At 36.8% G+C, this 60,948-nt stretch overlaps 1 gene segment (V, D, J or C); it reads left to right on the top strand.

Moving 5' to 3' along the window:
* The first annotated feature begins 7,157 nt into the window (after positions 1 to 7,157).
* Positions 7,158 to 11,428, top strand: LOC120534219. The segment is given in 2 exon segments: positions 7,158 to 7,227; positions 11,109 to 11,428. Coding segments are annotated over 2 exon segments (390 nt in total).
* Positions 11,429 to 60,948: the final 49,520 nt, after the last annotated feature.

Here is a 60,948-nt window from a genome sequence, read left to right as displayed (position 1 = left end):
TCTGTGTCTGTGTTGGTTTCTTCTAGGTGAGCAGGAGCTCTTAACCTGAGATCTGTGGATCCCTGAGGGGGTTCATGGATGGGTTTCAGGGGGTCTGTGAGAGTCAGATATAAATGAACATTTATATTCACTATACAGCCTGGTACTGTTGATTTTTCTTGCATGAACTTTCTTACATTATTTTTCTTGCATGTTGTGTCTCTCGCCATTATTTTTCTCGCCTATTATTTTTCTCTCAAGTATTTATCTCACTTAAGCCTAATGCATGAGTTACATACTCATGAGAAAAATAATGTGGAAGTAAAATAACAGCGAGAAAAACATCATACAAGAAAAATAGTGGTCACCATACAGCCCTCACCCTTGTCCCAATGAATGGTTTCCCATTGAAAGAAATGAAACAAAACAAAACAAACCCTGCCATTGCTTACAGTGCCAACAGCTAGGTGCCTCTTGACTTGCTGTTGGCCCACATTTATCATTGATTTACCACTGAATGATTTAGACGTGTGTCATCATTCTCTGCACAACCGTCATCCTGTGTCACTCCCTAAGAGCAAGTGCTAATTCTCATTTTCTACAGTTTATAACAGCTTGATTATCTTCTCATATACTGGTGAGGATTAATTGACCATATTTTCTTTCAAGTGTAGCTGGCTGAAAAGTTATGTGTGTACGGTGTGCATGAGGGTGCAGTATGGAGAAATGCATGTGAAAGTGCTGTGAAAAAGCAATCAGACTCTGTGTCAGCTTGAAGAGTCTTAGAGAATTCTGGTGAGCATTGACACAAGCCTACCCTTGTCTGGTAAAGTGAGCTATGAATGTTCTGATTTCCTTTGTGAATCAGGGTTTTCAGCACTTATTTCTATCAAAATGAAAAATTGAAATAGATTAGATGTCAAAGATGATATGCGTGTCACCTTGTCGAAGACCACTCCACAGTTTCATGTTCTTATTCAAGGCAAACAAGAACAACCTCCTCATTGAAATAAAGTACAGCATGAGAGAGCAGATGTAGTAATAGTAGTAAAGGTAGTATAAAACATAATAGTAGTAGATCTGTTTTAATTTGTACAAGAGGATTGTATTTCATAATTATGAGTGGCCATTACTTATGCATAAAAGGAGTTTTTTTTAGATTGTTTACTTTAAAGTTTAATAATACTTTGTGTATGTCATATACAGTATGTATGAGACAATCAAATCTCTATTATTAAAGTATATTATATTCATTGCATGCAAAGCTTTCATCAGATTCTAAAAGGGGTCCGTGACTCAAAAAAGGTTAAGAATTACTGTATGAGAGTTTGTTTGGGGTGTGTGTTGTGTGTGTGCAACCACAATGGACTGGCACCCTGTCCAGGGTTTGTTCCTGTCTTGTGCTCTGTGCTAGCTGACATGGGCTCCAGCCCCCTCACAGCCTTGGTCTGGATTAAGTGGGTTAGAAAATGAATTGACATTTCAAATGCCATCAGTTATTTAATTCCTCTAAACTTACTATAAAAGAACTGCAGTTTTTTTTCTTTGTCTGCTTCAATATCTGTTTAAACCCAAAATAACAGCAAGAAGTTTTTTATTTATTTATTTATAGTCTGTATCCCTACTTTTTATTTTTCTACTGCTGTATGCCTGTGATTTTCCCCCTGAGATTAAAAATTTATCTAATTTAATCTAATCTTTTTCTTCTTTCGGCTGCTCCCGTTAGGAGTTGCCACAGCGGATCATCTTCTTCCATATCTTTCTGTCCTCTGCATCTTGCTCTCTCACACTCATCACCTGCATGTCCTCTCTCACCACCTCCATAAACCTCCTCTTAGGCCTTCCTTTTTTCCTCTTCCCTGGCCGCTCTATCCTTAGCATCTGTTTCCCAATATACTCAGTATCTCTCCTCTGCACATGTCCAAATCAACACAATCTCGCCTCTCTGACTTTGTTTCCCAACCATCCAACTTGAGCCGAACCTCTAATGTACTCATTTCTAATCCTATCCATCCTCTTCACACCCAATGAAAATCTTAACATCTTTAACTCTGCTACCTCCAGCTCTGTCTCCTGCTTTCTGGTCTCCAACTCCAACCTATATAACATAGCTGGTCTCACTACTGTCCTATAGACCTTCCCTTTCACTCTTGCTGATACCCATCTGTCACAAATTACTCCTGACACTCTTCTCCACCCATTGCACCCTGTCTGCACTCTCTCTTTCACTTCTCTTCCACAATTCCCATCACTCTGTACTGCTCATCCCAAGTATTTAAAATCATCCACCTACAACAACTCTACTCCCTGCATCCTCACCATTCCACTGACCTCCCTCTCATTTACACACAATATCGGCACCAGTACACTTCTTCACCACTCCTCAGGCATCCTCTCACTTTTCAAGATTCTATTAAACAATCTGGTTAAAAACTCCACTGCCATCTCTCCTAAACACCTCCATGTTTCCATAGGTATGTCATCTGGACCACAGGCCTTTGCATTTTTCATCCTCTTCATAGCTGTCCTTACTTCCTCCTTGCTAGTTTGTTGCACTTCCTGATTCACTATCTCCACATCATCCAACCTTTTCTCTCTCTTGTTCTCTTCTAATTGAATCTAATTATCTAATTTAATCTAATCTAATCTAATAATATTAATAATAAATAAACTCTTTCATTGCCCTGTTTAAGCCTTCCACAGCATAATGTAATCAATAAACCTGACATGCATGCATTTGAGATGCATACAATCATCCAGTGCATGCAAGAAAACTCACAAGAAGGACATTCAAAATACTCACAGACAGTAAGTGGGCAGAAATTAAAACCAGACTGTTGGAGCTGTGAGGTAGCAGTGCTAATTCCTGAAGTACAGTGAGGTGTTTAATTAAAATTATATACTTTATTATGTTTTTTATACTAGTGTGAGATTTAAAAGATTCATTCCTAAAGTTTTGCTATTGTTTACTTAAATTCCAAGAAAGAAAGGAGCAGAACAGTGGCACAGGGGTACTTTCATCCCATGTCCTTTCCAAGGTTTGTTCCTGCCTTGTTCTGGGATAGGCTCCAGCCCCTCATTGCATCTCTGGTCTGGACTAAGCAAGTTAGAAAATGACATGATGTGACAAGTAAAGAAGTAGGTGTGGATGAAGTACCATTATTGTTATATTATTTACTTAATAGGTGGTACAAAGCAAATCACAGTACTGAAAGGAGTACTCATGTGAACATGGATGGAGATTTAACATGGAAAGTGATTAAAATATCGTTCAAGCCCTTGGTTACTGGAAGCACTGTACCACTGTGCTGCCATAAGTAATTATCATCATAATCATTATTATGACTCCTTATCTAGAGTTGACTCCAATGCCCTTTTCTACCAGAAAAGACATTGGGTCTCGCAAGCCTGAAATGGATTAAGTAGGTACTGTAATCGATGGAGGTATCGTCATCATTATCATCAGTAGCTTTAACAACCACAGTGTACTATGACATAGATAATTAACCAAGAAGCCAATAAATCATCTAGAAGTGCATTTCATTTGGAATGAACTCCCCAATAATATGAAGGTTAATAGGGAGTAGATAGCACCTGGGAAAAAGCATGAACCAACCCTGGATATGGCATCAGTCCATTACAATACACACCCAATCAACATGTACATACACTGTCTCATGTTGAGAACAAATGAAATCAGTAAAGCTCATGCCATGTCATCTCACTGAGGAGCACAACTTGTGTATGTGGAAGAATCCCAAATGAAAGTAAATATTTAAGTGCTAGCTGTGTTCATCACTAGCTGCTAAAAATCATACATGCGGTATACTTGTACTGTAAATAAGCATTCTGCCATACTGAAAAGTAGCAAGCCAAAAAGGATTATAAAGAGAAGCACCAGGAGCCAATTATGGAAAATGTGCAAATCAGGAAGAGGAGGAGCAAAAAGCTGGAATTCTAATTTTTCCACCATCCTCTTTCCCACAACAGCTTCTAGCATTTCAATGGTGAGCCCTGTGATGGAACAGGCTTTCCTAATAAGTTTAATCAGGCATCTTTTGAAATCATGTTACTTTCCCAGGAAACCACAGCATTCAATAATACACTGGCTATTATGGTCTGACAGAACACTTCCAGCAGCTATTTCAAAAGACCTGAGTCTCCTCAGGATATTCTGTCTGCCCTGGCCCTTCTTGTACAGCACTACTGTGGTGTCCAACCAGTGCAGTTTTCTGTTTATGTGAATGCCCAGATGCACCTCTTCCACATGATCTCCTTGAATGGTCACTGGCCACAAAGCAGTTTTGGTGCACCTCAAGTCCATCATCAACTTTTTTCTTTTGCTGTTGTTGAGATGGAGTTCTCCACAAGCCTCCTGTACTCTGACTCATCTCTATTATCAAAGCAGCCTATGATGGAGGAGTCACCTGAGAATTTCTGTAGATAGCAAGCACTGGTATTGTACTGGAAGTCTGTTGTGTAGAGGGTAAACAGCAAAGGAGACAGGACAGCTCCCTGAAGTGCTCCAATATTACACACCACCATTTCTGACACACAGATCTTGAGCCTCACAGACTGCTATCAATTGGTCAGGTAGTCTATGATCCAGGAAATTTTTGGGGTATCAAGATGCACAGCTTTGAGCTTTTCCTCCAGCCATTGAGGTAGAATGATATTAAAAGCACTGGAAAGAATCAAAGAGCATTATCCTGACTGTGGTGACAACTTTGTCCAAATGGAGGAAGCCTCTTTGAAGCATGTAGATCAGAACATCCTCCAGGCCTATATGTGTCTGACAGGAAAGCTGCCGAAGATCAAGATATTGTGAAACTAGGGGTTAGAGCTGTTTTAGGGTCAGCCAAGTAACAACAACTGGTCTGAAGTCATTTGGATCACTAGAAAGCCTTTGCTTTGGCACTGGGATCAGATAAGATGTTTTCTAGGAACGGGAGAACAATTGCTAAAGGACCCCACAAAGCTGAATGACAAATTTTTAACACCATGGGCTGATTGCACCTGACCCTGCAGCCTAGTTCATACAGAGTTTCACCAGTGCTCTCCTTACTTAATCAGTAGAGACAGATAATCCAGGAAGTGGAAGAGAACTGGAAATCACAGAAATGATGTAATTGTAGGTGGCAGAATAGAGATGTCAATTGGGATTCTGGGACCTTCTCATCTTACGCATAGAATAGTATTGGAGAAAGGCTGGACTGACAAGAATGAGTCAAACGTTTAAAGAACTGTACTGTCCATTGCACCATACTTGTTCTCTTCCTCTGCAGGTTTTACAGCTTGATTGTAGGTGGTGATAGTCCTCATCCTGTGTGCACACTTCCTTCATATTGTTCTGCTGTAACTTGTGCTCAGGTTTGTCTCAGTAGTGAGCTTCCCCTTTGCCTTCTTACAGACAGGTACTAAATTGTACTGAGTGAGCAATGAGGAAAGTACAATGCTGGACTCTTAAACATGAATCCAAACTGCTGGACTGTTTTGATCTGACTTACTGGTTCATCTTTAATGATTCGTCTGAGAATATGACAAATCCAACAACTCACTGGCAAATTATGTCATGTTCTGTACAGACTTGTGTGTGCTTACCCTTGCTGTATTCTCCTACCTTAACCAGAAGCTCTGGGTGAACAGCTCTCTGTACCTTTGCCTGAGGGAGTGGACAGTTGCTTTTGATTCAAATGACACAGAGCACTACAAGAGCTCCAGGTAGAAGCAATGGAAGGAGATTAAAGTAGTAAAACTTTAAATGAAAATGGGTTGGAAAATGATTTTGGTGGTAGCAATCTGTGTTGATTGTGAAAAGATATGCAGCTGATCGCGGACTACTAAACAGCTGTGCCTACAATGCTTCTGTGTTTCAAGAAAATAAATATTTTTTCTTGCTTGAAAGACTATTGGCTCATCACATTAACATCTGTGGTGATGATGTGTGTGAAAAACTGGTTATGATCCACATTAACCACAATATCCCTGCTACCCTGTTTCCAATATAGTTTGCAATCCAACATAACAGTTCTGTGGATGAGGCCATCTCCCTCGCCTTGCACACTGCTCTAGAACATCGGGGAAGTAAAAACACCTACATATGTCAGGATTCAGTTCATTGAATATAGCTCTGCCTTTAACATCAATATGCTCTCCTAGCCTGGTGATGAAGCTCTGAGATCTTGGTCTTAGCAGCTTCATGTTTAACTGGGTGTTTAACTCCATGACAAATAGGATGCAGTCATTGAGGACTGGCAACAAAAATTTCTCCATGCTGTTCACTAACATTAGCATTCCACAAGAATGCTGCCTCAGCCCACTGCTGTGTGGAAAAGCATGAAGGAAACAGTACCATCAAGTTTGCTTACGACACCATCAGTGACAATGATGAAGCTGCCAACAGGAGGGAGACAAACAAAGTGACAACATGGTATCATTACAACAACTCATCCCTGAATGTCAACATAACAAAGGAGGTCAAAGGAATCACACTCCACTCTACTTCGTCAGCTCCCTTGTCCGGACAGGTAGAATTTTCAGACTTTTGGGTGTCCAGATAGCTGACTGCCTTTCGTGGTGTCTCAGCACCACCTGCATCCTCAAAAAGGCTCAGCAAAGGCTTTTTGTTTTTTCTATGGAGGATAAAGAGCTTAAGGGTGGGAAACAAAACACTGGTTAACTTCTACTGCTGCACTATTGAAAGTATCATGACCGAATGCATTACATTGTGGCTAGGTAACCTAACTTGCCAGAATCGCAGACTCCTCCAAAAGACAAAAGAGGTCCTTTACAGGTTCTAAAATCACTGGAGCTGACCTCCCATAGATTCATATCATCTGCTCCACCAGCTTTTTGAGGAGAGATGAATCCATCATCTCTGCTGACATCCATCCAGCTCATCCCCAATTTTTTGGCTTTTTCCTTCTGGAAAATGTTATCAGAGCCTCACCGCTTGCTCCATCCATTTAAGGAGCAGCTTCCTCCCCTATGCCATAGGATCACTGACATCTTAGTAACCTGTTCTTTCCTGCCCTGAACAGTACCCTCTAGTTGGTTTATTTGTAATTCTACTCTGCATCAGGGAGTCATGGGATATTTGACCAATCCTTCTGGTGTATGCTTTTTGCTAAAGACATTATGTTATGTTGCACGAAAACAGAGGAGAGGAAGTTGGGGGAATGGAGAGGGGCTTTGGAAGACAAAGGAGGAGGAGGAGGTTGGAAGCCTGCATTAATATAGGGGTTGAAGGTAAATAGGAAAAAGACAGAATACGATATGTAGTCTAATGATGATCAGGATTCAGAAATTAGCTTGCAACAAGAACTATTGAAAACAATGGATAAATTTAAATATTAGGATCACTGGTAGTCTGGGAATGAAATCTGGATGCAGAAATAAGCCATAGAGTGCAGTGTAGATGGAATAATTGGAAGAAGGTATCAGGAGTATTGTGTGATCAGAGAGTTAAGCTGAAGGTTAAAGGTAAGGTTGTTTAGACATTTGTAAGACCAGCAATAATGTATAAAGCTGAGACATGGGAAGTAAAAGGAGTGCAGAAGAAGAAATTATATGTGGCAGAAATGAGAATGTTGAGATGGATGTGTGGAGTTACAAAAACCGACAATAAAAAATTACACAATCAGAGGTACATCTAAAGTGAGAAAGATATCTGAGAAAGTACAGGAAAGCTAATTTGAAGTTGTATGGATATGTGATGAGGAGAGGCAATGACTATATGGGCAAAAGAGTGATGGGAATGGAAGTACAGGGGAATAGAAAGCAAGGGAGCAGTGGCGTAGCTAGGGGTGGGCAGAGGGGCCGGTGTGCCCCGGGCGGTACATTTTTGGGGGCGGTATTATTGCCCAAAAGGCTCAGTACAATTCATGTATAAGCAGCAGGGTTCAGAAAAATACCATGAATTATGAATGAAAAAAGTAAAAGTCTCTGATTTCTATCCACAAATGCTTCAAAATTAATTTTCAGACTGTCCTTCTGTGAGGCAATAAGACAAATAAACATAAACATTGCACTGATAATAATTTCTAGGAAGATAAACAACTAATTTACAATTTATAATTTCGTTTCATTATCAATCTGAATGTGTTCTTGCTATGTGCAGAAAACATCCCCACCTATTACTTGTACACTATACTGGTTCAGGTTTACACAGCGTAATTATATTAAACTAATAATTAGAACACGGCTTATCAGTGTGTCTATGCTATATTCTTGTCTAGATGACGCTTATAAATAATTATATGTGAAAAAGTATTGCTGCTTCTTTATATATGAATAAATGTATGCAAAATGTATCTCAATTTTTCTATATATGTCATTTTAATTTTCTATTCAAATAGGTTATAATATTCAGATATGTTGGAGGGTGGCCAATTGAAGCACCGCCCTACCCCAAGTGGCATGAACTCTAGCTATGCCACTGCAAGGGTGGCCGAAACAGAGGAGCATGGATAAAGTAAAAGAATATCTGAAGAAAAATGACTTGAATGTCAAGGAGCTGAAGGACCAAGCTTTTTGGAGAAGGTTGATCAAGCAAATCAACCCCACATGGAAGTGGGAAGTGATGAAGAGGAAGAAGAAGAAGAAAGAGAACAAGAAGACGACTCTACATGTTTACTGCCATCTATATATTTTCCTACTGTTTAAAACAATCTATGTGTGTCTACAGTTCTATTTTTAACACTATGTACTACGTAGGCCATTATTCCGCTACTCGTATGTATTGTATTTATACATCATCATCATCATCATCTTATTGTTTTATTGCCTGTATGTACTCCACTGCCCCTACCCCCACCCCTGCATATCGGCACAAGACTTTCACTATGCTTTTACATGGTGTGTGACAATAAAGATTTCTAATCTCTAAACTAATGGTTGGACATTCTGTGCCACCAGATACAGTTCACTACAAACCTTCCATAGGCAGAGGACCAACTGCTCTCTGCTATCTATATTATACTCTAAATCACAATACATACCGATTTTTAAAGAGAGGGAATTGGTGATCAGTCTGTGATGTAGACCTAGATGGTATGACATACATATAAGACAGCTGAACTCTTAAAATGTTATTGGCAAGCTGCAGCAAAAAAACATAAGCTACAGTATAAAGATAGTGGACTGGTTTTCCTGTCTTTATTGCCCAGAAGGAATTCTGTGAAGTAAATCCTACTGCTAACTATCATTTGTTTAAGTAATTTCAGTCACTATTAAAACGTCATTGCATTTGTTTTACTCTGTGTTGAATTTTGAATGTTTTTTTGCTTAAACAGAAGTGCTGGATTATCCTGTTTGCGTTTTCTTTCTCAACATTAATACAGAATTTCATTCTCTTCATCTGTCAGATTTTTCTATTTACTACGTATTAATGTCAATTGTCTGTATTTTTTTTCAGTCATGTACCTTATATTTGCCTTTTGTACTGTTCTTTTCTGCTCTGAGTAGTCTGATTAAAGATTCACTCAAGTTTTTTTTTTTAATATTTTTATAGGATATCAGTAATTGATTTTTGCTTTTAAAATTATATTCATAATGTCCTTTTGAAAATAGCTAAATAAATAAAAAATCTTTAATTGATCAGCGTTTACCAAGCTTCAAAACTACTTATAAGATTTTGCCGAATCTATACTAATAAAAGGCAAAGCCCTCACTGACTGACTAACTGACTCACTCACTCACTCACTCACTCACTCACTGACTCATCACTAATTCTCCAAGTTCCCGTGTGGGTAGAAGGCTGAAATTTGGCAGGCTCATTCCTTACAGCTTACTTACAAAAGTTGGGCAGGTTTCATTTCGAAATTCTACGCGTAATGGTCATAACTGGAAGGTATTTTTCTCCATTTACTGTAATGGAGTTGAGCTCGAAAGCCGTGGGGCCGGAGTTTTGTGTGACATCATCACGCCTCCCACGTAATCACGTGAACTGACTGTCAACGCAGTGCGTAGAAAACCATATATATATATATATATATATATATATATAAAATACCCGCGCTTGGCAGCGGAGAAGTAGTGTGTTAAAGAAGGAAAGAGAAACAAAAGGAAACATTTTGAAAATAACGTAACATGATTGTCAATGTAATTGTTTTTCACTGGTATGAGTGTCGCTGTGATATATATATATAGCAAAATACCCGCTTAGCGATGCGTGTGTTAAAGAAGTTATGAAAAAGAAAAGGAAACATTTTAAAAATAATGTAACATGATTGTCAAAGTAATTGTTTTGTGTATTTGGCGGCAGCGTCACTAAGTTGTTTTCGTCTAGCTGCATCAGAAAATGTACCACGACGTCTGACACGCTTCCTTTTTACTGTTTTCTCACAGCTTGGATTGCTGCTGTCATAATGGGTTTGAGTCTACATATACTGTATGTATATATATATATATATATATATATATATATATATATATATATATATATATATAATATATATATATATATATATATAAATAGATAGATATATAGATAGATAGATATGAGAACAACACTCATATCAATGACAAAACAATTACATTAACAATCATGTTATGTTATTTTTAAAATATTTCCTTTTCTTTTTCATACCTTCTTTAACACACTACTTCTCCGCTGCGAAGTGCGGGTATTCTGCTAGTACTCGATAAAATAGAATAATAGGTTGTCAATTACTACTCATAGTACTGCATGCCTTCTATGTTATCTGAAGTGGCATATTGTCATTTACTTGTTATCTTGTCGTCTAAATACCAAACATCGGAAATATTTTTGCGTTAAACGTTACAATTTGCAGTTTTAAAAGAATACTTGACCCCTCCCACAACGAAAGAAAAATAATGGAAATTATAATGTATGCAAATAGTTAAACAATTAAATACGTTCAGGCTTATAACGGTTTGTTTTCGTACTCGTTTTCTCACTTCTGGTTTTCACCTGAACTATTTATTGTGCACTAAAAAGAACTGTAAATCGTTATGTATCTGTTCAGAATTTTTATTGTTACATTTTGCGCCATTCAATGTAAGAATTCGCCTTTTTTATTTTATTTATGTATGTTTGTGTATCTATTGATCAACAGTTTATTTTATTTGTTTGTTTAAATGAAAGTGCTCTTCTGTGTTTGTTTCAGATATTCATTGTGAGGTGGTCTTGAAGCAGCCCGAAGCAGAACAGAGACAGCCCGGCCAGTCCCTCAAACGGTCTTGTACGATTTCTGGATTCACTTTCAGTGGCAGCAGCAGCTTCTACCTGAACTGGATCCGACATCCTCCGGGAAAAGGGCTGGAATGGTTGGCAGCTGAAAGAGGAGATAAAAGTTATACGGGCCACGCAAACTCAATTAAAGGGAGATTCACCATCTCGACGGATAGCAATGGCGCATATCTGCAAATGAACGCCCTGACAGCGGATGACACGGCGGTGTATTACTGTGCTCGAGATTCACAGTGATGCGTGCTGACTGGTTTTCCTTACAAATACATCCTTGCTTTGCGCTTTGAAGGAGGAAAGGGGGTGTATTTTTAATTGAACACGATCTAACGGCACGTTTCACTATCTATTTTATCATCTTAATTTAATATTTGTATATAATTAATACGGAATTAAGTAGAACGTGACAGTGGATGTCATATCGACTCTGATTAAACGCAAATGCAATGACCAGCGGCATCAAAAACGAGAATATAACAATTATTTTAAAATACTTTATCATACAGTTATGCTCAACGTAAAAAAACTTAATCTGCACACCTACGTTAATTAAGGTATAAGTGTTTCAGTCTTTGAAATAAGGCTGATTAACCCATTTATTTATTTATGAAAATGGTCTTTGTGGACAGTTTTTAAACAAATTCAGGCACCTGTGCTTGAAATAGCAAACAATGAACAATCTTAATGGAAAAAAACACTTTATTTTTAAAATTTTGGTTTTTGTATATATTTTTTAAATTGAATAATTTAAAGTGTATTTTAAGATGTACTGTAAAGGAAATTGGCTGCAATAACTGGCAATGGCAATTACTAAGCTCCAAATCATTTAATTGTTTTAAAATTGCCAGAAGCATAGATCAGATATCAATAAATTTAAAGCAATCGTGAAGATAACCAATGAAGTTGAGCTCAAATAATTTCAGAAGTATGTGACTAATCAAAACTGTATTTTTGTTTTACATACCTCAACACAGTGTAGGTAGAGATGCTAAAGTCATAAACAATTATTTTTCCACAAAGTAAAATATATATTTTTACCAGTAACGCTGTATTTCAAACTTTATTTCTGTCAGTCTACTTAAAGAGTTTTCTAAAGTTTAAATGGTAAGTGCAAAAATACATGCCTGGCACTTCTTGTAATCATCCAGCCAAGACAGGCTGACCTCACTGCTCTTTTCAGATCATTCCACTGGCACCCTGTAGAAACATTTATTAATTTCAAATCATTGATGCTTACATCAGAGTATAATCAGTGTGTCAGTATCTATACATATGGAGACACATCTGAGGTCTTATGCTCCCTGCCTCACTCACAGGTCTGTTTAATGAACAACGTTTGATGATGCCGCCTTTGCTTGGCATCAAATCTCAATCTAGACTCCTTTTGTAGATCACAGCTGTTGGGACAAGCTACCCGCCTCCCTCCAAACTGCTGACTCTCAAAATGTGTTTAAGAAACATTTGAAGATTCTTTTATGAGTATCTGTCTAATTGGTATTGGTAATGATAAGTTCTTCTAACCAACGAAAGATTACCTAGTTTTGGGTTGTTACGCTGAGCTCCTCAGTTTAAACGGTCAATTGTGTAACCCTGCTCTGTATCGCTTGTTACAAAACAGCCCCTCAAAACCAGCATTTATTTGATTATGTAAACCTCTTTCGTAGGTCAAGATAGATAATAGCATATGCTAAGCAAAGAAATGTAAATGTACCTCTCTTTCATTTTTAGACATGACAGTAAGTACTGTTAATGTGAAAAACAGAATCAGTTAATAGAAAATGATTTGTTTATCTGGTTGATTTAAGATATTTTTTTTTTTAGAAACTCTTTAATTATTACTAACTAGCACAGAAATACATAATATTTTAATGATTTAATTCTCAAATTCCTGCTATTGTTGCTGTTAGTGTTGGTGACTTGCTGCTCCTGGTAACCATTTATGTGGAAGGTAGAACATTTTTCACATCTTTGAGAATTTTCTCTTCAGGCTTCACTTTCTTCCTACCATCCCAACAGACATGCACTTTCTAAGAAAACTGGATTTTTCTAGAATTTTCTGTTATGACTATGTGTAAACCTTTCTGTCCATTTGCCACCTGGGCATTCTGGCCTGGTAATTTATGGAAGTCTATCCATTACAGCATGTATTTTCATATTAAAAAACTTTAATACAATAAATACTTTAAATGTTTCTAAAAGATAAATTCATGTGTATTTTCATTTAAGCAGTGCTTTAGCTCTCAATATCAATTATTTGTTTTGTTTACAAAAAGTATTTAGTGGTTCATTGTTTTATTGCCAAAGACAGATAATGACACTTCATTAAAACACTGAATGTCTGCTAAAACATTTAAAGAAAGTATTTTATTTTTTGCGCTCTAAAATATTTGATCCAGTATATTTAGTTTTTTGATCACACTTTCTCTAATGATGAAACAGGCTAACACTGAAACGTTTACTATGTCTTAGTGAACGGGTTTATGAATATAAGAACAATGTTAGGAATTGTTTATTGGTGCTTTATTTTAAACAGTGAAATGGTCCATACTTCTGCCAGTTTTTTAAGGTTAATTGAATGGCAGCTCAGCAAGGTGAAGTGTTTTCAGTTAAACAAATACATAATGGAGACCTGTGGCTTTGATTTCAGAAACAAATTATTGATTAATATGAAAGGGTTGTTCATGATAATAAGCAACTACCTCATTAGAATTCCTTCATGAGTGATCATGAAAATTTTCCAAATAATTCACATTAGAACATTGTTGCATTGTAGAAAGGGTTAGATAGCCACTGAGGTCCGTCAGCTGCTTTTTGATGGTATTCAGGCTTCACGTGGAAGAACTTGATGATGATGACGATCATGTGGACTTTTGGCCTTTAATCCATCCATGTAGGGACATCACAGTGCTCTGATCAGTTGGTGATGGCGCAGATCACCACAACAGAAAACCGGAAAAAGAACAGCTGAGAAAGTAAGGGTTAGAATTGATTTCAGAGCCACTATGAATGATAATGATAAATAAATGCATATACAGAATATCAGGATTAAACTAAAATGAAGCTATGAGAAAGCCATGTTAAAATGTGTTTTTAGCAGTTTTTTAAAGTGCTCCACTGTATTAGACTGGCAAATTTCTATTGGTAAGCTATTCCAGATTTTATGTGCATAACTGCAGAAGGCTGCCTCACCACTTCTTTTAAGTTTAGCTCTTGGAATAATAAGCAGACACCCATTTGAAGATCTAAGGTTATGATTTGGAGTAGAAGGTGAAAGACATTCTGAAATATTGGATGGAGCGAGATTATTTAAGGCTTTATAAACCATAAGCAGAATTTTAAAGTCAATTCTAATTGGCATGGGTAACCAATGTAGTGACATCAAAACTGGAATGATGTGTTCAGATTTTAGAATTTTAGAATTTAGCAGCTGCATTCTGCACTCGTTGCAATTGATTGATGTCTTTTTTGGGTAGTCCTGAGAGGAGTACGTTACAGTAATCTAGCCGACTGAAAACAAAAGCATGAACTAATTTCTCAGCATCTTGCAATGTTATAAGAGGTCTAACTTTTGCTATATTTCTGAAGTGAAAAAATGCAGTCCTAGTAATCTGATTAATATGTGATTTAAAATTCAGGTCAGAGTCAATAATTACCCCTAAATTCTTTACCTCCTTCTTGACTTTAAATCCTAATGGGTCAAGTTTATTTCTAATACCCTTATTATATCCATTTTTGCCAATCACTAAAATTTAGTTTGTGAACATTACTTCTCATTAATTCAGAAACACAAGTAAGGCCCGGTTTATACTTCACGTGATGAGACACATGCTCCAGCGGACGCTCTTGCTATGCAAGCATTTTACTATTTATACTTGCGCGTGTACTTTACGTAAATCTGGAAGAATCCACCAGGTGGCAGTGCAAGATATTATCACGATGAGAACTGGTTCGGCTTCACTGTGTTATGAATTGCCTGGAACACCCATTAAATTCCGATGACACCTTACCGCAATATCTCTGAAAAGAATGTTTAATGATTAAATCCATCAATCCAGGGATGTGTCCATTCCAGCTGGCATTGGACATGAGGCAGAAACAATCCCTGAACGGGGTATCAGCTCATTGCAAAGTGAATACAGGTACTCACATACACTAGTGTCATTTTAGTGTCACCAAATCTGCATATCTTTGGAAGGAAACCGGAGCACAGTGTGGAAACCCAGCAGGAAAACATGTAAACTCCAGGCAGGGAATATCAGCGATGTGACTGTGTCACCCCCATTTGTGTAATTATTAACAATGTTCATTATTTAAAGTAAATTCACGATTTATCTGTAAAATGTAACATACATACTTTAATGCATTTCATCATGAAAGTGATATCAAGTATAAATCTAAGGATTCTAAATGTGCAGAGAGTTGGAATATCATACATTTAATGTGTTCAGTGTGGCGATCTATTGCTGTTTGCAGCAGCAGTCGGGTCAGGAGGAAGCCCCAGAAAAAAAAGATGTCACAAAAGATGGTATGTCAGACTTTTAAAATGTATTGTGTGATTACGATCGGGAATATGTGACGCTTGAATATAAAAGCACCACGAATGCATCTGTATGTCGGCATTTTGCTTCACCACATTGATCCATTCATCAAACATCGAAGCGCGCACATCAAACCTACTAGGATCCTAATAGCGGCTTTGTGTCACATGTAGATAGTAAACAGAGACTGTGACTTCATGTTCCGACTTTTTATCGCACTCCGCCCCCCGACTTTTTGCTGGTACTGCAACTTGCACACACATCATGTTAATTTCTGAGGACCTACTCAGAGGATGTGTCAAATAAACACTAGGAACGTGTGACAACCGTATAAATGAGCCCTAAGACATTGTGTTAGTGAATCAAGAAAGTCAGGGTCATCAGGAGCTATTGATAAATACAGTAGTGTGTTATCAGCATAGTTTTGGTAGCTCACGTTGTGCCCTGAGATAACCTGACCCAACTGAAGCATGTAAATTGAAAAGAGCAGCGGACCCAGAATAGTGCCTTGTGGAACACTATATAGAATATCATGTGTCTTTGAAGTATAATTACCATAACTAACAAAGAATTTTCTACCAGCCAGGTAGGAGTAAAACCAATTAAGACACTGCCAGAGAGGCCCACCCACCCAACAAATAAGGGTGTTAAAATATTTTGTTTAAATATTAAACAAAGAAGCTTTTCAGGGAAACAGTACCAGAAATATTGAGTACTTTACCCACCTTCTTGTGTTAGTTTCTTCGTTATTCACTAAGATGCACTGGTTTCAGGCAACCTACCTAGGCTTATCAAACTGCATTTGAAATGAACATATGAGTGTGTTTAACAGAGCTGAAATGGAATGAGAATGCTGCAGAACAAAGACCACCTTGCAGTACAAAATAGGGTGAGTCACTTGTGCTGACAGAGATCTCCTTTGACTTGAATAGCTAAAATGCTTTGTTTTCCAAACCTTCTGTGGGATGAAAGCATTTTGCAGCATGGATGCTAGGTGGACATTAATTATGAAGAGAGTTTTATGGACACATATCTCGATTTCTTAAATCCTTATACTAGCACCCAATTAAGTTTAGAGCAGATTTCAACATCCTCCTTTTAACATTTAAAGTCCTAAATGGCCAAGGCCCATGCTTGCTTATCTGAACTTCATGGTAAAGTCATCTCAGATAAAGGAGCACTGGAATCCTAGGGATGAAGGGTCTTTTCATCAGGTTGGCCTGCCCAGCACTGACTCAGCTGTAGAATGGTCAGTAGAAGGGAGGCTTGAGGTCTCCAGCACTCGGTCTGTGCCTGGCTTGTCTGACTCCATTTCCACAATATGGCCATGGTTCTACACTTAGGTGATGGACAGATATTGTTGTTTTTTTCATTTATATTAATTAAGTTTCTACTTTGTTTTTGATGTATTTTAACAAATCTGTATCTTTGTATATAATAGTTCTGTATTTAATGAGTTATATAATCTGTTCTTGTATTTTGCCCTGTTGTTTGTACTGATGTATTGTATTTCTGAGTTGGCAATGAGTGATTTTGCCATCTAACTCTGTGAACAGGAATACTTCTGTTTTGTTTTATGTGTTGTATTTACCCATTTGTTAACACCCATTGCACATCCAACCTGCCCTTAAGTGTCTCTCTCTGAATTGCCTTTCTCAAGATTTCTTCCAATTTTTTTCCAACAAGGTCTTTTATGGGGATTTTTTTTTCTTGTATTCTTAAGGAGTCAATGCTTGGGGCTGTCTTAAAACAGAGCCTGTTCAAGCCCATTGAGGCATTCCTTGTGTGAATTTTAGGCTAGGCTATACAAGAAATAAATTGATGTTGTTATTGTAATATTTGAAGACAACTTGGTTACATATGCGTCAATATATAGTTTTTATATTGGAATGAAAAGATGTGAAAGCTAGAGGGTAAGATTCTTTGTTATCTATACTAATAAAAGGCAAAGCCCTCATTTACTCACTCACTCACTCACTCACTCACTCACTCACTCACTCACTCACTCACTCACTCACTCACTCACTCACTCACTCACTCACTCACTCACTCACTCATCACTAATTCTCCAACTTCCCGTGTAGGTAGAAGGCTGAAATTTGGCAGGCTCATTCCTTACAGCTTACTTACAAATGTTGGGCAGGTTTCATTTCGAAATTCTATGCCTAATGGTCATAACTGGAAGGTACATCATCATAACTGGAAGAGACATCATCACGCCTCCCACGTAATCACGTGAACTGACTGTCAACGCAGTACGCAGAAAACCAGGAAGACCTCCAAAAAGCGCTTGAGAAAACATGCATTATATCATTGAGAAGGCAGCGAAACAATAAGAAGCGAGCAAGTGACATATACAACCATATTCATGAGTGCTGCTACTTCGGAAACAAAGCCCGGTGTAAACCTAAAATTTAAATTAAGTTCATAAACAGGCTGCCGCTGGTGTTTGTCATGCCCACGGGTAATGCGGGATACAAGTTTAATGAGAGGATGCAGGATATAAACGAGAGTTTTGATCACTTTGTAACTAAGTTAAAATTGCAGGTGAAGGGCTGTGCTTATGCAAATTCCGAGAGACTGTGTTTGTGGGGGATTGACAGTTAAGGCGTGGGGAGTCACGTCATCATCTCCCCTCCCATTCAACTCATTTCGCTCTGAGCTGAGCTCCGCAGCTAACGCAGTGTTATGGAAGCGAGTTTGTGACGCTGCCACCAAATACTCACAGAAAAATCCACAAGTTAATACACACGCTGTCTCTACAGTTTCTCCACACTGAATCCTCCAGACACTACTTACAAAAGGTTACATTGACAATTGTGTTACATTATTTTTAAAATGTTTCCTTTTCTTAGCACAAGCACAGCTGAGAAGCTTTGATGCATGTGCTCCATAACGCGTTAAAAAATCACGCATTTAATCACACTTTGCATTACAAACAAAGGGGAACTTCTGTCAATGCATGATTTCCTGGTACACCGATTACATTGATCAGCGCTTCCCGATTCATTTTACCCTCGCACCCCCTTGGTTTGAGAAGAAGTATGAAAAAATATGAGGTTAACACAGAAAAACAGATCACCAATTGAAGCTTTATGAATAATCGATTCGCCATCAATAATTGTTTTGGTAAAGCCATACTCAGTGTAATCCTCCTTTCATTTTATAATTTTTCCGCCACTAGCCATGATTAAATGAACGGTGAAAAAGTAAGAGCGAAGCAAGGGTGACTTATTCAGGCAGGCAGGCGGTTGTGAGCTGATGCAAGGGAGCTGCTACGTGGGTAAAACCCTGGACAATCCTCTGATAATATTATGCAAAACTCAGGAAGCTGAGGACCTCAGAGATGTTGAGGGGTTAAGAACAATCACACATGGTAGAGACCTTGTCAGGGTTAGTGGCAACTCCCATTGCACTGACCAAGTGCCCTAGAAAATTGACCTCACAACTTAAAATCTTGTATTTTCCTGGGTTGAGCTGTAGTTTGGCGGCAATGATGGTGGAGAATTCTTCTGCGAGATGCTGCAGCGGTTTATTTAAGCTGAGAGTGTGCACTAGGATATCATCCAGATATATAATGCTGTGGCCATGTGGTATACTAGCAACAACCCGCTCAATCAGGCACTCAAATATGGTGGGCACATTGTATAAACCATATGAGATGACATTAAAATGCCACTATCCCTACACAATAGTAAAGGCCATCTTCTCCTTAGAGTCTAATGCAAGTGCCACCTGCCAGTATCCACTGTGCAAGTGTGAGGAACAGAACCAGCTCAAGCCACTGATAACATCTAGTGCATCACTGATTCACGGCATGGTAACTGTGTTTAGCTAATGATAATCAGTGATCAATGCAGGACCACATTTTACATATGCGGGTACTGCCTAGGGACTGGATGAGGGTTTTATCGCTCCTGCTACTTTCATTTCCTTCATCTTTTGCTCTGCAATTTGGCATTTGGCAAGCGGTAGGAGAGGGGGACACAGTTAAATAAGGGAGGCATCACCCGTATTGATAGTGTGCTTGGTTAACTCTATCCTAGTTTACTCCTCATCAGTAGCCGCAAATATGTCTGAAAAGTGTTTGAGCAAATGACGGAGAAGATGACCTTGTTGTTCAAACAGCCCAGAAGTGCTGCACTTCCTCAAAGCTGCCACCACGGAAGCAGTAGCATTTGAAGGAGGCAGTATAGGTGTCTATGATTGGCTACAGAACTGTTTTGAGTTGCATCAAGCTCAAGAGGAAATTGGGTGTTGTAATTGAGATGGCTGTTGACATGTTTTATTGCAGAAGAAACCCAATGAATGGTTACGAAGCATCCCTCTAGCAAGTCAAGAACAAATTCTTGAGGAAGTCACCAGTCTCTCATACATGCACCAACATTGATGGACTGAAAGCCAGAAGTCTACATGACCATCATCATCAGGTCCTTCCATGAAAACCCTAAACACAAAGAGGACTGTTTGATTTATGTTAGGTAGATTGCCCAGAGGGGACTGGGCGGTCTCTTGGTCTGGAACCCCTACAGATTTTATTTTTTTCTCCAGACTTTGGAGATTTTTTTTGTTTTTTCTGTCCACCCTGGCCATCGGACCTTACTCTTATTCTATGTTAATTAATGTTGACTTATGTTTATCTTTTATTGTGTCTTCTATTTTTCTATTCATTTTGTAAAGCACTTTGAGCTACATTTTTTTGTATGAATATGTGCTATATAAATAAATGTTGATTGATTGATTGATTGATCACTCATAAAATAAAATATGGGTGCTTTTGCTAAGATTTTAAGAAGTGTTTTTTGAATGTTGATTGACGAAAAGCGCCCATGCTTTTATTTTACGAGTGACTTATTTTTTACTTTTTAGTACACTTTTTAACTTAATATAAGCATGGCTTTTAAAAAGTATTTTTTTATATATGTATATTTTTTCAACTTTTTAGTCTTGCATTTGTTTTAGTATAATTATGTAATCAATATTTTAACACTTCATTTAATATTTCTATCCATTACTAGCACCATCTATTGGTGAAATCTTGAACTATTCTTCATATAAAAATTTCATTTCTTAATTAACATGGATTAATTGATAAATTAGTGCAGCCGTTCTCAAACTGTGGGCACGCCTAGGGGGGTGCGAAGTAACAGAAAAGGGGCACAAATGTTGCCATATGTCGCATAATTTCGCTATTTGTAGGGAAATTTTAAACTGTAAAATTTTGTATATGTAATTTTGTGTATCAGCAGGAAAAAATATAGGAATACATTTTATTAGGGTTTCAAAAAAAACGTTAGGGGGCGTGATTAAAACTGTTATGAAAACTCGGGTCGCAATACTTCAAGGTTGAGAAATGCTGAATTAGTGAAACTGATTATTGATCCCTTTCTTATTTACAATGGTGATGGACAGGTTGACAGACGAGATTAGACAGGAGTCCCCGTGGACTATGATGTTTACTGATGACATTGTGATCTGTAGCGATAGTAGGGAGCAGGTTGAGGAGACCCTGGAGAGGTGGAGATATGCTCTAGAGAGGAGAGGAATGAAGGTCAGTAGGAACAAGACAGAATACATGTGTGTAAATGAGAGGTAGGTCAGAAGAATGGTGAAGATGCAAAGAGTAGAGTTGGCGAGGGTGGATGAGTTTAAATACTTGGGATCAACAGTAGAGAGTAATGGGGATTGTGGAAGAGAGGTGAAAAAGAGAGTGCAGGCAGGGTGGAATGGGTGGAGAAGAGTGTCAGGAGTGATTTGTGATAGACTTATATCAGCAAGAGTGAAAGGGAAGGTCTACAGGATGGTAGTGAGACCAGCTAAGGTATATGGGCTGGAGACGGTGGCACTGACCAGAAAGCATGAGACGGAGCTGGAGGTAGCAGACTTAAAGATGCTAAGATTTGCATTGGGTGTGACGAGGATGGATAGGATTAGAAATGAGGACATTAGAGGTTCAGCTCAAATTGAATGGTTGGGAGACAAAGTCAAAGAGGTGAGATTGTGTTGGTTTGGACAGAACTCTACAGTGTCAGGGGACCTGGCCAAGCAACGAAGAAACAGCCTAGAGGGGGGCCTGGAACAAAGAACATTTTTCATACTCAATAAAAAATGTTTTTTTTTTAAATCAGAAAATGCAAAAAGTTTTTCACGGAAAATTGGAAAAATTTCATTATAATATCAATGTTAACTTTCCTACAAACATTTTAAGAGCTTGTCAAAATACTGAAGCAAGTTACCCACTCATTTAATTTTTCAAAAACTGCACTGTCTTCTTGGAGGTGGAGAAAAATCCTCCACTTCTCCTTAATGCAGTAACCTCACTGAATAAGGATTTTAAAATTAAAGCAATTAAAGAAAATTAAATTAAAGAAAGCTAAAGTAAAGACTTTATTATCCATTATCCATTATCCAGCCCGCTATATCCTAACTACAGGGTAATGGGGGTCCCAGCCAACACAGGGCCAAGGCAGGAAATAAACCCCAGTCGGGGCGCCAGCCCACTGCAGGGCACACACACCAAGCGCACACTAGGAACAATTTAGGATCACCAATGCACCTAACCTGCATGTCTTTGGACTGTGGGAGGAAACTGGAGCACCCGGAGGAAACCCACGCAGACAAAGGGAGATCATGCAAACTCCACGCAAGGAAGACATGGGAAGCAAACCTGGGTCTCCTAACTGCGAGGCAGCAGTGCTACCCACTGCACCACCGTGCCGCCCGTGGTGTAATATGATGTATATTATAAAGACCTAACAAGCAGATGACCAGCTGTATTCTGAATAAATTGAGGCTTAAATAGGACAGACAAGACACAATTACAGTAGTCAAGCCTACAAAAAATAAAACTTTGCACTAAATTTTTATCATCAGATTAAAAAAGAAAATTGCTTCTTTTAGCAAAAATTTCTTACATGATATAAATATGTTCAAATGAAATAACTAATCTGAGCCACAAAGCTAAGAGTCAAATTTAAAAGCACATCTACATTTCATAGCTATGAAAATGTATGTCATGTTTTCTGATGATTTCACCAAAAGAGAGCATTTACAAGTTGAACAAAATACAAACCAAAACTGAGCGCTGAAGAAACACCTCAAGAACTAAAAACTGAGAAAAACAAAAAATCACCAGTAGATACTAAGCAGGTGTGTTAACTTTTAAAGCAGAATAAAACTGAACCAGAATAACCAGCTAGTCTACTTGCATAATCTGTCAATAAGAATATCATTATCGACTGTGTCAAAAACAAAATTTAAAGCAAGCACTGTAATCATGGAAAGCTTCTTTGAATCCATTTTCAGTCTCAAGTTATTGCCAGCCTTTATAAGAGTTGTTTCATTGCTATAGTATACATGAAAGCCAGAATGAAACTTCTAAAATATATCAGTCTCATTGAAATGGTTATTGCATTGAATCAGGACCAATTTCTCAAACAATTTACCCATTGTAAAGAATATAACAGGTATAAGTATTTCATTTTGTGAATGTGTTACTTGCTTGAAATATTTAGTAACTTAAGACTAATATAAATGTCATATTGAATATACTAAAGCATAGAAAGAAAGTCATCGCTCATTTTAAATTTTATAGTCATGTGTACATAGAGATTCATACCTCCATTTTTCCCAAAGGCGAATGACTATTAGTATGAATGGCAACATAAATACTAATTAAATACAACATCAAACAGTAAATACAAGAGAAGAAGGATTACTATAATCAGGTGTGATTGTACATGTTATAATGGTTGTTAAATATCATTACGTCTTGAGGATACAAACTGCTACTAAATCTTGCAATTAGAGAGCTAATACTTCTGTACTATTCTCAGGATGAAAGTGGGAGAAACGTGACTATTCAAAATGGCTGAGGTCTTCAATAACAGTTTTTACCTTTCTAAAACAACATGCGTATATGCCTTAAACAGAACACAGCTGTGTGTTGGTGACATTCTAAGTTGACTTTGCCAACTTTTGCCATGTGTTGCAGTCCTCAGATGATTAGGCAGCATACTGCCATTGCCTGATTCACTGTGATCCATTAAAATATCACTAAGTATATAAGATGAAACATTCAAGTCATCTTTTTTGTTCATGACTGTGGAAAAATATGTGTTGGGTTTTTGCTTTATATTTCATTTCACTGTAAATGTAGGAGCTTAATCACAGGCAATATATACTTATATGATGGTAGTCTCTTATGGTTTTAAGATATAAGAAAAAAATCTGTTTATAACTTTAATAGATACATTATCAGCTATACATTGATGAAACCTATATGAATAGCACAGTTTGTACAGTGGTTACTTCAGTTACCTAACAGCTCTAGAAGTAGATAGGGAAATTCAAGCTTTAATCCTAAGTCTGAAGAAATAAAGGTTTGGATCTGCCTTTTTTCACCAAGAAATGAAATGTGTCCACTCTAGTTCATTATAGATAATAACTCCATACAATTTAAAACTAATTCCCCTCTCAACATATTGTCCTGCAATGCATATGGAAGTCTGTCTTGCCTTTGGGTTTCTTATGTCCATGACGAGTCCTTGCTTTGCTGACATTTAGGCTGAGATTGCTTCCCTGGCACAACTGAATCAGCAAGTAAAGCCCTTTAATGTCTTGCTGTTGCTGGTGATTAGGTTTTTGGTCATGGTTTCATCAGCAAATTTATTGATGAAAAATAAAGCTGTGTCTGGCCACATAGTCACAGGAGTACAAGAAGTACAGAAGGTGGCTCAGCACACTACCCTGTGAAGTGCTAACCAAAGACTCATCTGCTCTGTCTGGCTTTTAAACAGGTATCTCTACATTAACCCTTTTCAGGCTCCTCTTTTCACTGAGATGGTACTGTCACTTCCACTTATTATTATTATTATTATTATTATTATTATTATTATTATTATTATTATATTTTTTTTTTCCAATTTGGACTGTTCGCTTGTTAATTTATATGCCCACTCATCTTGAACTAATACATTTATGTTTCCTTTGCTAAGCCCACTTCTTTGCACTTTTATATTGCAAATACTGTATAACTGATTTCTGGGTCTAATCTCACATTTTTGAATAAGGTTCTCAAATACACTTTTAAAATTTCATGGAATCTGTCAGTCATAGTGTTTTCTTTTTTATATTTACATTAGTTCATTATTTTTCGGAATAGCTTTGTTAATTGGTACTTACTTGGAATTTTCTTCGCACTTTGAGTATTTAACTTGATTAACTGATTGTTTGTTTGATTGATTGACTGATTGTAGACAGCTAAGAGGGTACATAGAGTAAAATATTAATAATATTTTATCCATTCTTATTTGTCAGCTCTTGAAAGCGATTTGAAATGTTCTTGAACAGGTGACTATATGCAATATTTAGGAGTAAAATTTAAAACGGGAAACGAATAATGTTTAACTGCGAGAATCACTTTTTTATGACCAAAATATACATTTACAATTTATGAATCACATAACGCAAACATAATAAATCATATTTGCAAGAATTCACAAATTTAAAGACCTAGTTTCGATAAAGCTCGTCTATGCAAATCAGCGGCACCCTACTTAAACTCCTGACACATGCCATTATAATGTACACTTCAGCTACAGGAATACCGCATGACATGATGGACAAAAAATTCATCTGCCTTCATCTTCTTACGGCATGTGTTATATGTAGGTCTATCTATCTATCTATCTATCTATCTATCTATCTATCTATCTATCTATCTATCTATCTATCTATCTATCTAATTTAAATGTTTTGTTTTTTCAGATACCTCGGCGGAGATCGTTTTAAAACAGGCTGGTGAGCTGCAAGCGAAACCCGGTGAAAGTGTTCAGCTGAAATGTGCAGTCGAAGGATTCACCCCGAGTAGCTACTGGATGGCTTGGATACGACAGGCACCCGGAAAATCACTAGAATGGCTAATTTATTATGTCAGCCCAGGAAGCGAGTACTATAACAGTGCAATAAAAGGAAGATTTATTCCTTCTAAAGACAGCACTAATTTTTACATGCAAATGAACGATTTGAGAGCTGACGACGCTGCAGTCTATTACTGTGCGAGATACACAGCGAGCGAGATGAATTACAAAACTGCACGAAAACACAGCGGGCTGTAAAACTCCGTAACCACGAACACTTAAATAACCATAAGTGAAGATTTAAAACATAGATTCTTTCTTTCTTTCTTTCTTTCTTTCTAAAAACATAAATATATTTTGCCCACATGTACAGTAAAAGCTATTCTTTAAGGTTGTGTTTCATTTAGAACAGTTTAAAAAATATATATTTTCTTGTAGTTTTAATGGTGTGAAATAAGCAATGAAACCTGTTTTTTATATATACAATTGTTGTTTTTTTTTTCTCCTTTCACTTTTTATTACTTTTTTCTATATTTTTCCCATTCTGTAAACTTTGCGGCTCCCAAAATGTATTTTTCTCGTGAGCTCTAGTTCACTAACGCCATATTTCCTTTATTTTTGTTTCAAGTATAAAACATGACCATCAAGCATAGATATGAATAAGAAAGGGGGCAAAATGAGGGAATGACAGATGAGATTGTGAGCTGAGGGAAACCGCGGTGCTAGTTTAAAATTTCAAACTGATTTAAACTGATGTAGTAGAAGAATGCGACAATTTCGGAGTGTTATTAAGGACGAGTGAATAAAATTGGGGTATATATGTTGAATACTAAAACAGTTTTAGTGGACATGGGCAAAAGATCACCGAGTGCTCGATACTAAGACGTATATTAAATCAGTCCGGGTGCAAGGATGATTCCGCGTTAAGTTTAATTTGCCTCGGTGAGGAATAATACCAGTTCGTCACAATATTTCAAAATGCTTCAAAAATGTTCTATATATTGGTAGTGTGAAATACATGTTTGGAACTTTGAGAACCGTAAAAAACACCCGAAAACATCAAAATGCTAAGACCACGTGAAAGACATTCAGCACAATCTCGTTCGGCAGCAAGCATTTAAAACGGATCACTTCACCTAATTATTCTTAAAGAATTATCCTATCCTCTGCATAAAATAGCGCATTTTTAGGAATAATTTTGCTACTTTCTACCAAGTTTATTTAACTGTTAAATGAAAATCGGAATATGTTAAACTATTTGCGAACTAATTTATGTATTGTTAATGGCGGCGCTCATTTAAAAATGATTATTAAAAAATAAATAAAGATCCTATTCAAGACAAGGTATAAATAAATTGCATTGAATTATTATTTTGGACTACTTTAATCCTTATGTGGCACAGTTAATCAAGCAACCAAGTAAAGGGACCATTCTGTCCTTATCAGATCTGTACCCAAGAATTCTTCTCTCTCAGCTTTACTAAAGCTTACACTAAGCATTTACACGGTCAGTGTCATACTTCAGGAATCTATCCTGTTTATAGTGATACTTATTGATTTTATTAACAATATGTTTATTTTCTATTTTTAGAACAATTTAGGTAAGAAAAATGCTTGAACTAAAACACAACTTTTACTTTTTCTTCTTCTTCTTCTTCTTCATCATTATTATTATTATTATATGGCCATTGTCTATTGGCTCTACTGTCATTATGGTAGGCTGACGTGCCTTTTAAGGCGACCGACTTTTAAGTTGACCACGTCTTAAGCTAATTCAATATGTAGATCAATTTGATATTTTATACAAACTCATTAGTTTGGTTATATTGCATTTGAGCGGTATTACTTTAATACTCATAGTTTCTGTAATTTTGTGATGACATTTAAACTTTTTTTCTATATTGAGGTCACTCTTTTGAACCCCCCTGATATTTACTACGCGGTGAGGCATTTGTACTCCATCAACATTAATTATTTCCAGAGATATAATTTTGTCTATTTTTCCAGCGCATCGCGCACAAAAGCAAGGGAACGATGGGAGCACAAGAACTCTGCTCACATCATGTCACTTCGTACTACAAGCTGCAAAGAATTAGGTATGTCTGTGATAAGCGGAATACCGCTACACTTTCCACTCATGGGACAGAAGGACAATCCCGACCGCTTTTATATAGTAAGAAAGAAGAAGAAGATATCGCACAGTCTGGAGTAGAAAATCATCTTTTACCTGGACAAATGAAACTACAAATCCCATCGTGCATTGCAAAATGGACGGGGCGTGTGTGAAACTCCGCGCCTGCGTAGCACTCACGGGACGGAAGGACAATCCTGACCGCTTTTATATAGAAGGATTCTTCCCTTGGGTCCAAGTTTGGTGTCTTATTTGTGTCCTCCGATTAAAAAGTTTAAGAACCCCTGTGCGTTAGACCAATGACAGATAATTTTACAAGTTCTAACAGCAGCTGCCATTGGTCTTATGGTTTTAAACCATATGACTGGTTCTCTCTATTGACAAAGTAAGAGCCAAGAATATGAGCATAGAAAGCCTCATCAAGGAATTTGCCTTCAAAAAAAAGAAATCTAGCAAGAAAAACCTTATCTTAATTGACTGAATAATTCCTTTTCGTATGGCTAGCATGGTTTAAACACACACTTCCTGTGTATATCTTTAATATACTGATCTACACCTACTAGTTTGTTTCTAGACCCAGTTCGGCCCCAAGAGTTGTACCATTTGGGTTTAGCTGACCTCATGGGCAAAAGCACAATTCAATTAAAATAACATAAAATTCTCAAACCTGTTCAATTCATTTGAAGGTCATGAGGAGGCAGAGACTGTCAACAACACTGGAACCAATAGAATATGAATTTGAAGAAAACCATACATTTCAGTATATCTCTATACTAAGATCCTTGCAAGAAATACTTGCTGTCCAGCCCTTACTTGATAAGGTCAGCCACTGCTACTGGAAACTTAATATACATCATACTTTGCTATATAAAGCTGCTATAAAAAAATCTTTTTTTTACACAAGGACACAGTTATCTCACTAATTCATGATGTGGATGATTTTGAAATTTGCAATCCACTTACAACTTCAAAGAAAAAACACAAAATAATGGGTATATCGGGTTTTAAGCAGTCTTCCCCAGAACTGTCTCTCCTCCTTGTCATCAATTTATTTGGCAGTCTTAATAAAAAGTGAGGATGCAAATCATTATAGCTATGAGAAAACATTAAAACCCTTGGTAAATGACCTTGTTAATTTAGAACAACGTGGTATCTTTACTTCAAAGTTAGGGAAGACTATTAAAAACACATTGCACTTTGTTGCTGATGATAACTTGGCTTCTCATGGAACTGCTGGTTTTCTGGAGAACCTCTTAGGGACATATGTTTGCATATTTTGTTTAGTGGAGAGGACTGAATTTCTGACAAAAGAATTGTGAAGTGGTGCATTTTCCCTGAGATGTGATGTATTGCACAAATTATTTTTTTAATACAATTTTTTATTGAGTTGAAAATGTAATGTTCTATGCTGGCTTTCATTTAAGCCATAACAATGCTTACATATGTCTGTGTAATTTTGCTTAGGATCTTCTGAAGGATAAATAACCACCATTGGTCAGTCAGTGAACTTCTTGTAGCATAAGAGGATGTTAATGTTATGTATCAACAGCATGTAAAATGCATACAGCATCGTTACAAGCCAAAATAACATTTTTACTATCCATTATTAAAGTAATGTAGTTTAAATGTGCAAGTATTTAAAGCAGAATAATAAGTGGAGTTATAGTTTTCCTAAAGTTAGTATGTGATTATTTAACTTTGTTTGTGCTGTAATTTTATTTTTGTTAAGTCACAACTGTCTAAAATAAATGTTTTGCTCTTTCTTTGTGTTTTCAGATGCTGTTATTACGTCTGGAAAAAGATGTGCATGTCTTCAAGTGATATTTGCTACAAAGGATGACAGGAAAATGATCCTGCCAAGTGGAATATCTCAATAGAAGTTTTAACTTTCATTGTTGCCTCTTGTGAGAGTTTTGGGTGCTTTGTTTATATTTTACTTGTTTTATTTTGAGTTTTTTCATACATCACTTGGTTCATCTCAAAAAATTAGTTATTTTTTTTCCAGCTAAACCAGGACAAAAAACGTCAGATCAAAATGAGTGACCCCTGAGATGTGATGTATTTTCAGGGACTTGTGAGATAAGAGGGTCGAAATGAAAGTCCTAAAGAAACAAGCATAAGACTTTCAGGCTTCATTGGAACAATTAATGGAGGCAATGAATCAGTATGAAGGCCAAACAGGCCACAAATCATATATATTTTGTGTGTAATCTATTGGTTTAAATGTGAACACTATTGGTTTGTGAGTATTTACTATCAGTTTGCATGTATGCATGCTTCATTGGTTTTCATGCATATAATATTGGTTTCATTCATATGAGTTATATTGGTCCATGACTGTATATTATCAGTTTGTGTGTGAACTATATTGGTTTGTCTCTGCACACAACTGGTTTGCATATGAACTATATTGATTTGCACTTTTGTATCACTGGTTCAGGTGTGTTCGTTATTGTTTTGTGAATTAACAGTATCAGTTTCTACTCGTATGCTATCAGTCTGCATATCCACTGTATTGGCTTGCAGTCATATACTGCTGGTGTGCTGGTCTAACAAAGGATTTGTGTATGCACTATATTGGTTTCATGCATGTCGTACACTAGTTTTATGTGGGTAATATATTGGCTTTGCGGTTGAACTCTATTGGTTTTAAGTGTGCAGTACATTGATTATATGTCAGAACTGTACCGATTTTATGTGTGTACTATCCCGATTTCACGTACAAAACACACTTGTCATGCGTAAGCATCCTCTCACAGCTTTGTGTGTCAAATATATATTAGTTCTGCATACAAACTACTGTATATTGGTTGTTAAAAATAATTACCACTAAACCTTTTCACAAACATATTGTGCAATAAAAGCAAGTATTGAGTTGTTTTAACACATAACTCCATCCCCTACTCATTTCTCTTCACACTTCATGACTGTACTGGCCTTGGAGTTCTGTTTCTTTCCCCTCTTATTGCCTCTGAAAATCCAGTGAAAAACAAATATAGTTTGCATGAAGAACCAATATAGTTCACACACAAAGCTGTGATAGGATGCATTCATAAAACCAGTATGTTCTGTATGCAAAACCAATATAGTACACAGACAAAACCATCATGTTATGCTCGTAGAACCATCATGGCACACACATAAAACCAGTACAATTCTCACATGTACTCGATCTAGTGTGTTCATAAAACCAATTCAGTTCATATGTGAGGCCGATATATTACCCACATAAAATCAGTATAAGATGTGGATGAAAACAGTATAGTGCATACATGAAACCATTGCTAGACTAACACACCAGCAGTACAGGAAAGCAAGCTAAAATAGTTCATATGTAAACTGATAGCATGTGACCATAAAAGGATAACAAACGCACTCGAACCAATAACGCACAAGTGGAAATCAATACAATGTAGCTCATATGAAAATCAGTAGTATATAGTTCACATCATGATTTAACTAGAAAGAATTAAAAAGGAAAAATAAAGATGCTTCATTAGACAACGACTGTGTGGTTCACTAGGTAAACTGGACATGGTGTCAGAAGTAAACTAACCTTTAAAAAGTCTTCATAAGAGAAAAAAGAAATGCTTAAGTAATTCTAAAAGAGATTTGGGATGCAATGGAGGTTTTAAAGCCTCTTCCTGAGCTGAGCTATGAATGACAATTGGCAGAAAATTGGAGGAGATTTCAGCAATGCTTTGAGTTCTACATCATGGCGACTGGAAGTGGCAGGAAAGACATGCAAGTAAAATCTCAATTGTTCTCCATGGTGCAGGTGTGGAAGTTGCCTGGAAGTGTACAATACATTTATGTTTGAAAGAGAGGAACAAAGGAAATATTGAGGAGAAATTATAAAAAAAAATAAGGAATACGGTAACCCCAAGAAAAACATAACAAATGAAATATATCAAGTTTTCATGTGTGTTCAAGGGAATGAAAGCATAATGCAATATATAACCGAGTTAAGAAAGCTGGAGGATTCATTAATCCATGATAGGATTTTTTGTGGAGTTCCCACCAAATCACTGAAAGAAACTCTGCTAAGAGGGGGCAACCTGATGCTTGAGAAACCAACACACATTTGCAGAGTGACATAAATTACTAGGACCCAGTTGAAGCAAATGCAGGAAGATGCAAAGTCACAGACAGTGTAAGTAGAAAACAAACAAATGAAAACAAAAATTGAAAATATAACAAAGTCCAAATGATTAAACATTTAGAGAAAGTATTTCAATGTAAAAATGTTGCTTACAGCACTTACCACATAAAGTATTTGTTCCGCTTAACAAAAGCAGTGAAGAAACTGTGGTAAATTAAATCATTTTAAAAAGATGTGCAGGTCTAAAAAACTGCACATAATTGAAGAGGACATGGATCTTTGCATTGGTCCAGTAGAGGCCAGAAATAAAAAGGATGAACAGAAAGTCAGTGTTCCAATAGCAGATAAATCATCTGGAATTTAAGCTTGATACAGGTGCACAAGCTAATGTAATTTCTTTGACCGTGTATAACAAAATAAGCAAAGAAAAACCACAGGAACAAACAAAAAAGAGAAATGTTTAATGTATAGTGGTGATAGCATAGCTATAATGGGTAAACACATGCTGAGGGTAAATTACAAAAGTAAATCCCAAGAACTTCCATTTTTTTGGTGAATGAAAAAGTATCACCTGTATTGTGGATAAAAGAATGTGAACATTTGAGACTTATCAAGAGAATAATGTCAGCAGCACAACATGGTATTCTGAATGAATATAAAGATGTATTAGTAGGAATTGGTTGTCTGAAAGGGGAACACTCCAATAACATAGATGAAACAGTAACACCTAAAATACACCCACCTAGAAAAGTTCCATTAAGGCTAAGGGACAGACTTAAAAAAGAACTAGACAGAATGGAAAAAGTAAAATAATAAAGAAAATTCAAGAGCCAACAGAGTTGGTTAATCCAATAGTAATTGTGGAAAAAAGCAATGGAAACTTACCAATCTACCTTGACCTTCGAGATCTGAATCAGGCAATCCAAGGGGAACATTATCATCTTCCCACCATAGAAGAAAAAGAAGCAAACTCTCCAGTACAAAGTACTATTCTTTTTTTAAAAAATGAATGTATTTAAAGCAAGTAACATTCCGTACAAATAAGTCAAACTTAACATAACAAAATTCAATTCAGCCCCACCCAAGAGAAAGAGAGGAAGGCCAACAGCCAGAGCAAAAGTTTAAGAGTAGAAAAGTGAGAAGAGAATTATTTTCCCCAATATAAAAGCTTATTCTAAAATGGTATTGATTAGTTCTTGCCAGGTTTTAAAAAAGTTTTGAACAGATCCTCCAAGTGAGAATTTGACTTTTTCCAATTTCAAATAGTATATAACATCAGTTACCCAGTGAGTTAAAAGTGGTGGGTTAGGATTTTTCCAGTTAAGCAAGATAAGTCTACATGCTAATAGTGTAGTAAAGGCAATTACAGTTTGTTTGTCCTTCTGGGAGTGCACCAAACACAGCCGTTAATGGGTTATGAGTGATTGTGACACCAAGGCTATCTGATAGGCAATTAAAGATTTTGGTCCAGAATGATGTTAATTTGGTGCACAGCCAAAACATTTGGTGCCAATGAGATTAGAGCTCTATTGCAATGTTCTCAAGTTGGATCTTGCCCTGGAAACATTTTGGACAACTCTAATAAGACAGATGTGCTCAATAAACATTTTAAGTTGAATAATTGTATGCTTTGAACATATTGAACTAGAGTGAATTCTGTGCATAGCTGCCTTCCACTCCTTTTCTGAAATGCTGAGTAAGAGATCCTTTTCCCAATGTACTCTGGGATCTTTGAAAGGAAGGGACTTTAAAATATTTTTATATATTTTAGAAATACTGTCCTCAAGACTGATCAATATCTCTTCTGGAACAGAAACAGGTGAGAGGTAAGGAAAATTGGGCAGATTTTGTTTAGCTAAGTTTCTAATTTGGAAATAGTGGAAAAATTGTGTTGATGGGAAGATAATTTACAGTATAATTGTTCATATGAGGCAAAGACATTATCTATATACAAATCTCTAAATGATTCAATCCCATACATTTTCCAAAAATTAAAAACACTGTAATTTTGAGAGGGTGGAAAAAGGTGGTTATCATGGAGAGGTGCCACAGATAAAAGCTTCTCTATCTTGAAGTGCTTCCTTTATTGGTTCCATATTCTGAGCCAATGAAGGACAATTGGGTTGTTAGTATATTGATGATAACTTTTATTTATTGGGGTACAAAGCAAGGAATATAAAGTACTGCAATATTTTATTTCTATTGCGGAATGAGCTTGTGTGTGTTCATCTATTTGTGTCAATGTCCAGGTTTTTATACCTTGTATATTGGTCACCCAGTAATAAAATTGAAAGTTAGGTAGAGTTATGCCATCTTCTGCTTTAGGTTGTTGTAGAGTCATCATTTGGATGTGTGGTTTCTTTGAATTAAAAATACAGTAAATTAATTTATGATTGAATCTAATCTCTTAAAAATGATCTGTTAATGTATATGGGGGTGCTATGAAATAAAAAAAGGAAGCTTAGGAAGGATATTCATCTTAACAGTGTTAATTCTCCCTGATAAAGTGAAATGGAGGGTAGACCATCTATGCACATGTTATTTAAGTTTTTCCATATAGAGAGCAAAATTTTGTTGAAAAAGAGATTTATATTTATTTGTGAAGTTTACCTCCAGGTATTTAAACTGATCTGCGATGATTAAAGGGAAGTTGTCCAATCTAATGTTGTGAACAAAGTACTCTTCTCTATTGGATGCAAATTCAGGTTTCTGGCAAATTAAGCTGGATGAGAAAAGTTCTCGCCATTACACATTTAACACACCTGTTGGACGGTACTGGTTTGTGTGTCTACCGGTTGATGTAAATTCAGGTCCAGAAATATTCCATAGAACAATGAAACAGCTTTTTGAGGGCATGGAAGTAAATGTCTAATTCTAATCTTCCATTTCTTACACCCACCAGGTCTTTTTACTGGTGGCACATTCACTGAAGTACACACTAAGAATATACATCAAAATTAACTATTACAAGGTTAAAGTGATCCTAAAGAGATGCTCTATCCAAAAATGATGCTTTTTATTTGTTACTTACATATTGTCATGCTAGGGTCACAGAATTGCACAGAAACACAAAAGATTGTAGAGACAGTAATTTTATTCAAACACTTCAAACAAACATATTTCTTTTAGTAGTAAAATGAGCTCAGTATGCAGTTAGTTCTCGTTTTAAAGAATAGGCAAACATCATAGGGGAGCACAATGGGAGCAGGACCCACAACAGGAGCAGAGTATGTCTGGGGTAGAAAGAAACAAAGCAATCAGCCAAAAGGACAGGTGCTGTTCAGGCTTTTAAGTATGCATACCGCCGCGCAAGAAACATATCAGAGCAACTGCAAGTAAGCCCAGCAAGTAAGGGAGCAATGTGAAGGTAGCCTATCAACGTTTTTAAGACGGTTTTTGTTTAGGAGCGTCCGTGTCTTGTAGGGGTGCATTCAGCCCCCCTGCTCACACCCCCTCCGTCAGCTTTATTCACATTTTCATGAATTAAGTGACACTCCAAACCAGGTTCAAACAGGCGTGACAGGACATCAGCATTAACATGCTCAGAGCCAGGTCGATGCCTGACAGTAAAACTATAAGGTTGCAAGCTCAAAAACCATCTCATGAGACGAGAGTTCATATCTTTCTGATGGTATAACCATTGAAGTGGAGCGTGATCAGTCAGTAATGTGAAATTTCGACCCCCTAAGTAATAACGAAGTGCTTCCACAGCCCATTTAATCGCCAAACATTCTTTCTCAATAGTCGAATAATTGCATTCTCTTGGAAGTAATTTTCTACTCAAAAAAGTGATAGGGTGCTCTTCCCCATCAAAACCTGAGACAGGACGGCGCCTAAACCAAATGCACTTGCGTCCATGTGTAGAACAAAATCCTTAGAGAAATCAGGATTCCGCAAAACCGGAAATGAAGACAAAGCAGTTTTCAAATCACAAAAGGAACGTTCACAATCTGTCCATAAAACAGGGCGGTTCTTTCTGCCTCTAGTAAGATCAGAAAGAGGAGCAGCCCTATTTGCAAAGTTAGGGATGAATCTTCTATAATAACCAGCAAGCCCCAGAAAAGCACAAACTTGTTTCTGCGTTTCTGGAGGCGTGGGTAAGCAAGCATCTCTTCCAGTTTTCTAAATTGTGGCTGGAGTAAACCCCTGCCCATTGAATAACCCAGATAATGAGTCTCAGACATACCCAACTTACACTTCTTAGAGTAAGCTGCCAAGCCAGCCTGTCTCAAGCTTTCAATGACAGCCTGAAGACATTCTAAATGCGTTTGCCAATCATTGCTGTCACAATATGTTATGTGCAAAGATGACCAAGAAATATCTTTTAGCATTGTGTTTTCACAAATGACAGATTCTGAGAAGCACGCCTTATGAGAAATGGAGTAATAGTCAGGAGATAGTTTAAAAACATGAGTACATTAATAAAGGTGCTTGTAGCCGCCGAAGTATAAGGCGAAGTAGAGCATGGGCAAAACACGTGCCAAAAGAAATCTCACAGTCCAAAAGTTCATTTTTAAAATATTTAGTGAGAGTTAAAAGCAAATAATCCACACAAGAATAAAGAAAAAGGTAGTTTCACACGTAGAATAAAAGGCAAAAAAAGGAAAAATGTATCTTCTCTAAACTTAGCTTTTCTTACGAAACTTTAGTTATTTCTATGCTTAAAAGTTCTTAATTTCTTCTTCTGTATGCTTTAAGCGTACGGCTTTGTGCTTATATAAGCGCGTTATCTTCATGTGTTACATCACACACTCAAAGAGCCCTTAGGCGCGGGCACGAGCACGGTTTAAAACCGTATGCCCTTTGTGCCTTACATATAGCAAAGCTGTCACTAACTGAAGAATAATGTTTATTCAAAACTATTAGAAATGGCAAGAATATACCAATACAATTCTACTCATGGGGGTTTTAGGAACTTCCCATAGATTATGCATTGTCATCTAGTAAATATTCATGAATCTTATAGAACTAGGAAAATGGCTCTTACAGTGCTGAAGATAGGGTAAGAGAAATCAAGTATTATTAAATCTGTTCAATTTTTTTTCAAATTTGTTCAATTAAAGTTTATTAGCTTTGTTAGTCATTACATAAATACTTTTGGAAAATCAGAACAGTGTGTGTTCATGTGCAATTGAACCTTTGAGATGAAAATAGTGCTCTTGAGAAATAGATAAGGGGGAGAAGTGGATTTTCAGTTCAAAAGAAGAAGAAACATACTGTTAGAGGGGATGGAGCCATCCTGTCAAGCTGTGTATAAAAGTGTGTGTGCATGTGAGAAAGAGTGAGATAGAGAGAAAGAGAGAATGATGATCAAGCACTTAAAGAACAAAACCTATAAGGCCCACTCTTCTGCCTGAATCCATTGACGAATGGCAACTGGCAGTCTTGGTAGAGATTTTAGGTTGAATCTGTTGATGGAGTTTTGGAAATTGAGTGAAGATGTGAATAGTGGGTGGTGGAGCTGGTAGCCTGAATTTTCTAGTCATTAATATGGCAGAATGAAGATCATTTAAGCCTTAAAGAAAGAGCAATTGAGTATCAAAGTGTAGCAATTTTATTAGAGGGTACCTAAGGAAGATGTTTAAAGTCCTGTAATGTGTGAGTTACAGACTTGCACAAGAGAGGAGGAGGCAAGTCCAGGTTTCCAAAAAAATGGAACAGCTTTATTGTTGTGAAGACAGGAACATTATCAAAGCATTCATCCAAACAGGATGAATACATTCAAACACACACAGCATGCAAGCAGGGACAATGACATTGTTCTGCCTCCTTTACCTTCTCAGATAAACAGAACGGATATCCTCCCTGCACAAGTGAGGAGACAGAAAGTGCACACACGGTCAGGTCAGCAGGTGCCCTTGTAAACCAGTGGGCAGGGGAGACATGTTACGTGAGAAGTACGTATGCGCTGGCAGCGGACAACTCATCCTTAGCTGTGTTAACTGAATGTTAGGGGGTTGTCAGGGTCTCAAAAATCTCACAGCCTGAATGAGGAACAAAGGGACAGGTACCACATTTCACTGTGTATTAGGCTACCAACACCAGTAGTGAAAAAATGTGAGCCAAATAAGGAGTTAAAGAAATCTCACAAAATAAAGATCAATCAACATATTCCTTTGTCCTACAGAACATCCACCAGTTTTAAAAGAGATCTCAATATTTAAGCAGAAATGTAAATTGATATTTATACCTTTAATTTTGTTTAATTGTCAAAGTGCTAAATCATATTATACACTAGCAAAATACCCGCGCATCGCAGCGGAGAAGTAGTGTGTTAAAGAAGCAATGAAAAAGAAAAGGAAACATTTTGAAAATAACGTAACATGATTGTCAATGTAATTGTTTTGTCACTGTTGTGAGTGATGAGTGTTGTTGTCATATATACATACATATATATCTACATATATACACATACATATACATACACACATACATACATACACACACATATATACACACAAATACATATATATATATATATATATACATACACACACACATATATAAACATATAAATACATATACATACATATCTACATATATACACACACAGCTATTTCAGTATCAGTGCAATACGCTGCTTGTTAAAATGGATAACTCCGCTCTTACGCAAAGTCTGCGTGGATATTATGAACTATCGTATTTGTTCAAGTTCTATTTAAATTTTAAATAGATCGAATTTTTATTTAGTCGACAGAAATATCTTTGGTAGGAATGGTAAAAACAGACAGGAATATTATTCCTGAATAAATCAACTCAAACCTTAAACAACTTATAATATTTTGCTCTCCATAAAAATATATCCTGTCTAAATTATACAAGTTAGAAATAAAGTAAACATTAAAAGAACAAACATTCAAATTTCTTTACTCTTATGTAATTTTATATAAAAATAAACTTAGATTTTAAATATCCCAAAAGATTTTGCTCTCCATAAAAATATATCCTGTCAAAATTATACAAATTCAAATATGAACATGCTGCATAACAAAACCTGGAAATATAAATAAAATGTGTTCCATTCAGCAATAACAAATCAAATCATTCAGTTGTCTTTGCTCATATGTCATTTTAGAGCTGGACGCCTGGCATCTTTTTTTGGCAACAAATTCGTTTATGTTTGGTGTGAGGTTCTGTGTTGTAGAGATTCTCAGGATGGATTGCAGGTGCTCATCAGTGAGGCGACTCCTGTGTGCTGTTTTGTTAGTCTTTATCACTGAGAAGAGCTTCTCACACAGATATGTGCTACCAAACATGCACAAGGTTCGAGCTGCATGTAGACGGACTTTTTTTGTTCTTCAAAGTCACCAAAGCGCCGTGCAAACTCAGTGCGCTCAGTTTATCAGCAAAGTGCGTATTTGGGAACACCGTAGTGACGACTTGGTTTAACATTACTTGGCAACAGGGAAAGTGGGGCAAGGTGTACTGGTGCATTTGTGTCTCCCATAAAAGCAGCTTCACTTGAAATCACTTTGTGATTGTGCACGGGTAAAAACGTCCGCTGAAGTGTCAGGATGCGTGATGATGTCACACGAAACTCCGCCCCCACGGCGTTAGAGCTCATCTCCATTACAGTAAATGGAGAAAAACAGCTTCCAGTTATGACCATTACGCGTAGAATTTCGAAATGAAACCTGCCCAACTTTTGTAAGGAAGCTGTAAGTAATGAACCTGCCAAATTTCAGCCTTCCACCCACACGGGAAGTTGGAGAATTAGTGATGAGTCAGTGAGTGAGTGAGTGAGTGAGTGAGTGAGTGAGTGAGTGAGGGCTTTGCCTTTTATTAGTATAGATATACATATATATATATCTACATATATACACATACATATACATACACACATACATACATACACACACATGTATACACACAAATACATATATATATACATACACACATATATAAACATATATATACATATACATACATATCTACATATATACACACACAGCTATTTCGTATCAGTGCGTATCGCAGCGGAAAAGTAGTGTGTTAAAAAAGCTAGAAAAAGAAAACGGAACATTTTAAAAATAACGTAACATGACTGTCAATATACAGTATTTGTTTTGTGAGTGTTACTGAGTGTTGCTGTCATCAAGGATTTGATTATCATTATTTCTTTCAATCAGGTTCGTATTTGTAGGATGTGTTGTGTTCAAGTTACATTCCGTGTTTGTCAATCGTTGTAAAGATGACAGGTTTCATTCATCGATTCGTTTCTTACTGCATCAATAAACAGCTCGTCTTCTTCTTTATCAGAGACCTGACACACTGCATGCACGGGTTTTTTTTTTTACACTGTCTTCCTTTAGCGGGACATTGACTTATTCCACCGTGTGCTTTGTTTCCGCAGTAGCAGAATTTATGAATATGCTTATATGTATCAGACGCTTCATATTTTTTGCTGCCTTCTCAATTGTGTAATTCGGTTTTGTTCAGCGCTCTTTAGAACTGTTGCTTTTTGACTGTGCACTGCGTCAGTTCACGTGAGCCGCTCGGTGTACATGCATCGAAGGTTCCCAGTTGTGCTGGTGCCATCTCGTGCTATGTCCATGGCTGTATTTAATGTTACCTTAGTCCTGGCACTTAAAACTTTCTCTCGCAGTTTCGCTGAGTTTGTGCCAAACACCACCCTGACCATCTCATCTTCCTCTGCATAAGCACTGTCGTTCACCCGTGAATATTTAGTGGGAGTTTGCTATTGGATTGCCGCTGACGGACGGCCTTTTATGGGTGGGCACTAAATTACAAACGCCAGCGGCAGCCTGTCTATGAACTTAATTTAAAGTTTAGGTTTACATCGTGCTTTGTTTCCGAAGTAGCAGAACTCATGAATATGGTTGTATATGTCACTCGCTCGCTTCTCATTGTTTCGCTGCCTTCTCAATTATATAATGCATGTTTTCTTCAGCGCTTTTTAGAGGTCTTCCTGGTTTTCTATATACTGCGTGATTACGTGGAAGGCGTGATGATGTCACACGAAACTCCGCCCCCACGGTGTTCACGCTCATCTCTTTTACAGTAAATGGAGAAAAACAGCTTCCAGTTATGACCATTACGCGTAGAATTTTGAAATGAAACCTGCCCAACTTTTGTAAGGAAGCTGTAAGGAATGAACCTTAAAACAAATTTCAGCCTTCCACCCACACGGGAAGTTGGAGAATTAGTGATGAGTGAGTGAGTGAGTGAGTGAGTGAGTGAGTAAGTGAGTGAGTGAGTGAGTGAGTGAGTGAGTGAGTGAGTGAGTGAGTGAGTGAGTGAGTGAGTGAGTGAGTGAGGCTTTGCCTTTTATTAGTATAGATAAGTAAACAATGTGATTCTTGATAATGATGACTACCCCACTGAAAGTAAATGTTCATGTTAAATTTTATGTTCATGTGTACATAATACGAACACAATTACTTCCATTTTCCAATCAGACAAAAGATTATTAGTGTAAATGTTAACATAAAACGTTGAATACAACATCATCAATTAAATACAAAATCAGAAGATGGATTACTATAATTAACCACATCAGGTTTACAATGGCTATTCAGTGTCATTATGACCTGAGGATATACACAGTATATTGTTTCTAAATCTTCTCATGGAAGTGCTAGTATTCCTGTACCAATTATCAAAATGAAGGTGGGAGAAAAGTGCCTGTTCAAAAAGGCTGAGGTCTTCAACAACAGTTTTTACGTTCTGTGTATATAAACCTTAAACAGACAACATCTGTGTGCCAGTGATATTCTGAGCTGACTTTGTCAACTTTTGCCATGTGTTGCAATCCTCAGATGATTGGGCCCCATCCTAACATTTTATTCAGGCAATAAGGATATCACTAAGTATAAAAGATGAAAAGATACGTTGGCTTTTTGCTTTATATTTCATTTCAATGTACATGTAGAATCTTTATCAATTGCAATATCTTTGTGATATGAGAGTATTCTCTTAAGGCAGTGGTTCTCAATCTGTGGGGCGGGCCCCCCTAGGGGGGCGCAAAAGTAAAAAAAGGGGGGTGCGAAGATGTGAAAAAAAAACAAGAATCGAAAATATGAAAAACACATCTATTGAAACCAAAACAAATTAACTTAAACTACATTCTGATACTAGAAAAATAAATATAGAGTTAGAATAATGTTGATAAAAGTTAAGTAGATATAATAAAATATGCATCTATGATGTATCATTAATTAAAAAAGAACAAATTGGTATTAGTGGGCTCCTTTCAAAAAAACCTTAGGGGGGCATGATTAAAACTGTTATGAAAACTCGGGTCGCAAATACTTAAAGGTTGAGGAACCCCGTCTTAAGGTGTTAATTTATAATACAAATTCTATTTTTAACTAAACATTACCAGTTGTAAATTGAAGAACTCTACATGAATACAGTTTCTACATTGGTTGGTACATCTACCTAATATTTCCTGAAGTTAGGAAGGACAGATGGAAAAATTTGAGCTTTCATCATTGGTGTGAGGAAATATGCTTTTTTTGACAAGAGACAAATTTTGTTGTGTCCACTTCAGTTTATTATTGATTGTATTTCCACAAAATTTAAACCTACTTTCTCCCTCCACAGGTTCTCCTCCAGAGAATGGAAGTTTGTCTTGCTTTCTGGTGTCTTAAATTATGACTAGTCCTTGGTTTTGCTGACATTAAGGGTGAGATTGTTGCTCCTACTAAATCATGCAGGTAAACCTTCTCTCTTTATAATGTCTTGTTGGTGGTGATTAGATCTTTGGTGGTGGTTTCATTAGCAAATTTATTGATGTAACATAAAGCTATGTCTGGCCACATAGTCACAGGAGCAAATGAAGTACACAAGGTGGCTCAGCACACTAACCTGGGCAGTGCTAACCAAAGACTCACCTGCTCTGTCTGGCTTTTAAAAAGCAGATATCTCTACATTAACCCTTTTCAATAGGCCCTTCTTTTCACTGAGATAATACTGTCACTTCCACAGAGAGAATTTTTTTTTTCTAATTTGGACCATTTGTTTGTTAATTTTCACACTGATTAATCTTAAACTAATACATGCAAGTCCATTTTTTGGCACTTTTATATTGCACATATAATTGATTTCTAGGCCTAATTTGATATTTTTTTAAAAAGGTCATCAAATATGCTTTCAAAATTGCATGGAATCTGTCGGTCCATACTGTTAATTTTTATTTATATTAAAATTAGATCATTTATTCTGCATAGCTTTGTTATTTGATACTTACTTTCAATTTTCTTTCCAGTCTGTGTATTTGAATTTATTTATTTATTTGTGCGTTTGTTTGTTATTAATTGACTGATTGATTTCAGGCAGCCTTAAAAGGATACACATTAATATTTTATCTATCTTTAATCTTTAGTGCTTGAAAGCCATTTGGGATGTTCTTTGGCAGGTGACCATAGAAACATATTTAGTACTAATTATAAATGGGAAACAAATACAGCTTGGTTGTCAAAATCGCATTATTTTTCTGTGAGAAAAAAATATATGCATTTACACTTCATTGATCACATTAAGCAAATATAATGAATAATATTTGCAAGAATTCACACTTTTACACACCTTGCTTCGAGATTGACCGAACATGCAAATCAGCGGCCCCCTACTTAAACTCCTGACACATGCAGGCATATAATGTATACTTCAGCTAAAGGAATACCGCATGACATGATGGAGAAGAAATACATCTGCCCTTATCTTCTTACAGCGTGTTTTATATGTAGGTCTATCTATCTATCTATCTATCTATCTATCTATCTATCTATCTATCTATCTATCTATCTATCTATCTATCTATCTATCTATCTAATTTGAATGTTAAATTTAAACGTTTGTTTTTCAGATACCTCGGCGGAGATCGTTTTAAAGCAGTCTGATGCGCAGCAAGCGAAACCCGGTGAAAGAATTCAGCTGAAATGTGCAGTCGAAGGATTCACCCTTAGTAGCACCTGGATGGCTTGGATACGACAGGCACCCGGAAAATCACTAGAATGGCTAATTACATACTACAGCTCAGGGATCGAGTTCTATAACAGTGCAATAAAAGGAAGATTTATTCCATCTAAAGACAGCACTAATTTTTACATGCAAATGAACGATTTGAGAGCTGACGACACCTCAGTGTATTACTGTGCGAAATACACAGCGAGTGAGATGAATTACAAAGCCGCACAGGAACACAGCGGGCTGTAAAATCACTGCCGGTGGTATTTATTACACCTCAAACGTTTTGTTAAAGTTGAGATTAATTCTGTACAAAGTACATTTGTTCACTGACAGACTTTTCTCTATTACAAATCAGTTCAAGTATCAGATCTGCTATGCCCGTTTTGTGTATTCGGTGGTGCAAAATATACGCTGAAAAACAATAGCTCGACTCTGCCGGAGCAAATTAATTACAAATATGTGTGTGAACAGGAAATGTCTGCAGCATCACGCGCTGTTCAGACTGCTTAAGTGTGGTAACGCGAATCAATATCGCAATAAAAAATATTTTAAAATAAGTGACTAATGGTTTTGATAATTTTTAAACATTTTAAAGAGTAAAGAAATGGGAAAAAAACGGTTGCAAATAAAGGTTTTATACAGGGTCTGCAGAGCGATGCCATAGAGCAGCGATTCTCAACCTTTTTCTCCTTGTGAACCCCTTCAAAAAACCGGAATAAATTGGCGAACCTCCATGTAGTCATTATACGATTTAGCAAATAAAACAATAAAATTGGATTGTTATTAAAATGTATTTTCCATATTGAATAATGAATGGTTCATAACGAAAAACCTAAACATAATCGTAAAACATTTACAGATAAACATTAATAAAACTAAAGTGATAGCTACAAAAAAATGAATATAAAATGAATACAATAAAACAGAACATTCATCATAGTAAAGCTGAAAACAAAACGGAATTATCTTTAATGTCAATGAATGCCAATTGGTTCTTAGCTAACTTAGGTTCAAACTTGAAAAAAACCTCAATGGGATATTTGTGCCTGTTTGGTGGAACAAAGAAATTCAAAATGTGGTTCTACGTCTGAAATTTTGAGTCTTAGATCAGGTTCTGCATTTAACCTGTTTCTGTATTTATTGTTGAAAATCCTTTCTCACACAGATATGTTGTACAAAAGGATAATAAAACTTTAATGGCTTTTTCTGACAAAACAGTATATTCATTTCTTACACTGAGCCAAAAGTCAATTAAAGAGTGATCTTTAAAAACAGCTTTTAGGGAACTGTCAGAGGATAAATCAGTGAGCTTTTCTTTTTCCAATAAAGTTATAGAAGTATATGAACTTATATCTCCTTGAAAAGGACTACGTATCCAATTGTTCGATCCAGATATATTAGGTCTATTAGGAAAATAGTCATTAAAAGTTAATTGAAGCTGTTTGAGATGTTCAGTAATATCTCTTTTAATATTTTCGTTAAGGTGAATTTCATTTTCTGATAAAATGCTGCTAAGAGAACCAAAACATTCATACTCATTCATCTCCGGACATTGAATCCAAAAGTTGAACTTTTTAAGCATGGCTTCTATTCTATCATGCACACTGAAAATGGTAACACCTGGGCCTAGTAAAGACAGATTTAAATCATTTAATTTAGAAAAAATGTCAGCTAAGTATGCAAGTTTTTGCAGCCAAAGAATATTGAATATACAAGGGAACAAATGAAAAGGATGGTCAAGAAAGAACCCTTCAACTTCAGACTTTAATTGAAGCAAGCGGGTCAAAATTTTGCCACGAGAAAGCCATCTAACTTCTTTTTGAAGTAGTAAAGAAATGCGAAGGCTTCCAAAGTCCTCACGAAGCGCCTGGAACAGACGCGAATTTGTAGCACACGATTTTATAAAATTTACAATTTAAAACATTGGCCAACTCTACAGAAATACGTTTACATGCCAGTATTTGCCTATGAATACAGCAATGAGTCCATTCAATATTCTTGTTGATCTTCTTTACTCACGCCACAAGGCCAGAAATTTTTCTGGTCATTGATTTTGCACCATCTGTGCACACTCAAGCAAAAAAAACAGTTTATTCCATTTCTTTCAAAATAGCCACTGATCATTTTGAAAATTGCTTCTCCCGTCGTAGTGGTTTCAGAGATTTTGCAAATAATATATCTTCTTGAATGACATTCTTAAAAATATATCTAATATAAACAAGCAATACTGTGGCATTTGCTACATCGGTTGACTCGTCAAGTTGGATTGCGAAATAATTCAATTTTATTCTTTTCAGAAGTTCACTTTCCACATAATTTGCCAAATCATTAATTCTTTGCGACATTGTGTTGTTTGATAAGGGAACAGGTCAATTTTCTTTGCCGCCTTTTCTCCAAGCATACACTTAATGATGTCTTTCGCACATGGTCTAATTAAATTTTCTGCCACTGTATGTGCTTGTCCAGGGGCCTCATGTATAAACGGTGCGTATGCAAAGAAATATTGCATAAGAATGTTTCCACATTCAAATCGCAATGTATAAAACCTAAACTTGGCGTAAAGCCACGCACATTTCCACGGTACCTCATACCTTGTCGTACACAAGTTCTCTGCTCGGTCTTGCACACAGGCGGCACCCAGCGTCAAAGCAGTACTACTGTTTCTGTGGTTTATCTTTCTGTTTCAAATCCACATTACTGACGCAGCTTTATAAATACGCTGAAATTAAGCGCATATTGTTTATTAGTTTAATGCATGTGATTGTAATTAACCAGTAACAATATAATGGTCCACAGAATGGTCAAACTATTCTAAATACCATAGCTGCTTTAGCGTTGTTACTCTTACTGCACCTTCTTCTTCTTCTTCTTCTTTCAGCTGCTCCTGTTAGTGGTTGCCACAGAGGATCATCTTTTTCCATATTACTCTCACTGCACCACTCGGAGCAGTTGATCGGAAAGAGAATTATCGGTATACAGCATCAAGCACATGCTGCCTCAGCCATGCTGTCTATTGAACTGCTTCTCACACGGCAAATGCTTCAAAACCTTTACTGTACGGACCTCGTGGTTCAGAAACAGCTTCATCCCAAGAGCTCTAAACACAATCAATCAGTCCATCAACTGCTCCTTGTAGACCTGTTTGTACTTATAAGTACAATCACCTCACTGTAAACTTGCGATACAGTTATAATATTGCACAACCTGAGCCACTTTATAAAGCACGTATTTACATATGATAACGATATCATTTTTAAGATGAAATGGAGAAAAATATGTTTATTATATTATACAGATAAAACTTGAACGTTATTTAAATAATCTATATTGTTAATAATTAAAGGACACGGTGTCGCTATGCTAGCAAGCATCTGCCGCTCCGTTCACAGATTGTTCCTGCATGCCTCGCACTGTATGCTTCACTGGGACTGGCATGAAGGACAGAATAATTATGTACTATGAAGATATTTCAATGTTCCTTAAAAGTTTTGAAGAATCTGCGTTATAAGCTTACAGGTGGCTTAACATCTATTACAGAGCTGATTGTGGTGATTGGGTATTTGGAGAAAGAAAAGGAAGGAAAGGAATTGGAGGTTAGTACATTTGAAAGAGACAGTACGGCTGCAAGAAATTATTTTATCGAAGGTCGCGCACAATCACTGCGCCACCGTATTCCCATGTTTAATAACATGCTTTAACTCCTACCATCATGAAAATGATATCATGTACCTGTATACATCTCAGTATTTTAGTTATTCAGAGAGCTGTAATATCACAGATGTAATGGATTGTGTCCTGTCGGAGGTAGAGAAAGCCGGTTTAAGAAGCACGTAGTGATTCAAACGCATAGTGCACATAGAAAATCAAATACAAAACAAAGTATTTAACGTACTACTTTAGTTACGATGGGATTTGAGAAACTAGTCAATTAAACGATTTTAAGATTATGTTTATGATGTTCTGCTTTAATGACCAAATAAACTACGTGATTAAAGTGGAAATTTCGAGAATTAAAGTTGACATTTTGTGCTTTTTTCCCACTGTGTGTCTGTTTTTTTTTTTGTCTCTACCCTAATAAGCTCAAACGGTGGGCTACAACTCACCTTTTCACAGCGACTTTGATATGTGACTTCTTTTTTATTTTGGCACAGTGCAACTTTGTGAACTTGAGCTTTCGAGTTTCTCTAACACACTATGTCACTCGATCAACTTCCTTTTGTTGATTATACCACTGTTTTAATCAAAAAATAATATGCTTTTCCTTTGCCTTCACTTGGTATTTGCTGAAATTCTTATATATTCCCCCGTGCTTTTCCCATTGTCTTTTCACAGAAGGCTGAGATTAAGCGCGATTTATATTGATTTGCATATTCATAGAGGTGTAATTCTGGGAGTAGTTGGGACATTACATAAAGCGCGTGCACGAGCGTTACTTTTCACGCTGACCGGGATTTATGGAGCGGAAGAACGTGGAAGTTGGAGAACGCACAGATTCCTGCATCTAGATTTTTCTGTGCGTAAGCACATTTCAGCTTTTGTGCTTACGTCATATTATAGTGCAAAGTCTATGCACGGCGTTATGCATGAGGCCCCAGGTTTATCCTTGTTCGTTGGCTGTTTTGTTTCAATGTGTCTACGAAGAAGTGATGGTTTTAAACTGCTGTTGGCCAGGACTTCATTACAAATTATACAAAGTGGTTTAGGTTCTGACTCATCCCCGGTAAAATAAAAACCCATTCGTAAATAGTCGTTGTCATATTTTCGTTTCTTCTCTTTTGTCTTACTATGGTCGCCTGTTTTTCCTTGCTTTCAGTCTGGAGAGACGGTAGCTCACTACAAGTTTCAGTATTGTCACCCTGTGTTGGTACCAGATCAGGGAATGAAGTAGAAGAAGAAGCAACTGATTGCTCATCCAGCTTTATGTCAGACTTGATAAAACTGTACCGCTCTCAGATCCGGCACGATTATAATACGCGCTGCCCTTCTGGAGAGGAAGCAAAGGAAAAAGAAAATAAATAATCCGGGGCACAAGTGACCAGCACTACTTTCCTACTGCACCACTTTAAGTATAGAGACACACCAGTGAAAGCAGGGTCAAGTAAAAAATGATTACACATGCTTATTGTAACAAAAAAAAAAAACTTATATACATAATATCGCTCTGCAGCGTAACTCTTACCCAACCACCACAAATCACGGCACAAAACACTTGAAAACATACTTTACTAATACAGATTTGAGCAAGGGAAACAAAAAAAAAAAAAAAAACAATGGATTTATAGTCCTTTAAATCTTATCTGTATGGAATCGTTGAGCTCAGTCTGCAGTGGGGAATGAGAAGCCAACCATACCTCCTATTCCAGGAAAAATACATATTAAACTTTCCTTGTGCATGGACCATCAGGTCCTCTCCCGAATAACTTTCACCTGAAAGTAAAAATAATTTGTCTGGAAATGAACCCAGGTTCATCTGACGTTATCCATGAGGCGTCAGTCATTTCCCTCTTCCCCACTGTACAAAGGGCCGGCCTTACAAATTAAGTCATTCCACTAAAAACAGGAATGGCAAAAGGTACAAACTTACATGGACACACACATATTCCAGACAATCGTTACAAAACTACCCGTTTTTAACCACTGATCCATAATAACATTACGGAGTAATAATTATTCACTTTCACGTACGATGTACGCACGTTTAAGTAAAAAGTCTTTATCGTAATTTATTTACACACACTATGCACTACCAATTTATCTTATTAAAATTACTCGTGGTTCTTAAGCACGTCAATTCAATTCGACTGTACTTTCTCTTGTCTGATCGCGGCATTTTTATATCGGCAGACGTGATACTCGTTCTTTGGAGCGCATTCAGGGTTTTCGGTTTACTGAATTGGAAGTTTCTGCATCATACGAGAATGTACACGCATCGCCTTACAGATTGTTACCTGTTGTGACTCGACAATTTTATGGAATCTTCCTTCGCAATGCATAAGTGACTCAGGCAATATTCATGAATTTGACATTTAATTGATTTGTTGACCCATTTTTATTATTGCATTATTAATAGTACTGTGAATATACTGTATTTGCCTACATTTAATATTTTGTTATATTTTTTATGTTTGGGATTTAAAATTCTGCCATTACAATATTTTTTTCTGTTGGGAATCACTACCATAGAGGAAACATTTTTAGTTCCCTAAAAACCCATCCATACGAAAAAAGAAAGAACCTTTATTTATTTACAACTGTAACAGGCTCCACGCAGTAAATAATCATGAATAGATGGTAACAGATTTGCAAAATACCAATGGGTCGTGATTTTAAAAGGAATCTCACTGCAAGCAATAACACAGACAAAGTCCAAGATTTTTTGATCTCCTAGTCTCCTGCAGCTCACAAAACATTAAAGATTTTTTTCTGCCTACTAGGAAGTTTTCAAAGCATCAAAAACCAAATTAATATGCAATCCGATCCAGAATGAAGTGGTGCTTGGTCAATCAACCCAGTGAAGAAGCACATAGTACCATTAAAGAAGATTTTTAAGAGTGAACATGAGAAAAGTGCTATTCCCTTAAACATTCCCAATTTGTGTTAAAAGAAAGAGACGATGAAAAGGACAATGTCAGCTTAAAAAGTTATATTAGGCTGAGTCTGGCTCCATGTAAAATTAATTCACAAAAGAATTTTCTTGAAGGTTAATTTCTCTCTTGCTCTAATGGCTATTTTTACTCCATAAGGTGTCGGAAAAGGAATCACGTTTTCTTCTGGTAAACCTGTCTATATAGTAATATATTTTATATTAACACAGTTTTAATGAGATATCTGCATTAAAGATGAGCGCTTTGAGTCGTAAGAAAAGTGCTATATAAATGCAAAGAATTATATATATATATATATATATATATATATATATATATATATATATATATATATATATATATATATATATACAGTGGTGTGAAAAACTATTTGCCCCTTCCTGATTTCTTATTCTTTTGCATGTTTGTCACACAAAAGTTTCTGATCATCAAACACATTTAACCATTAGTCAAATATAACACAAGTAAACACAAAATGCAGTTTTTAAATGATGGTTTTTATTATTTAGGGAGGCAAAAAAATCCAAACCTACATGGCCCTGTGTGAAAAAGTAATTGCCCCCTGAACCTAATAACTGGTTGGGCCACCCTTAGCGGCAATAACTGCAATCAAGCGTTTGCGATAACTTGCAATGAGTCTTTTACAGCGCTCTAGAGGAATTTTGGCCCACTCATCTTTGCAGAATTGTTGTAATTCAGCTTTATTTGAGGGTTTTCTAGCATGAACCGCCTTTTTAAGGTCATGCCATAGCATCTCAATTGGATTCAGGTCAGGACTTTGACTAGGCCACTCCAAAGTCTTCATTTTGTTTTTCTTCAGCCATTCAAAGGTGGATTTGCTGGTGTGTTTTGGGTCATTGTCCTGTTGCAGCACCCAAGATCGCTTCAGCTTGAGTTGACGAACAGATGGCGGACATTCTCCTTCAGGATTTTTTGGTAGACAGTAGAATTCATAGTTCCATCTATCACAGCAAGCCTTCCAGGTCCTGAAGCAGCAAAACAACCCCAGACCATCACACTACCACCACCCTATTTTACTGTTGGTATGATGTTGTTTTTCTGAAATGCTGTGTTCCTTTTATGCCAGATGTAACGGGACATTTGCCTTCCAAAAAGTTCAACTTTTGTCTCATCAGTCCACAAGGTATTTTCCCAAAAGTCTTGGCAATCATTGAGATGTTTCTTAGCAAAATTGAGACGAGCCCTAATGTTCTTTTTGCTTAACAGTGGTTTGCGTCTTGGAAATCTGCAATGCAGGCCGTTTTTGCCCAGTCTCTTTCTTATGGTGGAGTCGTGAACACTGACCTTAATTGAGGCAAGTGAGGCCTGCAGTTCTTTAGACGTTGTCCTGGGGTCTTTTGTGACCTCTCGGATGAGTCGTCTCTGTGCTCTTGGGGTAATTTTGGTCGGCCGGCCACTCCTGGGAAGGTTCACCACTGTTCCATGTTTTTGCCATTTGTGGATAATGGCTCTCACTGTGGTTCGCTGGAGTCCCAAAGCTTTAGAAATGGCTTTATAACCTTTACCAGACTGATAGATCTCAATTACTTCTGTTCTCATTTGTTCCTGAATTTCTTTGGATCTTGGCATGATGTCTAGTTTTTGAGGTGCTTTTGGTCTACTTCTCTGTGTCAGGCAGCTCCTATTTAAGTGATTTCTTGATTGAAACAGGTGTGGCAGTAATCGGGCCAGGGGGTGGCTACGGAAATTGAACTCAGGTGTGATACACCACAGTTAGGTTATTTTTTAACAAGGGGCAATTACTTTTTCACACAGGGCCATGTAGGTTTGGATTTTTTTTCTCCATAAATAATAAAAACCATCATTTAAAAACTGCATTTTGTGTTTACTTGTGTTATATTTGACTAATGGTTAAATGTGTTTGATGATCAGAAACATTTTGTGTGACAAACATGCAAAAGAATAAGAAATCAGGAAGGGGGCAAATAGTTTTTCACACCACTGTATATATATATGTACACACACATACACATAAACATGCTAAATTATTCCTTGTAAAAAGTGACAAGAAAACACTTTAAGAACGGAAAATGCTCTATATAATTAAAGTGTATTATTTGAGGACCTAGTTCTTATAAGGCTTCATCAATTCAGCAATGATCCCATGCACTCACAACACAGTAAATTTAATTTAAGCTCTGTGGCATTGAACAGTCGTGTCAAATAAAACCTCCAGATAATATTATTATTATTATTATTATTATTATTCCTACTCACTTTTTGAAATACAGTTGAAAGATCCCTTTCATCCTCTTCCCTAGGATAATTTCTTTGAATTATTTTTATATAATGTTGAACTGCTGTCAGAGTCTTCATCAAGACTAACTAGTATTTCCTCTGGGATTGATATGGATGTGAGGTGTGGAAAGTTGTGTAGGTTTCTTTTAATAAAATTTTACAGTTTGCATATGGGAAGAAAGTGTGTAACTGAAAAGCCCAGTTGTTCATATGATGTAAATACATTGTCTATATGAAGATCTCTAAGTGTCTTAATCCCTAGCATTTCTGAGAAGGTCTCAGAAGGTGATAAAGGTGATTATCATAGGAGCAAATAACTTCAGTCATCTTGAAGATTTACCCTTCCATGATTTAATTTTGTAGCCAGTCTCATCAGTATGACAAATGAAGGGCAATGGAGACATGGTGCACATCGATTTTTCAAGAAGGAATATTTTTCTCTAGCATTAGAAGTTTAACGATACCTGATTTTGCAGTTTTGGCATCCATAGTAACTTGATTCTGAAATAAGTAAACAGTTCAAGTACACATGAAAAAAATCAAGTAAAATATCTGTACCAAAAATGTCCTGAAAAATCATAATACACAGATGCAAATAGAATCAACAGTATAATAATAGAGACATTGTTCTGCAGCCTTTCAACCTTGATTCTCCATAACTCTGTGTGGCTCCCACCAGCTAGTGCAGTACTCTTCAACTTCACCACTGACCATCAAATGCTGTGCCATTATGAGGGGCCAAACAGGCCATAAATCATATATTTTTCTGTGTAATCTATTTGTTTACATGTGAACACTATTGGTTTATGAATATTTACTATTGGTCTACATGCATGCTTAATTGATTTGAGGTGTGTACAATACTGGTTTCATTCTAATGAACTATATTAGTTTTGTGTCCGTATATTATTGGTTTGTGTGTGAACTATAACCGTTTGTATGTGCATACTACTGGTATGAATATGAACAAAACTGACTTTCTTGCGTATATCACTGGTTCCAGTATGTTTGTTATTGGTTTGTGTGTGCAATGCATTGGTTTATGCTTGCATATTATAAGCAGGCATATGAACTCTATTGGCTCATGTTCTGTGCTGGTCTAACAATGGACTTGTGTATGCACTACATTGGTTTCATGCACATCTTATACTGGTTTCATGTGATTAACATGTCGGTTTTGTGCTTGAACTCTGTTGTTTGTATGTGTGTACCATGTTGGCTTCACATACAAACCATATCGGTTATGCGTGCACATCCTATTGCAACTTTGTGTATGAACTATATTGGTTCTTCATACGAACTATCTTGGTTGTTCATGTGATCTTCAGCGGAAATGGGAGGGGTAAGTAAAAGGAACTCAAGGTCCGGTAGATTCATGGAGTGAGGCCAGGTTTATACTTCATGCGATGCCATGCTCCTGCGGATGCTATTGCTACTCAAGCGCTTTACTGTTTATACTTGCGCGCATAATTTATATAAATCTGGGAGCGAGATATCATCATAGTGAGAAAACATTCGGACACTCATTAAATTCTGAGGACACCTTGACACAGAATCTCTGAAAAGGATGTTTAATGATTGAATCCATCAATCCAGGGATGTTCCCATTCCAGCAAGCATCGGGCATGAGGCAGAAACAATCCTTGGAACAGGGCATCAGCTCATCGCAAAGTGACTACAAACACTCACATACACTAGTGTCACCAAATCCTCAAATGTGCATATCATTAGAAGGAAACCAGAGCACACTGTGGAAACCCACTAGGAAAACATGTAAACTCCAGGCAGGGAACACCAGCGACTTGACCCCCTGTGAAACAGCAGTGCTTACGCTCTGCCACCATGTCACCACCATGTGTGTAATTATAAACAGTATTTATTATTTAAACGAAATTAATGATTTATCTGTAAAATGTAACATGCATACTTTAATGCATTTCATCATGAAAGTGATATCAAGTATAAATCTAAGGATTCTAAATGTGCAGACAACTGGAATATCATAAATGTAATGTGTTCTGTGTTGTGATCTATTGCTGTTTGCCGCTGCTGTCAGGTCAGAAGGAAGTCCCAGAAGCATATAGCAATTAACAACTGGGCTGATTTTAAGATGACGTTTATGACGGTCTACTTTAATGTCAAAATAAACTACAAGGTTAAAGTGGACAATTCAAGATTGAAGCCAAAATTTCCACTTTATTCACAAACTACACCTTTTCACTGTGTCCTTAATTTTTTTTCTCTGTGGCTCAAATACAGCGCTGTACATTCTGTTGCTGTTGTGAAGGTGCAAAACAAAAAAGGTACAGAAGATGGTATGTAAGACTTTTAAAATGTTTCGTGTCATTACGATGGGGAATATGCGACACTTGAATGCATTTGTTTGTCGTCATTTTGCTTCACCACATCGAACCATTCATCAAACATCAAAGCACGCATATCAATCCCGTAGAATACTCAGAGCGGCTTTCTGTCACATGTAGATAGTAAACAGTGAGACTGATATACCTACGGTGAAATATGGTTGGTTTAACAAGGAATCTGTCCTGGACAAGTTTATATTATGCCAATTTATATACAAGTTGTAGATGTGCAAGCATTGTGGCGTAATGGTTAAGACTTTGTACTTTTAAATCCTGAGTTTGTGGGTTCAAGTCCTGATATTGACACTGTGTGAACATGAGCGAGTCACTTCATCTGTCTGTGGTGCGGTGAGGTGTTGCTGGGCATAAGAAATGTAATCAGTTGTAACTAAAGTTGAATAAAGGCCTCAGTCGTAAATGTAGAATATTTGGCTTTAGAATAAGTAACTGGTTTGCAAAAGCTGTGTAAAAAAGTATAGTCACGGGTTGCAAGTAAGCATGTAGCTCGGAGTGAATAAAAAGACAGCCGGATATGTACCTAACTTCAGCCTTGTGTTCATTACAGACTCAAAGGTAGATTCTGTTAAATAGTAATAATTACCACCAAGTCCTTTCACAAACATACCTGTATTGTACAGAAAAAAATATTGCACTATTTTAATGCAGATTGGTCTCCTGTTCGCTTCTCTTCGCTCTTCATGTGTCTACCAGGCCTTGAGTTCCTGTTTCATGCCCCTCCCAGTTCTACTGAAGATCACGTGAACAGCCAATATAGTTCGCACACAGAACCGATAGAGATCATACACAAAGTTGCGATAAGGTGTGTACACATAACCAGTATGTTTCGTATGAGAAACCGACACAGTACACACATACAACCAATAGAGTTCAAGTGCAAAACTGATATGTTACCCACATTAAACCAGTATAAGATGTGCATGAAACCAATATAATGAATACACAAATCCATTGTTAAACCGACACAGAACGCAAGCCAATAAAGTTCATACGCAAACTGATAACATGCAAGCATAAACCGATGCAGTTCACTCACAAACCAATAACAAACATACTGGAACCACTGATATACACATGCAAATCAATATAGTTCATATACATAGTGCATATACAAACGGGTATAGTTCACGCACAAACCGATAATAGTTCATATGAATGAAACCAGTATTGTACACACGCAAACTGATAGTAAATACTTATAAACCAATAGTGTTCATTTGTAAACCAATATATTATGCACAGAAATATATAATTTATGGTCTGTTTGGCCCCTAATAGCCAGACCTTCTCATAACAATACCCTTGCCCCCTAGATATCCCCGTAATAATCTTCTTCCCAGTAGACCTTCTCATAACAACTATTTTGGCTCGAAGGACATACTCACCACCTGGAAGTGAGCATCACCTGATTACCCCTTCATTCGTTCTCATGTCCTAATCCAGAGTTGTTAAAGATCGATGGCCTTTTGTTTAATCAATTCTTACAATTAAGTTGGGATCAGGAGGACCCACATGTGAAAACTGGACTGGCTAATTAATAATTCAATTAATGGTTATTTGTTGTACTAGCATCCCTGTAAGGCTAAACTAATAGGCAATTGTGCTAGTAAACAGCAGCACCCAGCTTCACTGATAAGGGCCAAGCTGTGGACAGCTTTTGACACGGTACTTCATGGGTGCTTGATAGAAGGGAAAAGGACAAGCCTTTAACAATTGATGCTTTTAGCTAACAGATGTGTTCTGCTGTAACTTTATTTATTATCAATTAGGATATATATATATATATATATATATAGAAGCATTGACATATGAATTGAAATGCTTATCTAATATATATATATATATATATATATATATATATATATATATATATATATATATACATACTGTATATATGCATTCTAATGTAAAAGCCTGAAAACACAAACAGCAACGCCGTTAAGCAGCAGCACACTTGTCTAACTTGTCAGTAGAGGCCAAGCTGTTGCTTACTTCACAGGCATCTATGTGCAGGGAAAAGTCCCTAACTTTCAATAATCAACTCTTAAGACCATATGTAGCTCAGACTAACTAGGTGGCATAATGCATTTTATTTTAACTTTAATACCCAAAGTATTGATGACTTCTATTAGATCGAAATGCCACTTAAGTGCTTCTAAGTTTGTGCGCTAGCTTCAGAGCTTGCCTAGTGCTTGCACTGGCAAAGACCTTCCATCCAGTTTGTTTAGTCTTCTGTCAGTGAGAAGCTCAGCACCTTCATTCCCAAAACAAAATCTGCTTCCTTGCTTCTTCAGAGAACATCATGTCCTTAACTCACAGAAGTTCAAAACAAAGCTAGTGAAAAGGCAGGCAGACTATGGCCCTTCTGCTAAAATAAATGTTGTCCTTTTAAAGCTGCCTTAGGCCTAGACTTTTCATAGCTAATAGCACTAAAACTAATAATAAAGCATATTGATCCTTAATTGAAATTCTCAACAATAGCTGAGCCTTAGTCCCAACTCATCTTCTGAATCTAGAATTAAAGTGCCCTGTATCTTGAGATGGCTTTAAACCCCTTTTCAGGTTTACCATTTGTAGTCAATTTCTGAAGTTATTTGCTTACTTTATTCAGTCACTCCAGGTTAAAGCTCTGTCTCTGTTACCTAAGTCTTCAGTTGTCCAAAAGAGGTCAAGACTTCAAGACAGCCTCTCCCCCATCTTTTTAATAGTAATAGTGACCTAGTCCACACACTTCTTGTCAGGAACCATATCCTGCTACTTAACGTTAATTTCTACTGTCAGTTATTTTCAAATTGAGCCCTATATAAGACGTTTATTGGCTAGAATGTCTTGCAAATACTAGCCATTACACTATAGCTTCCTTTTCTCTTCCTCTCTCTCTTCAAGTATAGGTTCAGGAATCCCCATTTTATGTTACGTTGCCGTGGGATATTGGCATACTTCTATTCTGGTAGCATTTCCCTCTCACTTGTGATGCCTTGTTAGATTCATTTTCAAGCAAGTCAGCAAATATAAATGATGTTCAGGACCTTTTATATTACTCTCATGATAGTGTTTGCACTGGCAGGGTTGGATTAACCTAAACAGGTACAGATGAGCTATGACATCTCTGTGCCCCCTGCCCCCCACCCATTGGTTAAAACAAACTAAAAATGAGTGAAAAAGTAATTTAATGGAATTAACAAAAATCAAATAACAGTGATATCAAAAAGGAAACCAAAACACCGATTTTTTGAATTCAAACTTAAATAAATCAAAGCATATTTCAATTTTCAAGTTACTTACAGATGAGAAATTTCAACACACTCCAAGGAGGAAAACCATGATAGCTTGCATTAAAACACAAATAAACACAATATGACGTATTGGAGGAACTCTTCTCAAATTAGTCAGTTATACCAGCAGTTTTCAAATCTTTTCTCCATCACTAACTTTTTTCATTTTTTAGCATTATTTACATTTATTTTCAAAAGTTAAAATAAGATTATTACAATTGTAGACTAATCAATCAAACAAATAAAAATAACTCATCAGATGCCTTTAAGTACCATGACGTCCTATTGGCTCTAGGGGTTGGACAGAAAACCTATAAATTTGATTGCTTTACCTCACTCTCTCTCTCTCACTTACCAAACTTACGAAAGACCATGTCACACCATGAACTGAAAAGGACAATACAATGAAGAGCACAGCTTGGTAGCCATATTAAGACAAGCATGTGGCCTGTTCTGAAGAAAGCTGACCACAAATGATGCCTTAACTAAAGAGGTTGTATGGCTGCTAATATTCAAATGTACTTTGCATATTGTTATTATTTATGAATATTATCAATAATACAGTGTTTAAATTGTAACTTAATTCCCGCTTGTCGTTTACTACACCCAATTGCCTGAGGTTATAAATGTAGAAGGGAAGGTGGGGAGAAGTTATATGGTATAGTACCTTATAAACAGTGGTAAGTCTGGGAGATTTAAGGCATTCTGACAAAGGCTACATATTAATAATTAAAAGGGGAAAGTAGAGTAATATATTACTCTACCAAGACAAAACACTTGTTGACAGGTTTTCAAATGGTATTGAAGAACAGGGAGATTATGTCAAAAAATATGTATTTGCCTTTCTAAAAGTTTATTAAAATAAATTCTACAGCCGGAGTGCAGATAGTTTTTGACTCACCCTTGTATATCCCTATACACTTCAATGCCATGTAAAAGTACACCAAATATTTCTGTTAATAGATTAGAAGTGATTGTAACTTTGAGACTGTCTGAGAAGTATGTAAAGTTATTTGGTTCAAAATGATGTCAGTTCAGTGCATTCCAAAAACAAACAGCCTTTAGTGAAGTTGGAACAAGATGGCAGCATTGATAATGAGTATTTCCCCTGGGTACATTTTGGATATAGTTTAATGAGATAAATATAATCGTTGAAAGAACTTTACTTGAATTATGGTCCTTTATACCCCTGTAACATGACAGTCATAACTGGGATTACCCCCACCCTGATTAAATATTTTTGTCTTTAACAACTGTGTAAAATAAAATTAATAAAATCACTATTTCACAAATGAAAGCAGCTAAGCAAACTCACCTATGTTCATTGATTATTGTAACAGGGGAACACATTCTTTTCTTTGTAGGGCTAGTCCAATCATCTGACCTCTGTTGTCTTTAATTATGTCATTAATGTATCACACAAACACACCACAGAAACAGAGGTTTGTTTTAAGCTGGCAAACAAATTTATCAAAATGCATGGCTTTACTCATTGCAACTCATTGCTGGATGAATGTGGCTCTCACCAAAGGTGTATGGCAGTCTACAAATTTGATAGTAAGTACACCATTTTCATTTCTTAATTTATGATTCCTCACTGAGCATATACAGTAACTCACTCTTCTTATGAACAGATAATTCATTCATTTATTTTTTAGGTTTTATAAGTTGCCTTATTTCTAAATATCTTTAGTTTTGTACATTTGAATCTGTCATGACCATGAAATTTTGACTACAAAATACACAGGGTACACTTTCAACAAGCTAGCGTGTAAATCCATACTTTAGAAAATTAGCTTGACATTTTGGCGTTTTAAGTTTTTACGATAGGTGCTTGATCTTTGCCTTGAATTTATTTCCAGCTGCTTCAGCAAACCATTTCACTCACTCCGCTTTATTAGGTCTGTCACTTAAAGATGACATGTGAGACACTTTTCCAACTTGATTTGATCTTGATTGCATTAATCCCAAGAGGAAATTTAAATACATGCACAACAGTAGAAACATAGAAAACAAAGGTGCAGATTTACATGGCAAATAATACAATCAATCAATAGATCGACAAATAAAAATAAGATAATTAATGTATTTTTTTGCAGAAAGAGCAAAATGAACTTAAAGAGTATAAGACTTTTGTCTGGGATGTTGGGGGGAAACATCGAATTAGTGGATAATGGACAGAAATGATTCTCACAAGTGCTTATTGGAACCCCATGGAGGTAAAAGCCTGGGGCTAAAGCTGCTTCAAAAGAGCACCTCCTGGAGGGAATCGAGGGGACTTATCAAGATTGTATCCAATTTTGCCACCATCATCTTTCCCACAACAGCTTCCAGCATGTCAAGGGTGAGCCCTGTGATGGAGCAGGCTTTTCTAATAGGTTTAATCAGGCATTATGCATCATTGGAGATCCTGTTGCTTCCCCAGGAAACCACAGCGTTCAATAATACACTGGCTACTATGGACTGACAGAACACTTCTAGCAGCTACTTCAAAAGACCTGAGTCTCCTCAGGCTGTTCTGTCTGCCCTGGCCCTTCTTGTACAGCACTACTGTGTTGTCTGACCAGGGTAGTTTTCTGTTTATGTGAACACCCAGATGCGCCTCTAACATCTCTAACGCATCATTCCCTTGAATGGTGACTAGTCACAGAGGCTTTATGGTGTGCCTCAAGTCC

This window comes from Polypterus senegalus, chromosome 1 (assembly GCF_016835505.1).
Source record: "Polypterus senegalus isolate Bchr_013 chromosome 1, ASM1683550v1, whole genome shotgun sequence".
NCBI lineage: Eukaryota > Metazoa > Chordata > Cladistia > Polypteriformes > Polypteridae > Polypterus > Polypterus senegalus.
This window is presented reverse-complemented; position numbering and strand designations above follow the sequence as displayed.